We start from the raw sequence: 68,015 nt of genomic DNA on the forward strand, positions 1-68,015 counted from the left end.
GCTGAAAATGCTGCCCTTTGACCCCTGGGAGCCAGGAACCAGGCCCTCACTGACTGCAGCCCTGAGAGCTGCCTCCCCAGGCCCCCGGGCAGACATGCCATTCCCAGACACAGAGCAGACCCGTTGGCTGGCTCCCCCAGACTCCCTGGCACCGCCAGCGAGATAGTGTTGAGCAGGGGCCCCATTACAGCCCCTGTCTGTGGGCGGGGCCACTCCTGAGAATGTCAGAGAGGAGAGGGTCTGGCCTCCCGCCTCCTTTATACAAGGGAAAACCCAAGTCTCAGGAGGGGAGGCACAGCCGCAGACACAGGACTGGAAGATTGCCTGGCCTGGAGTTCAGGCTGCCTCCCTGCTCACTGGCCTCCTGTCCCAGTGGTCGTGGTGGTGACACCATCTACCAACAGAAGTGTCAGCTTTGGCTCATGTGATACTTTAAAAACTAATACATTGCTAGTATCAATAATGGGGTTTTCTCATAAAAATGTGGGTTTCTTTCTCTTGAGAAGTCAGCACCTTGGACGATGCTGAGCTGAGAGGCAGGTGCTCCCTGCAATGGGGCACAGAGGTACCCCAGTGGACCGCAGTCCCCACTGCTCCCTGCAGTCTCACCCTACATCCACCTCATTTATAATACTGCTTGGCCCCTGGAGGCATGTGAGTGGCTAAGTCTTTTTCCTCTGATCTAGTCTAGTCTCTCTTTGAACAGGTGAGGAAACTGATTGAGAGGGGCAGGCACTGGCCAAAGTCAGTGTGAAATATAGTCAGGCCAAGTACAAATGTCACTCATGACCTCAGAACTCCTGCAGGTTTCTCGTCAGCACAGGGATGAACGTATCGAGCCATGCCATATGCTTCCCTACCCTAGCAGGCAGGCACTACCATCGTCTCAGTTCACCTCCCCAAGGCCACACCACTGGTTAGCGGTGATACCCTCATTCCAGGTCAGGTGCTCCAAGGCCAGACCCACACCCCTGATTATGATGCCCCTCCAAAACAAGGCCCCACGTGGTGCGACCCCTGCCCCACCCCACAGACTGCAGCTCCCGCCACTCCCTTACCGCCACCCAGACCTGCCCCTCCCCCGTCAGCCCCTAGAGCATTAGTGGGTGGTGTACTCGTCTGCTTCTCCCCCCACCCCACCAGATGCTCCTTCCTAGAGGGCAAAAAGTCCTTCCAGCAGCCAGCACAGTACCCTGGGCCTAGCGGGCATCCTTAAAGGAAGGAAAGAAGGATGGATCAATGGATGGATGGATGGATGGATGGATGGATGGATGGATGGATGGATGGATGGATGGATGGATGGGATGAGATAGGATGGTAGAGGCTAAAGCCAGAGCCACCCCGCCTGCCCCCACTCCCCACTCCAGTCCCACTGCAATACCTGCAGGACTGGTTCTATACGGGTCTTTCTGCTGGTCAGCTAAGTCTTCCAAGAAAACCACAGCAGCCCAGGGGCAGCAGTGTCCCGCCTCCTCTCAGTGCCTGGACAGGCTGGAGAACCGGCTAGGCCAGACACTGCCCCACCCGCCCCTCCTCCCCCTGCAGCCTGAAGCTCAGGGCCCTGGAATCTGTCCTCTAAAGCCTAGGCCTCCTCTAGCTCTCCAGCTGAGGTGGTTTTTCCCCCAGCCTTGCTCTACCAGGCAGACCTTGGAGTTCCCTGCCCTGAAATCCATACCCAAGGGTGAGCCCCTTGCACTCCAGCCGTCCAGACAAGCCTGGCTTCTAGAGCCAGCTGCTTTCGGATTTGCTGTGTGCCTTCCGGCAAGCTCCCGCCCCTCTCTAGGCTTTTGTTTCCTGATCTGTAAAATGGGAACAAAAGCACCTGGATTGTACAAACCCATATCCCATAATGTGACTTTACTGTTAGTATTATTTGCCTGGCTTTCCTTGTGCTCTGCCTCCCCTCCCAAGACCTCAGTGCCCTGTCTGCCTGGGGGCTTATCAGCCACACTGGGCAACCCTCTGGGGGAGTAGAAGGGGGGACTGGAGACAGAGGCAGCACCAGCTGTAGCTGTCAGCCCACACCTCCCCCCGCTACCCCCCACACTACCACCACCACCCAGCCTCCTCTGCCTGCTAATTGCAGAGTTACAAGATGCCAGCTGCCTCCCAGGCCCCAGGCGGGCACCTCCCACTAGAGCAGGGGCTCCCTGGAAAGCCTCCCAGTCTTCAAGCCCCACAGACCCAGCTGCACTGGGGGGTGCTCTCCATGGTGCTTAGACTCCCCCCTACCCCCAGGGAGGGGGCTTAAAAAGGTGTAAACATGAAGCCGCCTCTGGTTTTCCCATTTCCCAGGCTTCCCCCACGTCAGAGGAACATCCTGGCCTCCCCTCCCCCACTCAGGAACTAGCTGAGGCTCCCACTGCTGGGCAAATAAAGTCTCACTCCACATCCGGTGCATGGAGTGCTCCAGACTCGCTATTAAGCACATTCCCCCAGTGGCCTTGGTCTCCAGTCCCTGTTGATCTAGGATACAGTGCAGACAGCCCCTGGCTATTGCTTCTCTCCCTCCCCATCTGCCTGGGACTGGCTTTCCCAGTACTGTCTGGGACCTGCATTGGGCCCGAGCAGCAGCAGCTTGGCCAGACTGGACGACAGCTTCACGGTGACGGGTGTGCCTCATCCCAGGCACGTGAACCTCGGGCTCTGAGGACAGGGGTCTTGCCTCTGGGAATCTGGATCTCCCCAGGAAAGGAGCAGCTCCTTCAGAGCCCACGTTTTCCTCTGTGGTGCCATTGAATTGTCATCTTCACAATGACCCGGGAGATGGACAATGATAAGATGAGGAAACTGAGGCCCAGAGAGGCAAAGGACCAGCCAGTAAATGACAGGGCCAGGGTCAAATCTGGACAACTCCAAAGGCAGCCTATTCTAGGCGACAGACCTCAGCCCACGTCTGAGCAAGCTCAGAGCAGGTCTCCATAGATGTTCACAGGAAAAAGGGGAGGAGGGAGGAAGAAGAGTGAGCTGATGGTGGAGACAACTATCACCAGCCCTCTTCCCTTCAGGTCACTCTGCAAGGCCCTTTCACCCAGAGCCTACCTTGGGCAGGTTGGATGTGGGGACCTCATTACCTAGATGACTACACTGAGGTCCAGTGAGCAAAATAGCTCATCAAGGGCCCCAGCGACCGTGCCCTGGGGACCCCAGATCCCTTAAAGAGGACGGTCATAATCCTTCACTCCTTTGACCTTTGTTATAATAAGAGAGAGAGCAGCCGAACAGATGCAGATTCTCCTGCACCCCTAACCAGGCAAGAAGCTCTGTCTCCCTGAGCCTCAGTTTCCACATGTGTATCACAGGGTGCCCTGGGGAGTAGAAATGACGTTTGTCAAGCCCACAGCACTGCGTTCAGCACCAGCAGTATTGTTTGTCCACTTTCGTCCAAGGTCACCTGTCATGTCTGTGTGGGAGGCCAATTATCCAGGCAGGAAAAGTGCACTGACCACACTGGAGAGGGGATCTTTGTCCAGGATCTAGCTCTGCCTGTGTGGACTGCTCCACTCAGTCACACTCAGCTCCCCCTGCTCTCAGTTCAATACCAGAAATCTCCACTGATCGCTCGCCCAGTTGCCCAGGTATCTGACTTCCAGGATGGAATGGGGTTTGGGGGTACCACTGGGAGAGCAAAGGCAGCTTTGTTCTTGGACCACCATCTCCCTACCAAGCCTCCCCCGTTGGCTGATCAACTGGAGTTAGGTATGTAACAAAATCCCTTGGGAATTTGGCTCGTGAGAATACTTTATCAGATAAAGTTTATCTGATGTTCCAGTCCCTGAGGGGCAAACTGAGGAAGCTGCCAAGCAGTGGGGGGTAGAGTCAGAGAGAAAAAAGAGATGCCACGCCAGGCAGTCTGCCTATTATTTCTTTTGATGGTCATGACAGCCAGTGGGGTGATTACAACCTTACAGGTGAGAAAACCAAGCTTGAGACCCTTAGCAGCATCCTGAGGTCTCATGGCTGCAAAGAAGCAGATCTGAACTGGGGCCACCGCTCTCCAGAGCGGATGCTGGTAAGTACAGAGGCTCCGTACTTTGAGTGTTAACATGCCCATTAACCTCCATGTCTGTCCCTTGACATTGACTGTCCTAGATGGCTTCTCCTCTTCTAATTACCGATTTATTCACCTGGCTGGTGCTGACTTTCCACTCCTTGCTAGCCTGGGAGTTCCCTGAAAGCTGAATTTGATCCTTTCTAGTAACCTTGGTGCCCCAGCACCTATGCCTGCCACATAACAGGAACTTACTAAGCATTCGATGAATGAGTAAGCGGGTGAACAAATGAATGAATGACCTTCTATGCTCCCTCTCAGGCCCCTGCGCTGCGCACCCCAAGGCCAGTCCAGAGGCTCAGGTCGGTCAAAGGCAACAAGCGATGAAGTTATAAACCAGGCCAGGCAAATGGACTGCAAAGTTTTTTGAGAGGAAACTCAAAGATGCAGTGCTATTAAAAATTGATATTTCAATGAGATAATCCCTCTCCTAGGCTTTTAATTGATTGTCTAAAAAGCCTTCCCCTGTTGTTATGCTGCTTTATTCACAGGGACCATTAATTTTTTTATGGACAATCAAACCCAGAGAGAGTGGAAGGGCTGCTTCAGAAACAGCAAGCAAGGCGCCAGGGACGAACAGCTGAGGGGTCGCCCAGGAGATGTGACATGGCCGCGGAGATGGCCTTGGCTCTGAGACTGGGAAGAGGGGAAGACCCTGCATATCCCAGACACACACACACACACACACACACACACACACACACACACACACCTGCCCCTACCCCAGTGAACAGCCTTGTGAAGTTTAGAGGCGCAAGAGATAAGGGCTACATCAGGGTGTGGGGCAACTGCTGCAGGTAAGATCCCTGCCCTGGGAGTCAGGACCCCTGGGCTCCCCCTTGCCACTAGAGGCCAGTTTCCTACTGTCCAAGCCCCTGTTCCCCCGCTGTCCGTATCAAGGTGGGGCTAGAGATGGACAAGGAAATGCAGGTGAATGGGAGTCAGGACCTCTGGGTTCTGCCACTTTCCCTCTCTGGGCCTCTATTTCCTCATCTGTCTAGTGGGGGTGGCACTGGCATCTGTCTCCAGGGGTGACTTTGAGGGCAGAGCCAGGAAATCTAGGCTCCTTCTCCTGGCTCTGCGGCAGCCCTCAAATCTATGCCCGCCCCCCTGAGGTGACCTTGGCCACCTCCCCCCTCCTCCCTCTGCCATGGCTCTGAGTCGGCCTCCATGCTCTGCTGCAAAGCTTGCAGCCGCAGAGGTGTGCTCTGTGCACCTGTCTGTCAGGCCTCTAGCTGCGTCTGTTTCTCCACCACCCCATCCATCCACTTCGTCAGCCTGACAGGCAGCTTCAACAGGCCCCAAAGGGTCCCTGGCAGCAGCGAAAATGGGTCAGGGCTTGGCTGCCTGGCCCTTGGCCCTTTCAGATCTGTCTTGCCCACCCGTGAGCTGGCCTCCCTCACTTTCTCTCCACAGCCCCGTGCTCCTGACGCTTCTTTTCTGGACGGGAGACTGGCCAAGCAGGGCGGGCTTTCTGGGCTTGGGCCTGTGCAGTCACCTGGGTCCTGCACTTAACAGGGCTCCGCACTTGGGGTGACGCTCTGTTGCTGCCGTCTTGAAATTATTAATAGTTTTTAAAAGGGGGCCCCACGTTTTCATTTTGCACCAGGCCCCATAATAAGCCGATTTTGCTGTCAGGGGACAGACCTGCTTCAGGAAATGGCCACGGGGTAGGTCCCCAGGACAGCGCCCCAGGCTGGTGCCCCTGCCTTTAGCCAAGGCCAGTCCTCCCGGAGGACAGGCTTCCTCTCTACATCTTTTCCTCCCCACCTTACCCAAGACCCCCAGTTCAGAAGCTCCCCTGCTTCTCACCTCCCCGATGCAGGGGCCCTCCAGGGGATGAGCAGATTAGTGGGGGTCACTTCTCCAGACATCTCAGACCCTGGGGAGGGAGCTCAAAGGAAGCCAAGGGGGTCCCTAAATCTATATGTTTTCCCCAGACAGGTACCACTGGAGTCAGGTGGAAGCATGGAGACCGCAGAGCAAATGAGGTACAAATTCATTTAAATGATCTGTGGCATTCATAACAGCCTTTGGTCAATATGGTGTTTTGTCGGGCAACAGATATTAAAGGTGCAACCGCTTGAACCTTATGGGCTCTGGGAAGGTTTCCTCCATCCAAGCACCACCCCTCATGGCAGAGGGGCAGAGGGCACCCTGCAAAATGCAGCGGAAGCGAAGACACGTCTCTTAGAAAGCTCTCCTAAGGAAGTCTGCAAGCACATGTAAGGTATAAGTGTGGCTACAAATATTTAGCCTCACAAGCGCTCGCTGTGGCACTGTTTACAAAAGCCAAAATGAGATGGCTCAATGGCCAGCGGTGGCGCTGGTTAAATAAATGACAATGCATTTCTCCAGGGGCATGCTGGACCTCCTTACAGAAGAGGGGTGGCAATCAGATTTGAATATAGCGCCCATGGTGGGCTTGGCTTTTTCTGGATACATTGGAAGAATCGAAGCCGTAATGTTAGTCTCAGGGTCATTGTCTTTCTTCTTTCTTACCTCCGCCAAGGAGCCAGGGACACTTGACATTCTGAGGATCTCTCAGATCTGTCCCCTGCCACCAGCCCTCTCATTAGTCAGGCCACACCAGCTCTCTCCTGCAAGACTTGCCTTCTCTTCCTGTCTTGCTCCCCACGACTCCATTGAGGCTCTCCGTCTATTCTCTAAGGGTAGCCAGAAGGACTTTTTTAAAAATGCTAATTGAATTCTTTTCCATTTCCTGTTTAAAGCCCTTGATTGGCTCCCCACTACTCTTAAGATAGAGACCAAACCCTTGAACTGGCCTTCAAGCCTCTTTGTGGGCAGCCTGGCCTAGCACTTTGCTTCCCCAATTCCCTTTGAGTTCCAGCCACTCTGGCCTCCTCCCACGCTCTTATGCACAGTGGGCTCTTCTACCACAGGGCCTTGGCACATGCACTTCCCCCAACTCAGAACACTCTCCCTCTCCTCTTCACTTGGGTAACTCACCCTTTTGCTTTTACCTTAAGAGTCACTTCCTCGGTAAGCCTTCCCAGACAGGTCAGGTCTCCCCATGTCTCTTCCAGCACCTGGAAGACCCTCACTGCCTTTCTCGCAGTAGCACCTGAAACTGCAGAGGTCTTAGATCAGCGCCTGTCACTTTCACTAGACCATGAACTCCACAAGGGCACAAGCTGCTCTGGTAAACCACTGCATCCCCAGTGCCCAGTACCTGGCACAGAGTGGTGCTCAGATGTTTGTTGAATGAATGAATGAATGAATGAATGAATGAATGAATGAATGAATGAATGAATCAGTGAGGGAGGGAAGGCTAGTACGAGCACTGGGCCTCCCTTCCCTGCTGGTTGGCAGGCCTGTCCAGGGAAAACTTGGCAGGTTTGCTGTTAGCATATCACACTTGTACTCAGGACAGCAACCCAGAGAGAACCATGCACTGGGAGGGGGGGTTGGAATGTCCCCTCTTTCCTGAGAGCCGCTCTCTGCATCCACTGGAAAGCTCCCCTTTCCCAGCCTCCTTTGGAGGAGGCAGGAAGAGCAAGAGGGCCCCATCTCCTTCCTTTCCACCCCCCTCCTGGTCAGTCCCTTTGATGTGAAGGTTCCGGGGAGGCTGGTTTGTGTCACTGTTGAGCTGGGAGAGGGAGACAGTTCAGGGCCTCATCTTAACAGACAAACTGGCCCAGATCTCAGTGCTCCCCTGCAGCAGAGGGGCCCTGGGCTCTCACAAATGCCAGCTTCTCACCATCAATCTGATGGCTGTGGTGGGGTTGCCTGGGATTCTTTACCCGGGATTCCAGGGACTCTTCCAGCTCTGGCTCTGTCAAGAGCAAATGAGGGAGGTGGTGGGAATAAGGACCTTGTGGAGATCCCCTGGGGGACAGACATGGACTAGGATCCCTGTCCTTCTAGGTTATGTCAAGGCCCCAAGAAACAGAGACTCCATGGTCTCCTCTTCAAGTCCTGGCACGGCTTTATTATCTTCTACTTACTGACCTCAGTATTTTTACCTGTGAAATGGGGATTGTGATATCTACCCTGGATTACTACTGTGAGGTTCAATAGGCTAGAACAGTGTTTCCCCAAGTATGGACTCACATCACCTCCGTGGTCAGTAGAATGATGTCGCTCACGTCCCATAAGATGGTCCTAACTGACAGGGGCGCACTCTGAAAAAGTGATTCCCTATTCATTTTCCTTTTCACCCTCTGACTATTCTTAAGGAGACAATCTCAGACAGGTGGTAGTGTGGGCTTAGCACCCCTCTAACATGTGCCCAACTCCTTTTTAACAAAAGCCTTAGAGCTTTTCAGGCAAGTAATATTAGCCAGCACATGTGTAATGCATTTATTTTATTTTCAAGGCATTTTATTTCCATAGTTTGTTCTTGAGGCAAATAGAAAAATGTGAGGTGACTTAAAAAATATATTGAGCAAATAATAGTAAAGGAGATCCTTGAATCTGGCAAAAGTCATAAAGTGGCTGGAGTGGCTGGGGCTTGGGAAATACTGTTACAGCGTGGGCGTAAGACCATGTGCCTTAGTTGCAGGTTTGATCCCTCGCCCCCCTCAGGGCACATGCGGGAGGCAACCAATCGATGTCTCTCTCCCTTCTACTCTCTCTTAAAAGTAATGGAAAAAATATCCTCTGGTGAGGATTTTAAAAAAAGAAGGAAATATTTCCCTGAAGAAGATACACAGATGGCAAATTAGCACCCAAAAAGATGTTCAACAACATTAGCCATTAGGGATATGCTAATTAAAGCCACTAAGAGATATCACCACATACTTATCAGAATGGCTGAAAAAAAAAAGGAGTGACAATAACAAATGCTGTCAAGGATGCGAAGAAACTGGATTGCTCATACATTGCTGGTGGGTATGTAAAATGGTACAGCCACTCTGGAAAACAGTTTGGCAGTTTTTAAATTAAACATGCAATTATCATATGGCCCAGTAGCTGTACTCCTAGGCATTTGTCCCAGAGCAATCAAGATTTACGTCCCAAACTGGAAACAACCCAGATGTCCTTCAGTGGGTGTACAAATAAACACACTGTGGTATATCCATACCATGGAATACTACTTGGCAAGGAAAGGAACAAACTATTGATACATATGACTACTTGAATGAATCTCCAAAGAATTATGCTAAGTGCAAAAAAGGATAATTCCCAAAGATTACATACTTAACCATTCCAATTTTATAACATTCCAGAAAAAATTACCAGTGACCAAATAGATGTTATAAATGACCGAAGTATAGAAACGGAGAACAGATTAGTGGTTGCCAGAGGTTAAGGAGGGATGAGAGTGGGAGGGAAGTGGGTATGGATATAAAAGGGCAATAGGAAGCAGCGTTGTGGTGATGGAAATGTTCAGTATCTTGACTGCCTCAATGTCATTATCTGCGCTGTGATATTGTACTCTAGATTCGCAAGATGTGACCATTGGAGGGACTGGAAAGCATACACAGGATCTCTCTGAATTATATCTTATAACTGCATGGGAATCTATGCATATCTCAAAAAGTTTAATTAAAAAAAATATTTAGGTGATTATAGTGCAGCAATGATATGAGGATGAGAGACTGAAGAAGTTTAGGAAACTCCACTCTAGAGAAGATTACTTTTTATTGAGAACACATTTTTTATTTTTATTTTTTGGTTGACCAAAACTCTCCCAGAGGTTTCTGGTAGTGAAACAGTTTTCTTTGATGGATCAAGTGCTGGAGGCTTTATGAGCTGTGGTTTGAAGCAAAGCAGGTGGGGTCAAGTTTGGAAGAGGCATGGGGAGGTCAGGAGGTCGAGACCCAGGAGGGCTTGGCAGGCAGGGACTGGGGCTGCCACCCCCTCTTCCTCTGGCGGTCTGGGGCTGGTTAGCTCAGGCAGGGCAGGAAGCCCCCTGGAGTCTCTGGGGCTCCCTTTGTGGTCACAGTGACCATCCAGGGACCATCCAGGGACATTTTAAAGGGAAGAGAAGCAGCCACCTAAGAAGAAGCTCCCTGGGCAAGGCAGAGGCCCGGTGTCTCGGAGGCAGGGGGCTGGATTCCATGGGTGAATGCTGAGGTTCTCGGACCCTCGCTGTATCAGGCTGTCCCTCTGAGAAACTTGGACAATAGTTTTGTTCTGTATATTTGGTCCAAAGCAGTGGTGAGTGGGCATCAGAAACACCTGGGGGCTTTTCAAAACAGATTTCTGAGTGCTACTCTGAGATTCTGATTTCATAGGTCTGGAGTGGGGCCGGGAGTTTGCATTTCTAACAAATTTCAAGGTGATGCTGATGCCTCTGGCCCAGGGACCGCACTTTGAGAACCGCTGGTGTAAAGGGGTGCAGGCATGAAAACCAGAAGGGTGAGGTATCCCCCTCCCCCCCAGGGAGGTCCTAGGTGACCTCCCCATCCCTGCCTGGCAGGCAGAGGAGACCTGTGATGTGTGAGCCCAGGTGGGCAGTGACCCAGCACTGGCAGGGGCCTGAGGGGCAGCGAGGTGAGTGTGTGTGCTGGGGGAGACCAAGAGGAATGGGGTTTAGACTTGAGGGGGACCTAGAATGGGAGTTCTGGGTGTTCTGAGGGGTGGGGAGGCCAGGGGAGGGAAGGAGAAGTTGGCCGACTTCTAGGGCAGCTGACATGGGGATGGAGGCGCTGATGCGCCACCACAGTGTGTGCGCGCGGGGTGGGTGGGGTTGGGGGCGCCCCCTGGGGGGGGCGGGCTAAGGAGGTGACTGAGGATTCTGGGGAGAGCTGGGCCGCGAGGGCCCAGGGAGTCTGCAGGTGACAGGGCAGCAACGGGGGATGTGATCCTGAAGAGGCTGGGAGTTGGGATTGGGGTGGCTGGGAGCTGATGTGGGGTTCAGCTTTCAGGGGCTGAGGCGCGATGTGAGATTGGGATTTGGGGGCCAGAGAGGGGCGGTGAGGCTGAGCCCAGGTACCGAGGGCAACGTGGAGGGGTCGCGGAGGCGCGCTGGGGAGTCTGGGCGGCAGCTTGTCCCGCGGCTCGGAGGATTACGGCGGGGGCGGGGCGCAGGGGCCGGGGGGCGGGGCGCCAGGGGAGGGGGCGGGGCCGGGAGCGGGGCGGGCGGGGCGCGCCCTGGGTCGCCCGGAGCCCAGCCCGGCGGCCGCGCCTCCGCCGCCGTCCCCGCCCGGAGCCCGGCGCCACCGCCGCCTCGCCGCCACCGCCGGCCTCGCCGCGACGCGGGCATGAGTCTGGCCCGCCGCCCGCCCTGCCAGCGCCCCCGGCCCGGGCCGAGGCTCTCAGGTAACTAGGGGGCTCGAGGCGGGGCGGGGGGCCCTAGGCCGAGCCCGGGAGGCCCTTGGCGACTCCAACCTGAGAACTCTCCAAGCCCTGGGGCTCTTCCTACTCGGGGGCAGGGGCCGGGGAGCTCTGGGACCTGCTCCCCCAAAGCCAGCCCAGGCCCTAGAAACTATCCCCTGAGCTCCCCTCTGCAGAGGGACCCGGGCCGGGGCCTGTCCTCACCCCCTACCCCACAGATATCCATGAAAAGCCCAGGCCCCTGTGCTTCCTGCCCCTGAGCCTGCCATGCCCAAGGGGCATAACCCAGCCCAGGCAGCCCCCACTGTCCTGCTCCCCACTTTCCTACTCCCTCAGCTTTCCCAAATTCCAAGAGACTTTTCTCTACCCCACCTGCCCCCACTGCCCACCTTACCACTTAAACTCATGGCCAGCTTGGGGTCCTGTCCACCTTCTCCCCCATAGCCCCCAAGGCCCTGTTTCCAGTTCAATGCTTTCTGTCACTGCAAAGGGACAGGAGTGGAGTCTGGGCACCTGGCTGATGTGAGCAGAGCAGGACCTCTGTGCAGCCTGCCTGCCCCAAGCCGCAGCTGCCAGGACACTTGGGTGGAGGGTCTGGGGTGGAAGGGTCTGACAGTCAAGGGCAGTGAGGGGCCTGGCAGGATCACAGCAGCCACTGGAGGCTGGCCTTGTCCAGCACAGATTCTGCTCTTGCTCCTTTCAGAGAGATGTGGCACCTGTGCCGGCCATTCCTGTCCCCCACCTGGGATGGGCCCCAGGAGCTGTGCCCCCTTTCAGCCAGTTGCTTGCCTCTCTGTGCCTGGAAACTGGCTACTTGTAGCCCTTCCCTCTCCAGCAGGGCAGCGGGGCTGGGCTGGATGTGACTTCACCCAACAACCCTGGTGGATGGGTGGGGAGAACCGCCCAGCAAGGCCGGGACACAGTGTCAGCAGCATTCACTCCCCCGAGGCAGCGTTGAGCCAAACTGTGGGTCCAGTGCCCTGCTGGTTCTCCAGGAACAACAGTTTGCTGGCCGTGACAGTCGGCGCTGGGAAAGCCCTGGGATTCAGGGATGTGGGAGCCAGCCCTGCTCATACACCTCTGGAAGTTACACATCTGGAAGTTGAGCTGGGTCTGACCTGCTGGTAGCGGGCAAACATGAGAGGGAATTATGCTTTCAGTCCCCAAATACTGAGCCCCCACTCCGCATTAGGTACCTTTCTAGGAGCTGGGATGGAGCCGTTAATTAGAGCAACGCCTAGCATCAGGGAACTGGTATTCTAGGGCGTTCTAGGAGACTGAGCTGCCGAGGAGCCAATGAACTGATGAAGGAACAGAAAAGCCTGTAGCGATGCGCGTGGTGAGGACAGCGAAACTGGATGTCATAATAGAGGCTGATTGGCGGGGCTCCTCTGGTCAGGGTGGTCAGGGAAGGCCTCTCTGAAGAGGCGACCTCTGAGTTGAGACCTGAATGAAGCAGCAGAATGAACCTTGGGACCATCTGAGGGAACAGCGTTGTAGGCGGGGAACAGCAGCAGTGGTCCTGCTTGGGAAGGAGTTGGGCATGTTGAGAAAGAAGAAAGGGCAGCGTGGCTGTGGCTAGGTGTACTGAGCAGGGGGGAGACAAGAGCAGGGAGGAAGGGGACCAGGAGGGAGCAGAGTGGCCATGGTATGGAGGCACAGCATCACTTTTCTGACTTAAGAGCCCAGGAGTCAGGGACTGTTCCAATGTCCCTCATTCCATGGTTCCTCTCTGCCCATTTGGGTATTTGACCTCTTTGCCACCCACCTTGGATGAGACCTGCAGTGCTTCTGGTAGTGGTTTCATGTGGAGATTTGCATGGGGATGGGGGGAGATGGAAGGAGGATCCCTCCTGGCCCAGATAGCTGTCACACTCTGACCGCAGGTGAGGGGAAATGTCCCTGGTGCTGGTGAGAATCCTGCCCATTGGATCTTTGCTGTGAGGTGGAGACAGTGAGACAATAGGGAGCCAGGTGTCCAGGTAGGGATGTCCCCGAAGCCCTGATAAGATCCCATCTCTCAGGGAGTGGAGAGGCCCAGCCAAGCCAGCAGCCGCTCCTGCTCAGTCATTGGTTGCCAACAGCAGCGAGTAGCTTTGTTCTGGAGCCAAAGCCTCGAGGCAGAATCCAGGTGCACAGAGGGAGTGCTTAGGGAGCTGCCTGATGGGGCAGGTGGGCAGGGGAGCCCTGGCCCTTACCTCTGCTGGGCACCAGGGAGTCCCCCTGCCTCCTCCCCACAGGACACCTGCCCTTTCCTGGGAAGAGGGGAGGCTCAGCCTTGCTCTCTCTGTGAAGGAGCCCGTGGTAGCCTGGCCCAGGGTCTGTACTGCCTGATTGAGTGTCTCAGCCAAGAGGATGTCAGGCTGGGAGGAGAAATGAGGGGCCCTTGTTCCCCCCTGCAGTGTTGAGGGCGCTGCTGGGCACCCTGTTTATCTTCTCTGGGTGCTCAGAGCTGAGCTCACAGGCTTGAGACCTCAGATTCTCTTGAGTTAGGGCTTTCTTCCCTGCTGTAGCCTGGTGAGAGGCAGAGCTGGTGGTGGCTCAGGAGCCAAGAGGAAAGTGGCCCCAGGGATGGCAGGGCTGGGGCTGCCTCAGCCCAGGTCCTGGCCTCCTGAACCCTGCTCCACTCCTCTAAGCCTGTACAGCTCAGCCTGGGGCTGTTTCTCTAGCTTGACACTGTGCAGTCCCTCTGGAGGCTGGGCTGGTTCTAGGTGTCCTCCCCCCATACACGCACACCTGATCCCATTGCCCATCAAATTTGTGGTCCACCTTTTGGCCCTTCCCCCTCTCTCCCTACCTCCTCAATCCCCTTTGTACTGTTTTGGATCCCAAGCAGGGTCTTGCTCTTGCCCTTTGCCATCCAGGCTTCCCATGGAAAGTTGCTCTTCTGCTGGTTTATTTCTGTGGGGCTCATTCTAGGGTCTGAGGTATGGGACAGTGTGTGGGCCTACGGACAGACACAGCAGGGGTGCTTCTGAGAGCTTGGTGGCCCAGTCACTGTGGGGATGCTCTGGGAAGGTAGCTGGTGGAAGGAGAGGCCTACATTGGGCCGGTGACAATGGCTGGGTTATGGTGGTTTCGCAGATGGGCAGCAGCTCTTAAAATGAAAACAGCCCTTGTTTCCAAGGCAGAAGCTCTGATTCCAAAGTGGGCAGGCAGGTGCCTCATGGATTTATTTTCTCATTTAAAGTAGGTGGATCTATACTCTTTTTTTTTTTTTTTCTACTAATGGGGAAACTGAAGCACAGAGATGTTGAGTGGCTTGCCCAAACTACCCGGCCAGCTGGATTCACGCTCCTGGCACCCCACCCTGGGCTGCTTGAATGAACCCAGGGGCCTAGTGTTTTCTTGTAAGCATGTACTGAAAGGGGCCTTCCGTGCTATGGCCCCACAGCCGGGGGCCTGCCTGCTGTCATCTTGGAGGGGAATTTATGGAGCTGATCTTGCTTCTGAGGCAAGGCAGCTCCAGGAGCAGGCGGTGGAGACAGCTGGGAAAATTTACCCATCGCTGATGGCCAGAGCCCAGGTGTGTCAGGGCTGTTGGGACCAGTGCCAAGGAGGGGACTCCAGACCAGACTTTACAGGAGAAAAGCAGACCACTTGGGAGGGTCTTGGATCCCAGGGGCCTGGGATAGAAGGAGTGAATGGGCAGGGAGGCAGCTGAGGTGGTGCTGAAGAGGCTGTCAGTGTGCAAGTAGGATAGGGGAGCGGTACCCTCTCTTTGCCCCGCCTTGTTTGCACGTGCCTACTGGGGCAGTCCCATCTGTTCCCTTGTTAGGGATTTAACAGACAGGCTTCCAGGAGATTAATTAATGCCAAGCTGTTGGCAGATCCAGCAGCATGCCTGCCCCAGGCTCTGTCCTGGCAGCACAGATGTCCAGCTGACCCCAGAAATGCTACCCAGCGATCCTGGAGACATGGGGGGGCGATGTTGCTGGCATAGCCCTGCCCCTGAGCCTGGATGGCAGAAAGGGCTTAGGTAGTGGCAGACAGCCTGAGATGGCCACAGGACATTCTACCCCCGGGCCTGCGTCCATCACCCACTCCAAAACTTCTCATTTGTCCCTGGCTGTGCCCCAGGCTTGCTCTGTGACCTTAGCCATGCCGCTTAGCCTCTCTGAGCAACTTTATTTTCCCATCTGTAAAATGGGTATTGAATTGGGTCATCACTGAGGACAGTCCCCCCCGCCCCCTCCAGTCTGCGTCTTGGCTATCCGTTGATTCTTTATCTGATTCTGAGTGATCCCTGCAGGCACTCCCATTGCCCGCCCCATATTGACTTCCCCTTAGTCCCCCTCACTGTCAGACACAGGCCCAGGTGACTGCTGGTTCTCCTGCCGGTGCTCAGGACATGGGGGCACTACATGGCTGGCCAGCCCCAGAGCCTTCCCAGCACCAGGGCCAGGACCAGGCATCTGCTTCCATGATGGCCACCTCCAGCAGGCCCAGCACATTCCTCAGGCTTATCTGGGGGCCCGCCCCACTGGACTCTGCCCTCCCACCCAGGAAGCAACACCCAGAGGAACTGCTGGAGAGTGCAGGGGCTGGGAGCAGGGCCTGAGTGGGCTGGAGGTGCTGATTCTCAGCTTCCTGCCTGGGGCTGGAGACAACCAGGTATAGGAGTGATGGGGTAGAGGGATTGGGGGTGTCTCCTGAGACTGACAAAGCAAATTGTCCTTAACCTCAAGGAGTTTGGGGTTCACTCAGACACCAGACTCTGTGCCACCTCCTGGGGAACCTCTCCATCTCAGGGAAGGCTCCCGTGGGCCTCCTGTGCATGGAGGGAGCAAATTACCCTAAGTTTGCCCCGAAGTTGTAGCAGGAGATTGGGCCGGACAGCACGTCCCAGGCCACCTCTTCCTCTGCCCCCACCTCCACCGCGGCGCCAGCGTCCGCCCTCCCAGGAAGGGGTTAACTGCCAGCCCCAGCCGTGAGGGAGGGGACTGGGCTGGACCATTTTCCCCGCCGATGCCTCCACCTCGGTTTTCCTGAATGGTTCCGTCGTCCTGGGGTGGGGAGGGAAGGGAAGGAAGAAGGGCGGGAGCAGGGGGGAGGAAGGGAGGGAGGAGTGTGGGAAGAGGAAGGAAAAAAGAGCGAGACAGCGAGGGAAGAGAAAGATGTCACTGTCTAATCTCCCTGTCATTTTTATTTCCAGCAGGCGCCGGGCGAAGGAGCTGCTAGAACAATGCTGAGGCTGGCGAGGTGAGGGGCAGCCCGGCTCTGGCTCTGCGAGGAAGCCCCGAAGGAGTGTCGCGAACAGGTGATCGGAGGAGCCGGAAACTGAGGCCACCTGGGCATCCCTCCCCTCCTCTCGGCCAGGCCCGGCGCCCAAGAGAAGGTGGGGAAACCATGGCGACCAATTTCAACGACATCGTCAAGCAAGGCTACGTGAAGATGAAGAGCAGGAAGCTCGGGGTGAGCCACCCCCCAGGGCCCTGCCCTCTGAGGGTCAGGCGCAGAGGACTTGGTCTGGAACCTGGCGGGTCGGGGTACGCAGCCAGGCATCCTGCATATGCGGTCTCCAGGCTTCTGGCCAGCGGGCTGCCTGGCATGAGCCTGGGCCCAGCCCTGCCTGCTGCAGCCCCCGCCCCAGCAGGACTGGCTGGCATCCCAGGGGCTGGGCCAGTGGTGGCAGCCGATGGGCAGGCAGCTCCTTGGCTATTGTTGAAGTTGTCGCCAGGGCCAGGAGTGCTGGAAATGTCGGGTTGACTGAGCTAAGACCAGCTTCTCACTTCCCCTCTCCTTGTCTCCTCGCTGCCGCCTCCCTGTTTCTCCCCTCCCCTCTCCTGGCCTCTTTTCTTAAGTACCTCCTCGACCGCTGTTTCCCATTGCTTTCTGTGTACAGGTATTTATTTATCTGTGGGTGTTGATTTGACCGTTAAAGAAGTGTTTGAAAAGGAGAGTGGCTGGTTGTGGGGGCGCGTGGTGGTGTGAGGGGTGCGGAGGCTGATGTTTATGTGGTTTATGAATGAGAACTTGGGGCCTGTGGCTCCGAGTTGCTCCCTCTGTGCTCCATGTTTAGCCTGGAGCTGGGCTTGGAAGCCTCATGGAGATGAAGCCTCGGACACACCTGGGTGTGCATCCTCCCCCACGCCCTGCTGGTGAAGACCCCCCAGAAGGCATGAGCAGGGACCCCAGGGACCAACTTAACGATCTTGGTGGAATTGTCCAAGAGGGGCCTGGCAGCTGCCTCCTCCCAGTAGGATGAAAACCCTGGTGACTGAGGTGGCCCAAGTCTAGTGTTTTACCTGGGTCTCTGGTCCCTCCCTTCTCCCCTCCCCCGTGGCCTTGATGGGGTGGGTTGGCTCAGACTGCTCAAGGCTCCCTGGCTGTGCCTGAGTGGGGTGGGGGAGAGCAGGGCTTCCTACCAGCTCCCCTGCCTGGGTACCGCCTGCGTACAGGACAGAGCAGCGCTGGCCTTGGCGAGGGGATCCCTCTCCTGCCTAAGGGCCCCGTGGGGGTATGTTTGTCTGTCCAGCAGCTGAGCTGCGGGCATGTTTGCAGCCTTATCTGAATTTAGATTTTCGTCCCATCCTGGGCACCAGCCCAGGAGACTGGGCTCTGGTGGCTCTCGGCCACTCTGCTTTTACCCTGAGAAAGGGCTGAAGCCCACTTGGAGCACAGACCTAGGAGAGAGGCTGAAGCGGGGAGGCCGAGTGGGTAGGGGGGCAGCTTCTAATGTGGCTCCTCATTCCTATGTGTCCAGACCTAGCAGGTCCCCAGGAGCTGGCTGGGCTGAGGCCCTGTCCAGGACAAAGCTTACCTGGAAGGCAAGCCACTTGGGGCAGCCGCTGGGCTCAGTTTCAGACCTGTTCTGGTAGACTGGGAACCTCTAAGGTGGGCACAGCCAGGGGAAGGGGCATTGGGAGCTGGGGCAGGGCTAGGCCCAGTCTGGAGTCCACCACTACTCAGAGAATTTAGCTTCCCCATGCAGACCTGGTATGAGGGACTGCAGTCACCCCCAGGACAGCCATTATGGTCTCAGCCCACGGAGGTGAGGGGGGAGGGGCTGAAAGAGATCAGGAGCCCACCCTCCCACCTGCCAGAGCCTTCCTCCCAGGCAGAGCTGTGGCAGTGTTTCTGAAGTACTGATCAAAGACCTGGGGAAGTGGGGAAGGAGGGCTCTTGAGTGCAGTGGCTCCCTGGGGCTCTGTGTGTGTGTGTGTGTGTGTGTGTGTGTGTGTGTGTGTGTGTGTGTGTGTGTATTCCTGTAACCAGGCAACCAGAGTGCTCAGGCCCCCAGGCCTTTTGCCCCTGACACTGCAGGCTGCATGGAGTCCAACCTGGCAGGGCATATCTGGGTCATGCATGCATCCATCCATTCATTCATGGTCCCGTCATATGTTCATTCAGAGCTCTGTTAATGAGGCTACCAGGATGTGAGTGAGGATTCTGAGAAGAAAATACAGTGTTTGTCCTAAAGGAGCTCCTCAGCTGAGTGCTGAGGCCTGCTGTTTAGATAGATAGACCAGGAAGCTGAGCCAGGATCATGGGATGGGGGCTGCCTAGGCCCCCTGTACCCTAGGACTCTGCCTGCCAAGGACCTGGTGCCTGCATGGCAGAACAGGGCTGGGGAGGGGGCAGGGGCTTGGGGCTATGGTCCAGAGGCCCCCTCACCAACTCTGCTCTGGGACACCCCTCAGTCTCCCTACTGTTTGCCAGTGAGGGGAGCACTAGAGATTTCTGGGGAGTGGGGTCTCCAGGCTTCTGGAGTGCCCCCTGAAAGAGGAGGGACATTCCAGCCAGACTCTGGGCTGGAAGAGAGCCTGAGGCAGGAGGGAGGGGGCCATGGAAGGAAAAGTCAGCATCCCAGGCAGGTAGGTAGGGCCACCCCTCAAGTTGTCTGATCAGCTAATTTGCCCCTATAGCCCTAGAGAATGGTCTGCTCCCCTCCCTGGCTTTGATCCTTGGGAGGAGTCCAAGAAGCTATAAAGAACTTGGGTGGTTTTAGGCACAGGGTCACTGGCAGTGGTTGGACAAGGAGGGAACCTTGCGAGGGAAGGCACTGTGCTCTGGGGTCACCCCAGGTTCTTGGCCCTATCCCTTTACTTTGAGAGCCTCTGGTTTCCCAACTGGAACAGGCAACTAACCCTGGCCCCCTACACTCCAGGGTTGGTTAAAGAATGAAAAGAGTGTGTGAGTGAAAGCTGCTGGAATCAAGAGGAGGTGTTGCTCACACCGAGCCCTCCCTGGCTCTGAGAACAAGGCTGTGGTGATGTGCAGGCTGGGAGTGGAAAGTGGGCTGATCTCTCTCTAGGACACTCCCGCTGTTGTGGTTGGTGCCGCTGGAGCCCTGGGCTGAGCTTTGTGTGCAGTGGGCTCCGAGTTTTAGCTCTGGATCTAGTCAGTCTGTTTTAAGGACTAACTCTGCCATTTATTAGCTGTTATTTAACTTTTTGGTGCCTCAGTTTCCTTATCTATAAAGTGGAGATAATAGAACTGACCTCAAGAGTGACCCTGAGATGAACTGTGTAGAGTGCTAATACCAGCAAGTACAAATAAGAGACACTCAATAAATGTGAGCTACTTATGTCACAGCTGAACAATGCGGAGGTTAGGGGTGCCCAGCCCCCTCCCCCTCACAGTAGAAAATCTTTTGACTTCTCAGTCGTCCCTTGGTATCTGCAGGAGATTGGTTCCAGGGCCCCTGCAGATACCAAAATCCACAGATGCTCCAGTCCCATATATAAAATGGATGAACAATGCATACAGCCGGCCCTCCACAGCCATGGCTTCCCAACCACAGATTCCCAACCACAGATTAAAAAAAAAATCCTGCAAAACCTGGGATATAGAAGGTCAGCTGTATATTTATTGAAAAAAAATCCATGTGTAAGTGGACCCCCGTGGTTCAAACCTGTGTGGTTCAAGGGTCAACTGTACACTCAGAGCTGAGCTCACAGTAAATGGGAGTGTACCCTTTGTGGAACAGCTTTCAGAGCCAGCCAAGAAATAACTGCCTTTCAATTTGGGGAGGGGAACTCTCCCCCAGGGGGTGTCATGCTGGTGGTGTCTGCTGTCCCCAGGTTTTCTCCTGGGCTGGGGCCTCCCTGGAAGGCTGTGTGGCACTGCCCCCTGAGGTAGGCAAGGGTAACTGCAGGGCCCTGTTGGGTGGGAGCGGGAGCCTGATCCCCTTGTCATCTTGCCCCACAGATCTACCGAAGGTGCTGGCTAGTGTTCCGGAAATCCTCCAGCAAGGGGCCCCAGCGGCTGGAGAAGTATCCGGATGAGAAGTCAGTGTGCCTCCGAGGCTGCCCCAAGGTGAGGGGGCTGAGCCCTAGCTCCCCTAACCTGGAAGCAGTGATGAATTAAGAGTCCTGAGGGCCACGAGCACCCTCCTGGGGGTGGCAGAACTGTGGGAATGCAGAGGGAGGTGCTCCAACCTGGCTGAGTCCTTTGTGGATGCTGTCACAGGTGACCGAGATCAGTAATGTCAAGTGTGTCACACGGCTCCCCAAGGAGACCAAGAGGCAGGCGGTGGCCATCATATTCACTGATGACTCAGCCCGCACCTTCACCTGCGACTCAGGTGAGGCGTAGGGGCTGCAGGCCTCCACCCAGCCTCCTCTGGGCCAGCCATGGTTCAGTGGTCCAGTTGGGAGGAGACAGCAGGGCTAGCTCCGGCTGGTCTGGTGGTTGTGGGTGAGGGTTGGGGGGTGCCTTTGAGTGAGCAGACCCCCACGATGAGGTGGGCCTGGCCCTCCCTGCTTTGCATGGGGGGGATGGTGGGATAACTCAGGCTGAGTAGATGGGGCAGGCTGCCAGGGGACCCTGAGCCAGCAGCATGACGGGGTGCCACTTTCTCCAGAGCTGGAGGCAGAGGAGTGGTACAAGACCCTGTCTGTGGAGTGTCTGGGGTCGCGGCTCAACGACATCAGTCTGGGAGAGCCGGACCTCCTGGCCCCAGGAGTGCAGTGTGAACAGACAGGTGAGGCCTGGCACTGGGAGGGGGAGGAGGGGCAGGAGGCCCCCATGGGAAGCTCCAGGCCCACTCATCTTCCCTTCAGATCGCTTTAACGTCTTCCTGCTGCCCTGCCCCAACCTGGATGTGTATGGCGAGTGCAAGCTGCAGATCACCCACGAGAACATCTACCTCTGGGACATACACAACCCTCGCGTGAAGCTCGTCTCGTGGCCCCTCTGCTCACTGCGCCGCTACGGCCGGGACACCACACGCTTTACCTTTGAGGCTGGCCGGTAGGACCCTCTTGCCCACCCTGTCCCACCGTGGTAGTGATGGTGGCTGCTGTTCGTTCGTGTCAGGCACCGTGCTGGGAGCCTGTTATTTATTGGTGTAGCAACCCAAAAGGGAACACAATATTCCCATTTTACAGATGAAGAAATTGAGGCTCACAGCTGGCAGGTCAAGTGAGGCGGTTCACCAAAATCAAACTGCTAGGCTCATATCAAGTGCAGGCACTGGCACTTCCTAGCTCCGGGTTTGTGGACCCAAGTCTCAGTTTCCTCATTTGTCACACGGGGGACAAGAAAAGTACCTAACCTCATGGGATTGCAGAGAGGATTGGGTAACTCGTAGCATGAGCTCGGGAGCCAGCTTGCCTGGCCTTGAATTCTGTGTAATCCTCTGTGTAACCTTGGTGAAGTTACTTACCTTCTGTATGCCTCAGTTTCCTCATTACAAAGTGGTTTGAGAAAAACCCCTAAAAATGAGGAAATTGTAATAGTGCAGAGTGGGGGAAGGGAGTGGAACGGGCCAATTCTTGTAAAGCATTTAGACCACCACCTGGCACATCGAAACTGCTCAGCACGTTTGAGCTGTGTGGTCAGACCCCCGGGTGACGGCCCTGCCTGATCCCAGAGGGCCCGGCGTACAGAGAACCCCGCCAAGCACATGCATGCGTGATGGGGTCCCCACCACCTTGCCTTCCATGCCACTTGTGTCCCCAGGATGTGTGATGCTGGGGAAGGGCTCTACACCTTCCAGACACAGGAAGGGGAACAGATTTACCAGCGGGTCCACAGTGCCACCCTGGCCATTGCCGAGCAGCACAAGCGGGTTCTGCTAGAAATGGAGAAGAACGCAAGGGTGAGGCAGTGGGCACCTTGGCCCAGGCACGGGGAGGCTGGGGGTGGGCAGGCGGGGTGCCTGGAGGCTGCCAGCTGTCTCCACAAAGTGTGTACACAGTAGAGGCAGCCAGGGTCTTGGGCTGGCTGCTCGGGGGTAAGCAACTCCCCCAGGGCTAATGGGAGGGACCCCCTTCTCTGGCCCACAGCTGCTGAACAAGGGCACGGAACATTATTCCTACCCCTGCACGCCCACTACCATGCTGCCCCGCAGTGCCTACTGGCACCACATCACGGGCTCCCAGAACATTGCCGAGGCCTCCAGCTATGCCGGTGAGTCCCTGCAGTGCCCCACGGCCACCTGCCACGAGGCTCTGTGGAAGACAAGGCCTTCTGGGCAGGGGTCTTTCGACCTGGACCAGAGTCCTGAGCCTGCCTCTGTGTCCACAGGTGAGGGGTATGGGGCAGCCCAGGCCAGCTCAGAAACGGACCTCCTCAACAAATTCATCCTGCTAAAGCCAAAGTCCAGCCAGGGGGACAGCAGTGAGGCCAAGACCCCAGCCCAGTGACAGCCGGGCTGGCGTGCACCGATGACTACTGGGGCTGCCTGCTGTGGGGCTGCCTGCAGCGTACTATAGATAGCCTCAAGGGGCTGTTGGCCAAGAGCCTGGAGAAAGGGAGCAAGCTGTCCCTTCCTTGCCCCCATGGGTGAGGCTGGACCAAGGCAAAGGGCTGGCCACACTACCTGAGCATGTGAGGGGCCGGAGCTACCATGGGACTATATACTGTTCATGATTTTAATATATATGGCTTATGACATATTCTATATTAATGAGATTTCCCCTCATCCCTCCCTGCCACCACATACACATTTTTCAATCCCATGACCAGGCCACAATCAAGGCGGGTTTTGAATGTCCTCCGTGGTACAGCCCTCCCGCTGCCAGGACTCGCTCGAGCTGCCAGGGCCAGAGGGAGACAATCAGAACTCAAGGCTGGCGCGCTGACAGTGGGCTTTCCCCAGGCAGCCCAAGGGCTAAGACAGCAGGTGGCTTCTCAGTTCCTCTGGGCCTGGAGTGGCACAGGAAGGATCCGAACTTACACCGTGCCACTCGGTGACAACTGGTTGACACCTCAGGTGAAAAATCTGGTTTGAAAAAGAAAATTTCTGCCCAGGCTCCTTCTGCTTCGTAGGCTGAGAAGATAACCTGTGGGCAGGAGTGCTGGCAACCTCAGCCAGGGGAGGACGGCCAGTCCCAGCTCTCCCCTGCCCCAGGGTCAGGCCAGGAGGGAAGGCTGCAGGACTGCTGTGGGGAGCTCCCCTGCTGCCCCCTCTCACTGACCTGGGATGGCCAGTGCCCCTGCAGAGGGGCCCCTCTCTGTTTGGCCACCCTCTGGCCAGAAAGCACTCAGAAACCAGCCCTTCCATTTCCTCCTCCCCACATGGTGCTGAGGCTCCCCGCTGAAATGCAATTAAAGCAATTGATTTTCTAGTGCTGGTATTTATTGACTACTGGGCAGAAGGGCTATCTTTCTATCCACATCAAACCTTTGGTTGTGTGTATGGTTTTGTTTTTTAAAAAATACTTTAGGGTTCTGATTTGTGGGAACAGACCTTGTTACCTTGATGTAAATAACCACTATTCAAGTTATGGCAGGAGGGTGATAAAGCAGGAGGCCCCTCCAGCAGAGCCGTGGAGCCAGGGAGGTGGCCACAGCCAGCTCAGCTCTGAACCTGACCCAGGGGATGACCACCAGAGAAATAAGCTAGCCTGAGAAGAGAGCCTGGCCCAAGGCCTTGGAGACGGAGGCAGAGCTGGCTGGCTCAGCTAGTGGCACGATGACGCATGAAGGAGATTATGTTGTGCTCTTTATTGCCAAAAATAAAAACTCTGTTAATAAATATCCTTCCTTTCTGTACTGTATCTCCGGTTTTCTCCACAATCCTCCTGACAGGCTGCCTAATTAACTGCTTTGAGTATGTGCCTACCTACAGGACTTATGGGTCAAGGCCAGACCTTCATTAAGGCCCTGGCCCGCCCCCCCTCCCCACCACACCCCAAAATAAATAAGTGGATCAATGGCAGTGAAGTCATAACTGATGGGTAGAGAATGAATACAGGGTTTATTTGACAGCAGGGCAGTAGGGTGGGGGTAAGGGTTGGGGAGGGGCATGCAGCCAGGGTCTAACACTGTTCTCAAAGGGTTTGAGAATTTGAGTGAAATGTGCAGGGACTGGGTTTATAGACAGCCTGAATGAGAATTCTAGCACTCAATCCTAACACCAGCAACCTAAGGTACAACTGTAAAAATTCCAACTTTTGGACAGAAAGTTTAAAGCTGAAATGACCAAAATGGGGAAGCAGTGTGACCCCCTACAGGCAAACGGAAACCGGCAAAGGGAGGTCTAGGTTCTGGGGAGACAACCGGCAATCATCAGGCAGAGGGGTGAGTGATGTGGAATGTCCAGTAAAGGTCTGTCCTGCCTCAAATACCAGTGGCACCCCTGGTAATCTACCTGTGAGCAAGCAAGGCTGGGGTGCCTACCCTTCCCCTCTGTCCAGTTGGTACTGATGGCTTGCCAAGTTTAGGTAACAGCTGCCCAGACTCCAGAAGCTAGAAAAGCCTCAGGAGAGACCTGAACACAGCTGCTGCTCGGATCCATATCCGCTGAAGCGGATGAGCTGCGGCTAATTTATGGTGAGGACATCACTCTGGATCTCATGGCTTAACTGGGTCTGTAAATCACTCAGCTTCTTCTTCAATCCAGAGAGGGCTGAGAGGACAATGGTTTCAGGGCGCAGAGAGCCACAGGACTCCACGTTGTAGTAAAACCTGAGAGGCGAAAGTCCAGTGAGAGCCCTCCCCAAGGGGCTGGCTATCCTGAGCTTCGGCCAGGGCCACTCTCCCTCCCTTCTGAGTCTTGCTTGAATCCCACCAGGAACTCAACTTGCCCCAGGGTTGACCTCCATTCTCTTATAAACAGTGGTCTTTACAAGGCCTCAAAGACGCTACAGCCATCTCAAAAAGATATTGTGGCCTGGCTGGCATGGCTCAGCTCAGTGTTTTGAGTGTTGGCCTACGAACCGGAGTTCATGGTTCGATTCCCAGTCAGGGCACATATCTGGGTTTCGGGCTTGATCCCCAGTCCAGGGCATGAAGGAGGCAGGTGATCAATGACTCTCATCATTGATGTCTCTCTCTCTCTGAAATCAATTAAAAAAAAAGGTATTGTGAAACCCCCAAAACACTTCTGTACAGACGTATCCCACACTGAGGAAAACATGGAAAATAAGTAAGTGGGGTCACACAGGCCAGCATCTCCACATTCATCACTAGAAGACTGGTAAGTTTCCAGCCCTGGGTTGACCTCTTTTTTGGAGGCTGAAACCAGAATGGAACAGCTTGGATACTGGAGGTCTCTTTTTCAGTGACGAAAGGGGGATGTGTCTGTCAGGGGTTCAGTCGTCACCAGCCGCTCCTCAGCTTGACAGCTGGGACATGAGGGAAGGGGTCACCCTAACTCAGAGCCCGCACCAAAACTATGTTCCTATATACTTCACCCTCGGTGCTGGCCCGGCTTACCTCTCGGGCTTGCCGTTAGGGTCGTAGGGAGCCTGTGACTCATCTTCGTCCAGCTCTGAGTACTCACTCTTTGGCCTGGAGTAAAACGCAGGGCAGTGCACGGTTGCTACTGCTGCTTCCAGGCACCTGCGCCCACAGTGAGCTTGCCCATCTCAGTCACTAGGAGCCACGTCCACCCCACCCACTCTGCCTGCCTTCATTCCCAGCTGGAACCTACCATTCCTCTGGCTTGGGGTACACTGTGTGCCTCAGGGCATTGTCGGGATCATATTCAAAAGCCACCCCTGCAGTCGGGTTCCACTTAGCATGCTCCTTGCCAAAGCCCTTTTTGGCATAGGCACGAAGTCTCAGCTCCTGGCCCTTTCGCAGCTTGACGATGAGGATGTCTGTGGGGAGAGGTGGGGAGATGAGGGGCCAGGAGAGGCCCAGTCCTGCCACATTCTGACCTAGATTGCCACTGGGAGACCATACACATCTGGAGAAACAGAATAAGGGCCAGCTGAGGAGACCAGTCAGCAGGAGAGGCTGTGTCTGGTCTGCCTCCCTGCTGTTCTGCAAAGTAACAGGTAGGGTAGACATCACACTCACACCAGCCCCTTACCGTCCTGCTCCACATAGTCATTGGGGTCATTATCTCGGTTCCGGGATGTCACCTGCAGGGAGCCCAAACAGACAATAGCTGCCCATCTCCCAGTCACTTCTGACAAGTACTTCCCAGCACCTCCCAATCGCAACATGCCAAACAAGGGACAGGATGCCTGGGAATGAGGGGGAAGAAGTGCCTACTAGGACCCAATCTTTGCTGGTGACTGTATCCCACCCCCTACTTACTGGGACACATACTTCTCAGCTTCATGACAACTCCCTCAGTCAAAACAGTACCATGGCCTTTTAAAAGGGTCCCAGGGTGACAGAGGGCACACAGCACCAACAATGCTCTGCCCACCCCAGCAGGAGTCCACAATCAGCACTTCTGGGCACCAAGGGTAACACAGGGCAAGTCAGTGTCTTATAAGAATCTGCCCCAGTCTGGCCCACATGGAGGCAGGAGAAGAGCAAAGGTCCTGGGCAGGAACCTGTCCTTAGACACTAACTGGAATGACCCGGGGGCTGTTGGAGATGAGGTCCCGAGATGTGACATGACGAGTCTGGTCTTCATTGCATCGCACATCAAGAGTGAACTCCACCGAACACTCGGGGCAGAACTCTTCACACGTGCAGTCCTGGGGCAGGAAGAAAGGCAGGCGTGAGTCTACGGAGAGATGGCGGATCCTGAGCTTCCTGCTTCGGATCCCCAGTTCCTCATGTCTCTTCATCTGGAAAAGGGCTGACCAGTCTCCAGGCCCTTGGGAGCTGTGTCAATCTGTAACCTTCTCAAATGCAGGTACTTCTCAGTTTAGGGACAATCCATATGTGCTGACAACCACACTTCCTTCCACGCCCACCAGCTGCTGGGCTGCCACTGGGACACATGCTTCTCACATCTCAGCCTGGCCCTGGGAGTGCCCTTCCCCAGAGAACCGCAGAGATCCTCTAGTTCAGCCTCCCGTAAGTGGACTAGCTCAGGAATGGAATCATCATTTAAAATAAAGGGAACTATAGAAAAAAATACCTTTCAAGTTCTAGACTACTGACCTTTTCCTAAAAAAACAAAAACCTTTCTGTTATGGAAAATGTCATACCCTCATAAAAACCAACAAGAGTATAATAGGCTGTAACCATCCCTCAACTTCAATAATTATCAAGTTTTCTGTTCCTAAAGCACCCCATTCCCTGTTGGGTACCATCTGCTAAATAGCAAAAGGCACTCGAGCTCAACAACAACAAAAGGTATGAGAGGAGTCTGGTAGAGATATAAAGAGACTAAAGAGACAGAACAACCAAACACAATATCTTGATGAATCACAGACCCACAAACAAAAAACAATGAAGGTCATTTTGGAGGAAACCAGGAAAACCTGATTATGGACTGGACATAGTTATTACAAATTAGTGATGACGTTCTTAGGCATGCTAATAATGTGGCTGGGCAGGAAAATATCCTTATTCTCAGGACGTGCATGCTGAAGTAGGTAGGGGAGAAGTGTCATGGTACATGCAAATTTCTTTCAAATAGTTCAGCAAAAACATATATATATGTATATATACACACACACACACGCATATATAAAACCACACATATACACACACATATATATACACACACACACAAGCACATATATATATAACTAAAGCAAATGTAACAAGATGTTAACAACTAGTAACTAAAGGTCAAAAGTAAGTGGGAATTTATTTTTCTGATCTTCAGCTTTTCTGTATATTTTGACTATACCATCTTTCAGTAAGTGTAATACTAGAAATAAATTTAATGGAAGAAATTACTAGGCCAAAGGGCATGCATATCTTTATGCGGGATATTGCCAAACACCTCTTCAACTGGCTGTACACCTATCCCCACCAATATCTGTGGGAGATGTGATGCAAATATGGCCAAATGTTCAAATGTGACAAGTTGCTTGGTGCAAGCATGAGTATCTGTTATATTAGCTCCACACTTCGCTTGAATATTTCTTTAAAATATATATATTTACATTTATAGGTCAAATCAAATTAACCACCACAAAAATGACATGCCCTAGGGAATTAGAAGATGGGCTGATTCAGGATCACCCAAAGCCATCAAGAGGGAAGAGTCTCAAGCTATTATCTAATATAGTCCCGGTGAAGGGATGCAGGTAACCTAGTCCTGTCCCATTCTCTCCCTAGACCAAGGCCTGCTAACCTACCATTAGAGAGCAAACACAGCCCTGGAGGAAGGGGACCATATTTAATAGCATCATCCATGGGGTGAGTCACAAATCTGGCAGTCCCTCAGGTGATGCTCTGTAGGGTAGTTCTCACTTCCTCTCCTGTGCCCCTCCCCACCCCCCGCCAACCTTTTGTTGACTCCTTTTAGCCTCCTAGGCCCCTGTCACTGGGAAGAGATGCTCTGGAAAGCAGAATCTGAACAGATAAGACTCTGAAATAAACCAGCCCCTATTTGGTATACATGGCATTTTGGTGTATACCCCCTCTTGTGTGACTGATGCCCTTTGAGACTGACTAATCAATCTGAGGCCCATTAGAACCAAAGGCCAATGCCTGCCTTGGGCTCTAGACAACAGCATCTCCATATCGTTTTTCTAAAGGCTAGAAGCAAGATGCCAGAAAAATCCTTCTGAAAACTGAAGGCCCCCTCCTCTCCCGCCCAACATTCCACCTAATCACCCAACATACCCGGGAGTACTGCAGCTTGTCCACAATGTCATCACTAGTGAGGGGAATTAATCCTGGAAGACAAAGAAAAGCACTTTGAAGAGGGCCGAGCAGCCAAGCCAAAAGCAGAACCTAGAAAGCCCCTTGGGAGTGAGGAGGCCTCCTCTCTGACACCAGGCACAGCCCCCTCCTTTTCACCTTCCCAAACCCAGCACTCACCAAGCCTATGAGCGATGAACTCATCATGAAGGACTGAGGAATTGGCATCAATCTGAACCCAGTCAATGGCTAAAAAGTGAAGGAAGCAGACACGCAGCTTAGCCACCAAATTCACCTAAAGACTTAGAGCTGTGGTTCTCAAGATTCAGGAACCACCTGATGCTTATAAACTGCAGAGGCCTGGGCCAGGTTGCCAGACTCTGATTCACACAGCTCTAGAATAGGGTCCAGAAATCTTCATTTTAACAAGAACCGCACACACCACATACCCCTTCTGTACTCAAGAGGGTTTAATGCTGGGGTTCCCTGAACCACAGAGAAAAACAACTTAGAGAACAGTATAGGAGCAGAAACATGTTTCTTAGAGCTGAATATTTCCATGAGAAGCACTTACATGTGCTATTCATGCCAACACCAAATCCAAGAACACAAACTATTTGGGTCCTTAAGTCAGGGAAAATCTCACAGAGGTAACGCAAACTTCTAATCTATATCTCATTTTATGGCATAATGACCAGATTACCCTTTATTTAACACTTTAGTATCACTCAATCAACCAATGTTTACAGAATTCTTTACTGGGCAAGGCATACTAAGTATAAAACCCAGTCCCTACCAGCAATGAGCTAACAAATAGTAGGGGAAAGGCTGTATGCTCACACACTTAAGCACACATTCATTCATTCATTCATTCATTCATTCATTCATTCACATCGGCGTGCAAACAAATCATAAAGCAAATGGCATGGGCGCTCACCTGCCAAATTAGGGGTGTGAACATTAGAAATGGAGGTCACAGGAGGGTGGGGGTGAGTCGAAGGGGGGACTCGTGGGCCTGGCAACGAGGAGGCGGGGGTGGCTTACCTATTATGGGCACCTCTGCGATGAAAACCCTCCGAATAGAATTGGCCACCCTGAGAGATAAAAACCAAGCGGCGTGAGGGCAATGCAGCGTCGACATGCCGATCCCGCGCCCCCCGGTTCCCAAGGTGAAAACCGTAGCACAGGGGGCCAGCAGACACGGCCTCGGCCCCACCCCCGGGCTGGGGCCCCCGGCGCTCGAGCAGCCAGCCGCTGCCCTGAACAGGCTTACGCTAGGTCCGTGTTCTCGATGATGAACTTGACATTCTCGTCGGTGAGCTCTGTGATCCGCACGGTGGGCTGGTTGGCGTACGGCATCGCGCCCGGCCTCCTGCGTCAGCCCCGCAGCGGGCCGCCGCACCGGGAGTTACCGGAAGCCGGTCAGTGCAGCTTCCGCCGCTTCCTCGGAGGGGCCCAGAGCGCCACCTGCTGCTCGGAGGCCGGCACTGCTCCGGGCCCGCCGTTTTCTACCCACCATCTGGTTTAAAGGCACCAGGTTTGACCACCTTGGATGGCAACTTAGCAAGACATGCATACACCCGACTCAACAGTAACACTTCCAGGAATTCATACTGCAGAAATACTTAAAGTTGTAAGCAAAGATACACTTACAGGGACAATCACTGCAGCACACTTTGTAACATCAAAAATTAGTGTCCATTGAAATGGACACTTCAAAATGTTGAAGTTCTAACTCCTGCTGTGAGGGTATTTGGAGATGGGGGTCTTTGGGAGGTCATGAGGGTAAGACCCTCATATTAGTGCCCTTACAAGAACATCAGTGCTTTCTCTGGTGTGTGAGAACATAGAGAAGGCAGCTACCTGCAGGTCAGGAAGAAAGCCTTTACCAGGAATCAAATTGGTGGACACCTTGATTTTGGACTTCCCAGACTCTAGAACTGTGAGAAATAAATGTCTGATGTTTAAGCACCCAGTCTGTGGTACTCTGTTATAGCATCCTGAGCAGACCAATACAAGAGTTAACCAGACTTGCAAAGGGAGCCCAGCCAGTGTAAAGGCCAAGGAAATTATTAAAGCTAAAGAATGTATCATTGAAATGGTTAGCGACACCACCAAAGGAGCTAATGATGAGGGGGAAGTCCTGTCACTCACATTTTACTGATGGGAAGCCTGGGCCCAGAAATGCAGAGCTGTCATATTGCCCAGTAGTATTAGGCAGCACCAGGACCAGAACTCAGGTCTCTTGGCTGCTAGCCTCAAGCCTTTTCCACAACATTGCTGTCTTTCTCTGGGTCTTGGATACCTGCCATGAAAACTACACAACAGGAAACTGATTCAAACATATTTATTATTATTTTTACAGACTCTAAGTTCACTAATAATCCTGCCACGCACACTGGTGTAATGAGACACCAGGCCTGGGATCACACCTCTGGCCAGGCTGTGTGAACCACTGTCCAGCAGGCACCTGTCTCAGGTGGGCAGCTTTCTGAGGGAGGGTGGGAGTGTCCCAGGTACAGTATCTCAGGATGCTGAAAAGGAAAAGGGCTGCAAGGAACACCTCTGGGTGCACGTGCCTATGCTGTGCTGTGGATCAGCTGCCACTCAGGGTGGCTTCAGAACCTGACTTGGGAGTCCCAGAGAGCATTTCTAGGGAGGTTAAGATATGATCAAGGTGCCAGTGAGACCATGATAGGCACGTGCTGGGTTTCTGTGGCTTGAACGCTTGGGTGAGAGCCTCATTTTTCAATCACACAGCTGCAATGCAGAAAGGCATCAGGAGGCTGGGCTTGGTACTAGCAACTGAAGAAGTCGCCCAATCCTGGGTTACAACTCTATCACCAAGTGCCCTGTGGTTTCCAGGTGGCTATGGTGGTGACTCAGGAGTCCTTCAGTGTTTTCCCATTAACGCCCTGTCCTGTGGATGGCACGTCATACTTTTCAACGCCCTTTAACTATATCCGCAGGTTTTCTTCTGGGCACTCTTATAACCATTCTTGCTCACCGGCGCTGGTTTAGACCTGTCAGATTCTTGAGCTGATAAAGGAATAGAAACAGAGAGAATGCTGAGGGCTTGCCCTACCCCAGGACTCCAACAGGAAAGATCAGAATTTCAAGGAAGCACAGGTGGCTATGATACAGAGATCTGACATTCAGGGGTCCCGAAAGTCAGCCAGTAAAAAATAAAGAGGTGGGATATTTGGAATCAAGAGGCTCAGACTGAACCACTGTCAGTCTCATTACCAGCTTTCCAGTTTAAGGCTACAAAACTACTTGGGGTCAGTGATACATTAAGAAAGAAGCACAGGGCCAGAGTGGGATGGGGCATGGCAGGGATGAGCTGGGAAGTACTCACCGTCACTGCGGCACCCATGAGTCCTTGCACCAGTGCCTCTCCAGTGGACTTCACCTAGAAGAAGTCAGAGTTGGGTTCTCTTAAGCCCCCACCACAACCTCAAAGATGAGACAGGTGGGACAAACCAGCAGGTCTATTAGTTCCAATAGGTAGAGTCAAGAGGACCTGTATACAGGAGGAAGAGCCTATACAAAACCACAAATGGGCCAAGTGTGGCTCTTTGGGAAGGCCCTCAGGACTGTTAGCTGAGGCCAAAAGAGAGCAAGAGAACAGACAGTGCCCAGCAGTGACTGAAGAGAATGGTACGCCTAGTGAGGAGGCTTCCCAAGTGGCTAGCCCCCCACTACCTGTTTGGCAGTGTGGCCCATGTTCATAGCATCATTAATCCGGTTTTCCAAGAAGCGCCAAGTATCCTCAAAATCTGGGGAGGAGTCCTGCATCATCACCAGCTCTGTCGTGTTGTAGATGGCAGCCAGCACAGCTCGGCGGGTATACCAGTTGAACTGCAAAGAAACCCATCCAGGCAAGTGGGTCACCACTACTGCTGTGGGCTGGGAGCAATTGGGGGTGGTTTCTACCCAAAGCCACAGACACTCAAGGGCTTCCTCCTGAATTCTTTCCCTCCCAGATACATATGGCCCTCTGGACAGCACTACAGCTCCCAAATGTGGCTGCGCATCGGAATGGCCTGGGAGATTGAAAATGCAAGCTCCAGCCCTGGCTGGATGGCTCAGTTGGAGTGTCATTCTGTGAAGCAAAAGGCGGCAGGTTCCATTACCAGTCAGGGCACATACCTAGGTTGAGGGTTCGAGCCTCAGTCGGGGAGCATACAGGAAGCAACCGATCAATGTGTCTCTCTCACACTGATGTTTCTCCCTCTTTCTCTCTCTCTCTGTAAAATCAATAAACATGTATCTTCAAATAAAGATTTTAAAAAAAAGAATGTTGAAAAAAAAATGCCAGTTCCTGGGCCCCAACCTCTTAAGAGTTTCGAGTCAGTGGGTCTGAAATAAGTGCCAGGAGTCTTGATGTTTACTAAGCGGCCCAGGTGATTTTGTTACATCTGGTCTTTTTGGAACTGCTGGTGAAAAGACTAAATCTTGGGACATCTAAGTCCCGGGGAGGCTCTGTGGTCAGCCAGTTATGACCAAACTTTGGTGTGTTCACTAGGAAAGCCACGGCTGAGACAGAATCATGGAAAGATTAGAACACCTAGGAAAAGCTGAGAGGTCAAGTCCTTTAGCAACTCCGACTGTCCTGGAAAACTACTCTTCAGAGCACTAGCTCAGCGGCTTCATGTTTTATTCCTTTAATTTCTTTGCTTTCTAATTTCATTTTGCTACCATCCCTGCTGCTGGTATATTCCCACAGGGGGCAAGTTTATTAAAGCACTATGTTACAACTGTGGTGGGAGTGTATCTTTGCCTCCCCAGCCTGGATATTAATTTCTTTTTATGAAGATATACTTTTAAAAAATTTCCCTAACAGGAATGTAACAGCATTAACAAGTCACATTCTTTCCTGGTGCCTGTTTAAAGGCTTATTGATCTCTTAGCAAAGCAGGCCAAGGTGGGTGGGAGTTTCTTTTTAAAGCAACAGTGTCTCCATGGCAGTAAAAAAAAAAAAAAAAAAAAAAAAAAATCAATCTCATAAAGTCACACAATGAGAAATTCTGCTACAGAATCTAAATTTTAGGAGACTGGTTGGGAGGGGATGGATTATAAAATGGCAGCCCAATCACAAGGCCCTCTGATGTCTTGCATCACCACTATAGGTCAAAGGAATGACCAGTGGTTTGTGGCTAGAGCACTGGTTCCTGAATGAAGACAACTTAGATCCCACTGTGGCTTGTTGAGGGCCCTTCCTCATACATCAGCCTCTCCTTACCAGGATGGGAATGATGTTGCAGGCCCCTAAAGGGATTTATGATCAAAGAAATTTCACAAACTTCTTGAAGAAATGCTTAACCCAATTTTTTCCATTATCCTGTGGGCCTGCAAAAAGCACTCACATCAGTGGACTGGTCCCCAGCATAATGCCACATGTCATCCACCATGCTGGTGAGTAGGCTCAGGCTGGATGGGATGTTGTGAGGGAGCATGAGGATGCTGAGGGCCTGTGGAAAGAATGACAGAGGAATAGGTACAGCATATAGGTGACAACAGCACGTAAATGGCTGGCGCCTCACCTCTCCACTATGGTATGTAAGGGGGCCTGCCCTGCTCTCATTCTGAGACCCACCTCTCCAAGCCCTCCTGGCGGCTAACCACCCTGACCACAGCTGATGGGAGCCAGGGGCCAATCCTACCCTCCTGGGCCAATCCTACCCTCCTAGCCCAATCAGATTCTCAATCCCCAGCACGTGGATTTGGGAATGCAGACAGCAGAGGGTCTAGCCTGGTCTCTCTGAGTACTGAGAGCAAGGATAGGGGAGGTCACATGGAGGAAGAAGCAGAGGTAGAAGGGGAATCTGTGGGTGGTTTCTACGTCCAAATTCTAGGCCACTCCCAGGCCCTAGTAACATTCCTGCCCTTGATGTCCCACTGCAGCCTCAATAAATCCCCCCCCCCCCCCCCGCAACTCAAGTTGATCTGCTACCTGAAACCAAATCCTTCAACTAATGTAAGCAATGGTACAACTCAGAGACTCCTCCATTAGCAGACATCAACTCCTGACAGTACAAGGTCTTGCCACTTATCAACTGTAAAATCCTTGGCTGGGACCTATGGATTTGGACAGAGAGGTTCTGGATTGGCTGGAAAGTTTTCTCTTAGTGAAGGAGCCCAGAAGGAAATGTGCTGAATTATCAGGCAGCTAGGGCCTAATGCTCTCATTTTTACCATGTGAACTATGAGGTGGCACGAGTCAAGCCCACAGGTCTGAAAATCAAGTGTAGCAAGCATACACAGGGGCAGGCTTGACTCTTCGCTGTACTCCCTTCACACCCAGACTGGGGGGTTCAAGTGTCTGTCAAATGACTGACTGAAATTCCATGTTTAATAGTGTCCCAGGTGGATAGAGGACACCAGATGATCTCTGCATTCCTCTCATTTCTGATGTGCTTTGACTTGAGTTTCTTAACCAAGAGAATGGCCCACACTGTGACATGCTTTGAAACAGAAAAAAGGAAGCGTCAGAAAAGGGGAAAAGCCCTTGTAATGAATACTCCAATTTTCAAGCATCACACTGACAATTTGAAACGAAATCCAGTCCTCTGAGATATAGAACATGACAGGCCCGTTAATAACAATGGCCAATACAATCTGCTGCCTTTTCTAATCTCCTTCATGGATTCCTCCTCACTGAAGACCTGCTGGCACAATTGGGCCACTAAGACCCCACCCAGGATGTGATCCAGTACCCAGGCCACTCACATCTCCAGGGACTGAGACACAGATGGCTCCGAGTTGCTCTCTTTGGCATCCCCCAAATCTGAAACCTAGCTCTGCCAAGTACATGGAGCATCCCTAGGTCTGTGGACATCAGTGAGCTAACTTCTGACAGTGTGCACAGTCCTCTGAGTGAAAGGTGCTGACAGTTACCAATCTGAATACATTGTTGCCCTGGGGTCTGGATATGGACTCTGTACCCGGGGCCAGTGTTCAATGTACGGGATCAGCATTCTCAGTCTGGTTTCCACTGCGTCCCTCAGGAACTCGTCTGTCTTCCTCTTCCTGGAAGAGGGAAAAGAAAACAGTGCGTCTCTGGGCCAAAGCAATGGGCTTGGTGCTAGCCTAGGGAGAGCGTCCGGCTAGCTCTGGACACTGGCCTGACTACAGCTGTCAGAGCCAGGTGGCTACCTGTCAGTCACTCCCATCAAAGTAGCAGGGCTGCTCAATGCTACTCTCTTTGGCTCTCCTTGGGTTGGCCTCCTGGGGACAGCTGGTGGGGCCTAAGTCACTCAAGCCTTAGCTGCCACCCTGAGCGATAATGACATAGGACTTACTCTGCCTGGCTCAGTTGTACCAGCTTCTGCTCCTCTTCCAGCACCTGGGTGAGCCGAGCATTGCACTGGGTCACAAAATGCAGGATCAGCTCACTGCCATCATTCCCAAACATGCTGGCTGCCGCACTGGAGAGACCCAGAGACTACAAAGGGAAGAGGGAAAACAGAACAGTGGTGGCAAGTCCAGTGGACATGTCTTGCCTGTTTGTCACTAGCGCCTCTTCTAGTAAGAGCAGCTTCATTTTCAGAGGGCCACCTCACTCTTCATACTCGATCCGTGAGACTCAGATGAAGCTAACCATACTTCATCAAGCCCCTTGGTGTGATGCAAAGCATGGGACACAGACTTGGGTGATGGGAGTTCACAGCGCCATCTCAAAGATGTGCACATGACCAAATCTAGGCCTTGAGAGACCGTCTTGGAACTTTTGCTAGTACTGATGGGAAAGAGGAACTCTCTTTCCACTGGGGTGGCTGAACCATTCTTAGTCCTGCATGGGATGCCCCTGCTGGGAACTGAACTCAGAGAGGAAAGTGAAGCAGGTATGCTGGAGAGAGAGTCCCCAGCCCCAAAATCTGAGAATGCTGTGCCCAAGCTACTTCCAGACTTTTCTGTTACTAAATGAATCAAAACACTCCTTGCTTGAGCCAGTTAGAGTTGAGCTCCAACACTTGTAACCTGGAGTACTAATATAAAAAGGGGCTCAGAAAGAGCATTCATAACTCTCTCCCTCACCAATTCACTTAACTTAAATCTCTTGGAAACTAGGTCTCCAAGTTGTTTAAAAAACAACAAAGCTTTTCTTTCTTTTTAATTATTTATTTTTCTGTTAATCCTCACCAGAGGATATTTTTTTCCACTGATTTTGAGAGAGAGAGGAAGAGAGGCGGGAGAGGGGGAGAGAGAGAAACATCAATGTGAGAGAGACACATTGATTGGTTGCTTCCCACACACCCCCTGACTGGGGCCGGGGATCAAGACTGCAACCAAGGTAAGTGCCGTTGACTGGAACTGAATCCAAGACCCTTCAGTCTGCAGGCTGATGCTCTAACCACTGAGCCAAACCAGCTAGGGCACCTCCAATCCATTTTTCACTCAGAAGCCAAAATGAGGGGTTTTAAACATCAAATTTAACCCCAGGTCTTCAATTTTTCTTAGTTCAAAAGCCTAACTCCTTAACATGAGGCCTGATTTGACGTCAACGGAGGTTCCCCAGTCTCACTCAGCTCGTCTCTCTCTTCCCTCTCTGCACAATGGTTTTCTTTGGTTCTTCTGTGGCAGGCTTCTTTCCACTCTGCACATGCTGCTTCTCTGTCTGGACTTGTCCACCCCACCCCACCCCCACCACCAAATCAGTAAAGCCTAACTCATTTTTCAGATCTCAGTTCAAAAGCTTTTCCTGACCATCTTCTCACCTCACCCCACATTAGATCCGGTCCCACCATTATATGCCCCAACAGCACCTTTTCCTGAATAGTCCTCATCACATTTTATAAGTACATGTTTGTATATATCTATTTAATGTCGCTAGACTGGGAGCTCAACAAGGCCAGAATTGTGTCCGTCTTGGCCATTAGGACATCCCTAGGACCTAGCACAGTGTCCAGTGCACACTATGTGCTCAATAAATATTTAAAGAATAAATGATTAATAAATGAAAGTGTGTGTTTTTTAAATTGAAAAACTAGGCATTAAAATGTTGATAGTAGGATCACGGGTTTATCATAGATGATTTTTTCATTCTTTTCTGTATCTGTATGGTTCAAAGTCTTCACAATGAGCATACCATGGAATCATATCATATACACATTTCATTTACATGCCTTCTGTTACCATATGTGCTCTTGGAAGAGAGTGAGAAACAAGAGAAATAGCCACTGAATTTAAGTCAAGCAGCAAAGCTGCCATTGTCTCATGTCATGAGATACCTGTAGCAAGCTTGGAATGAGAGACATGAGCCTGTAATTCCATTGGTCTCCGTTTTCAGAGACCTCTCACAGGATGGTATCTGGCTACGCTTGATGATTCTGTACAACACGGCCTAAACATAAGCCTGTTGCTTAATCTAAAGCAGCAGTCTATTCCAATGCAGGAGGAAATGCCTACTATTAGACTCATTGAAAAAAATCAAGTGCTGGTCTCCGAAGTGGTGCCTTCTTAGCAGTTTTCAAACACCATATTTCATCAGGTCTAAGATGTATATATTTTTTATTTTAAACAACCAGTGTGAATTGTACAGAACTGATGATGCGTCACAGTTTAAAGGCAGCATTTTTCTTTTTTAGTGATGCATAAAACAGCGATGCTTCTTACAACCAGTGGCATCTTAAATGAAATATGGTAGTTTTTATCATAAGCAATTCTTTAATGGGCTGCTGTTAGAATCTAACTCCCAAGATCCAACTCCATCTTATATATTCTTTTTATATTAAAAAACAGTTTAAAAATGAACCTATTTCCACCTTGCTGGGAAAGAAACACCCCCCAAAACAGAAAACCCTAAGCGATGAGGGGTTCCAAGCCGGGCAGGAAGATGTGTGAGCCTCCGCTTTGGCTGATGTAATTCCCTCCTGGCTGATCGTGGTCAGGCTATCCCACCCTCACCTATACACACCTGGGCTCCTTCTGCAATCGCCTCTGCTGTCCATCCATGGGCAGGCACGAACTCCAGGGCTGCTGTCAGGATGCGGTGCTGCAGTTGCTCCTCACTCTCATGGTCCTCCTCCTCCTCACCACCCTGGTCTGTGTACCTGAGATCCAAATCCAAGAGCGATATGGGGACAGAGCCCAGCACACCTCATCTCACTGCCTGCTGCCTTGCATACAAAATGAGCCTGCCCAGAAACCGTAACTGTGACTCCTCTAAGCACGTGTTGGGAGGACATTTACTTTTGTGTCAGTATTGGTACTGCAATGCAATACAGTAGAAATTATATCATCCTTCCCCTCCCAGACGGTCACTGAGAGAAGGGCAGCAGTAAGTGAGGAGGTAATGTGATAGAAAGACACATGCTCCTGCAGCACCCCGGATTTCCCTGTTTATAGCCCTTAGCATAGTTTCTTTATCTGTATTTACACCAGAGGGTAAGTCCATAAGGTCCAAAACATAGGGCCTGGCACAAAGTAGATCCTCAAGAAGTAACTGTTGAATTGACATGAAAGGTACTTTAATCAGGGGACCAGAAAAATGACTAGGGATACTCTAATTTCAGAGCTAGAGGACCTTCTCAGTGGTAGGATTAAGAAAAAAAATACCCAAATGTAAATTATTATTATTACCTTTCTGGAGGGCAATTTGGCCCCACATGAGTAACAAAATGCTACACATACATATCCTTTGACTCAGTGCTCCCACTCCTGAGAGAATCACACACTTTAACACATTATTTTTCATACCAGTGAAGGAAATCTAAATATTCATCAATAAAAAATAGGTTAAATAAATTTTGGTACTGCCATTTGCTGGAGTATTATGCAAATATTAAAATAACATATACCATGAAAAGACATTAAAAATGTACCATTGAGTGAAAAAACAGGTTCTGGAACAGTGTGTATATTGTACTTAATTGTTGTTATATACATAAGCTTATCTATGAAATATGCTTAGAGAAACACCTAAAAGGGTATTAACAAAAATGTTAGCAGAGTTATTTCTGAGTTTGTAATTTCTGGTAATTTTTGCTTTATTTCTGTGAACTTCCTTGTATTGTTTGGATATTTTACAATGTACAGGCACCATTTTCATTAAAAAAAAACACCCCACAGGTTCCTTTCAAAGAGTCTTGAAAAATAATGAAAGGTGAGAAGGATAGAGAGGAGAGAGGAAGGAGAACAGACACACCCAAGCATGCAAAGTGGCCAGAAATGGGTTCTGGTGCCTACCTGGGAGGTGGATGAGAAGACTCTGGGTTGGGTTCTTCTGCCCCCTGTGTCTCAGAATGTTGCTGAGAAAAAGAGGGGGGAGGTTGCTGCTTCTGCTCACCTGAAGACCTTAGCTGCAGAGCTGAAGCATGGAAGGCACGTGGTACTAGGGCTGGTCGGCAGCGGGACACTGAAACAGAAACTGGACTGGTCAGTGCGGGACACTGGAGAAGACCCTTTAAAACCTAAAGTGGTAGAAGGGATGGGGAAGAGAAAAAGAGGGCAGAGTCCCCTCCAGAACCACTTATCCAAGTGTTGGGTCTCAGGCAAAAATCATGGATAAATAGATTGGCAACCTTGAGACATGATGTGGAGACAAAAGTATGAGCCAGAAAACAGAAGACGTGGCTTCTAGGCCTGTTTCTATCATTTGTTAGTTGTGTGGTAATGGGCAAACCATTTCATCCCAGTGAGCATTACTTTAAAGTATGTAAATTAAGAATAATAATCCCTACTACTTGCTCGATGAGAGAGAGGGTGAAACAAAAGGTGAAACTGACTGGAAAATGTCTCATATTTATATACCATGGCAGGAGCACTGGACTAGAAGTTAGAAGGTCTGAGTACTGACTCCCTAGTGTTTATATGGTGTCTCAATCTGCTTTCTCACCTGCAGTACTGCGACACCCCATTCAGTCACATTAGGAAAGGGCTTTGGAAAAGCACAGGGTCAGGCTACCTTTTTTGTTTCCCAACACTGTATTATAAAAAATTGCAAACTTACAGACAAGTTGAAAGAACTGTAGCACAGACACCTGTATATCCACCATCTAGATTCTCTATATCTCCCATCACACTCTTCACCTATCCATCTTGTTTTTTGATACATTTGTTGCAGACCTCAGTATTTTTTATCTCTAAACATTTCAGCATGCCTATACGAACTAGAGTTTAATATTTACTTACTGTTTCTTTACTGAGCTGGCATTTATATACAATGAAAAGCAAGTCTTAAAAAGTGCCAATTCTGAATTTTGACCAATGGACACACTTATATAACTTGAACCCCTATCTAGAGATTATCATCGCCCCAGCAAGTTGCCTCATGTTCCTTCCCAGTCATTTTCTACCCACAGATCTGAATTTTTCACTCTAGTTTTGCCTGTCCTAGAATTTCATCTAAACATGATCATACAGTACGTCCTTTTTACGTAAGACTTTTGTTTAACATATTTTTTAGATTGAGTTATGTTTTTTGTGTCAATCAATAGGTTGTTACTCTTTATTGCTGAGTAGTATTCCATCAATAAACACTATTCTGTTGATAGACACCTGGGCTGTTTCAGTGTTGGCTATTATAAGTAAAGTTGCTGTGAATATACTTGTAAAAAACCTTTCTATGGACATATGCTTTCATTTCTCCTGGGTAAATACTTAGGAGTGGATTTGCTGGGTCACAGACATTACTTTTATTAAACATGTTTCATTTGGAGTTTTGTATAAAAACAACAAAAGGACACTCATTAAAAAAAAAAATCTATGGACCAACTCAGGGAACAATGATTTTTAAAAAACACAAGTAAAAATATCAGTATTTCAGTGTACACAGAGAAAAAATGGACTGAATGTTCATGAAACTTTGAAAAGGACAGGGGACGGATGTACCACAGAAACACTGAGGGCCTACCGCGATTTGTGAGATTTTAGGTGAAATGCAGAAGAATGTTTATTATTTTATTAGCTATATATTTTTGTTGATGTGTCAATGTATACATCCTATTTATGGAGAGTGACACTGGTTTTCCGTTTCTGGTAGAGATACAAAGTTTTCTCTTTTAAGTAAATGTCTATGTTTTTAAGAATTCACATGTATAAACAAAAATACTGACTATATAGTGGCGAAGGTGGTACAACGGTATCACAGAATTACTGACGTGGTGGGGAAAAGACTGACAGAAACAGTGGACTAGGTGCTCTCTGTGGCTGACTCCAACTCTGTCCCTCGAGTGTTCCTGGCCCAGGGACTTCGCAAAGGAGTTAGGAGGCTGTGTGACCTTGGGCACCTACAGCCCTCTCTGGGACTCCATTAAGTCCATTAAACGAGAGTGGCAGGCCCTGCTCCGCGGCTCTGACCCCCCACAGCTGTTGACTGCGGGCAAAGGCCAGTCAGACGGCCCCGTTCCATTCCCGGGCCCCCGGGAGCCCCCGCGCCCACGTCCTTCACCTCACCTTGCTCGCGAGCCGCCACCACGGCCCCTTCCGCCCCACACCCAGCCCAGGTCGGCCTCGCGCCCTCTCCCCGCTCCACCCCGCTCCCCGGCTCGGCCGCCCCCTCACCGGGCAGGCACCGCAGCTGCAGGAGCCTCCAGCCCCCACGGCCGAGCGCGCCAGACACCGCCGCCGCTGCTGCCATCTTGGAAGAGGGCACGTCTCCAACCGCGACGTGACGTTCAGCACCGCGAGCATGGCGCAGCCACTTCCGCCCTCACGCACCGCGGGTGCCTCCTCCTCTCGCGAGAGGCGCGTGCGCGGAGAAGCGCGGAGCGAGTCCTGGGTACCAGGTAAGCGCCGTTTGGGTGATCGGAGAGCCCGGCTTCCCTCAACGGTTTCCTCCCGGCCCACCCTCGTCCCCGGATCCTCCCATTTTCTAGTCCCAGTCCCGTCCCTTGGTAGGGACCTAGGCTTGGTCACCTACCTGAGGACCTCGGCGGGCTTTTGCTCAGAGAAGCTGGTGTGAGGGGCCGGACCGGTTTCGTCGGCCGCGGGCTCCTGGCGCTGTGGCCGCTCGTCCTTCCTGGGCTGCTTCGTCTCCTGCGCCGCCGCCCCGGCCTGAGGCCCCGGGGACAGCGAGGTCAGGAGGAAGGACCCCGAGCTGCGGTCCGGGAGACCCGCGTCTGACACCCGCTGCTGCCTGGAGCCGGTTGTAGTGACCTTGGGCCTCAGTCCCTCTTCTCAAAACTGAAGACGTTTCGGTCGTTGGGGGAAACTCCGGGTTAACTTTGAGCCAGTGATTTTCCTGAACCTCCAAGGTGTTGTTGAGTCGGTATAATCAAGTATTTCCCAAACTTGCCAGATCGGAAGAATCACATAGGATGCTGGTTAATAGGTCGGATACCCAGCTCTTTCTCCTGGAGGGTTGATTCATTGCATTTGGATATAGTCCGGCGTCTTTTTTTAACAAATGCCCGGAGGTGATTTGTAGGATCTGCAAACTTGGAAAAGGCTGGTAGCATTGGTAAGGTAAATGGTTTGCACCTCTCCTCCCCAGCCTGAGGGTAAATAGCTTAAATCACCCTACTCAGGGAGACCGATAGCAGAAATCCAATTAGTGCCATTTGCCAGCCACACCAAGGACAGACAGATTAAGAGGATAAACCTCATTTTGGTATATCGGCATAAACCTTATGAATATTCTATTGATGGGCCCCAAGACCTCCCCTAAACATCCAGACTTCAAAAGCCCTGAAAATGAATGTCCCAGTGCGCTGTTCCTCCGGGGAGCACGCCCATGCCATTCCCGTCCCCCTTACCTTCCCCCACAGGCATGTGCCCCCAACCTCTAAGGGACCCCATGAGACTTGCAACCAGGGGAGCAATGGGCAGCAGCAGCTCATCCTGGGCTAACTCCCCCAAACCTGTCTCCAAGGCCCTCTTTCCCCCCTTTCCTTTGACTTCCCAGTGAGCCAAAGCAGCCCAGCCTAGGCACTCCCGTTGCTTCTTCCATGCCCTTTCTTATTTCAATGTCCTAAATATATTTTTGCTGCGGTCAATAAATTCTTTCTACGCTTTGTCTCTTGATTGAAATCTTTTCCTCAAGAAGACAAGAACCCAGGTCTCCTTGTCTCACCGGTAACGGACCCTTCCTTGTCTTTGTGTCTGTTTTGCACACCCCTTACTAACCCTAGTCTTTTCAAATCATTTTGCTCTCCCCTGCATGAGTGTGGGGGAAGCCCTCCTAGGCCGAAACTCCCCAAATGTTAAAATTTCATATTCGTATCTCTGGACTTAGATAAAGCACTGCTGATCTCTCCGTGAGTTGTTGGTTTTTTTCCTGAGTTCTGTCCACTTATTTTTAAATGATCCTTTTCTGTGGAAATTCTAGCACTTGGATATCTGTTCTGAAACCCTTAACTCTTGACGCACACCTAATTACTGTGACAGTCTTCCATTTCTTTTCCTTTGAGTTTCCTGTTTCCTTGCTGATCACCTTCTCTTCCTCCCTCCCCCCTCAGGTGTGTGTGTACATGAGCTTCAGTCAGTTCATTTTAATTAAAATTTTCTGATGACTGTCAGGATTCTCAGATTTTTTATGCACCTGACTTAAAAGGATTTGCTTTTTGATTTGAACTGGTACCCAAACTTCAATCTTAGTTTTTTTCTTCTGGCCCCGTTTATCCTTAAGAGGAGACAAATGCCTCAAGGTTTGATGTTTACTGGGTTCTTTAAAAATAAACAAGTGCATCTCCAGAAGTTATTCTGAGACCTCTGCTGTCACTGCCTGTCAGTAACATTTTAGAAGATCCACGGACGTGTGCGTGCAGCAGTTAAAGTTGGAGAGGTGCTTAACAAGTCCAGTGACGTGACAGTGACTTCTACTCCGCCTCTTTCTAGTTATGAAACTGGGCTCTGAGTCACACTTCTAAGTATGTTGACTTAAGTGCCAGACAGTTTTTCCTTATGTTTTTTTAAAAAGTCTGATTGACAACAACACAGAACTCTGATGATGAAAGGCATCACACTTTGGCTTTTAGATATTTAAAAGAACATGCTGTCCCATTGTATTAGGAAAATGCTGACGGAAAGTGGTGGCTGTGTCTGTTTTTTGAGGGTTAATGTTTAATGAGTGTATTTTATGAGCACCCTATTTCCATAGGAGATTAGTGTGAGGGGATATGGAACGGGAAGCATTTCATGTTCTTGAACTTGACTGACACAGTCCCACTGGAGTACTGTGTGAGATGTCATAAAGTGCAGCTCTTGTCCTGGGTAATTGCAACAATGAAAAAGGAGCATCACGTTTCTCCTGGCCATCGAGAAGTGGAGCCTCAGAGTTGTTCGAGAACATTATTTTATTGAGCTTTGTGTGCCAGGCTCTGCTGGGTGCTTTGCATATTTTCATCTCATTTCTTAGAGCAGCATTAATATTTAAGAAAGAAAGGAGTAACTGAGTAGAGTGCTATCTCCTGACCCAATTTCAATGTGAGCACATTCTATACTCATCTGTGTATCAAGTGGAAGAGAAAGTTGATCCATGCAGGGAAATTTCCATAGGTTAAAAGCACAGGCTTTACAGTCATGTGGACTTGGATTCAAAACCGAGCTCTTACTTTATCCACACAACACTTACTAGTTGTGTGACCTGGGCAAAGTCAATGGCCTTCGTTTCCTGGCTGTAAAATGGGAATAATTACTAGTTTAAGGTGGTTCTGAGGTTCAACTGAGATAATACATGTAAAGTGTTTGAACAGTCTGGCTAGTAATAAATGTTAAAGACATGGCAGATACTGTTGATCACTGATACATTGATCATATTTTGATGGAAGGGAAAATATTCAGTTTGCTAAATTTAAAACTTGTCTCTCTCTTTTTGTTTTGTTTTGTTTTTGTTTTGTTAATCCTCACCCAAGGATGTTTTCTCATTGCTTTCTAAAGAGAGTGAAAGGGAGGGGGGAAGGGGGGGAGAAAGAGAGAAACATTATTGGGTTGCCTCCCACGGGTGCCCTGACCAGGGCTGGGGATCAAACCTGCGACCCCTCCATGTGTGGGCCAGTGCTCTAACCAGTGAGCCACACAAGCCAGGGCTAACTTGTCTCTTTTTTAAAAGAACAAACATTAAGCTTGTGGTTGGGTTCTCTCTGCCAATTTATTTGCCTTCTTGCTGAGTCATACTTCTGCCTAATTAATGTCCTGTGTGTTTTATATTCTGGTCAAGCCCAGTTGTCTCATATCAAAGAGGAAATAATCTTTCTGCCTTCAGGCTCCTTACTTGGTTGCCAAGTCAGGATTCTCACAGAGGAAGCCACCTGTCTTGTTTGGGTATGTTGGGATTATGAAACCTTGGGGAAATGGGTTCATTTATTCAGACTCTCGTGTTGACAGGAAGATGTTCTAATGTCAGCATTCCCAGTAGAATTAGCTTGTGATTCTAATCATAGTCAGTGGTGCCTTGTGGGTGACATTGTGCTTTGGTCTCTGCTCAGTCTTGACTTTCCTTTGGCCTGTGGTTTTTAGGACCGCAGCACTGCAGGAATGGCAGACTTTGGGATCTCAGCTGGCCAGTTTGTGGCTGTAGTCTGGGATAAGTCTTCCCCGGTGGAGGCTCTGAAAGACCTGGTGGATAAGCTTCAGGCATTAACTGGCAGTGAGGGCCGAGTGTCTGTGGAAAACATCAACCAGCTGTTGCAATGTAAGTACCTACCCAGGTTGTCTTTACAGGGCGGGGGTGGGGGAGATGGGTCGGTTTCTATGGGAGTGCTGCATTTCTTTTGTTCCTTGATAACTGAGTTTTTGTTTTGGGTGGCACGTGATAGTAGGGGCTGGTCACCCTGTTGTTTTTCAGTTGAGATATAGTGGACCCAGGAGTGTAGTTGATGATTTGTATAAGCATGTTCTTGTTTCTTATTAGATACCCCACTATTTTTTTTAAAAAAAGCTTTTCATCCAGCTTCCTTTTTTACTTCTTCCCGAGTGTATGAAAGGATATGAAATTGGTGAGACTGAGGGAGAGCAGGGCAGTAGCGCCCTTGCCCCTCCTCTAGTAACAGCGGTCTAATAGCATTTGCTGAACAGGTGGGTGTGCATCCTACAGGGCCAGGCTGTAGCCTTGGTGGGGGCTTGGGAGGGCTTGGGAGATTGCTTCTGGGTTCCAGGTGATTGCTGATAGAGTCTTCCTTCTTTTCAGCTGCCCACAAAGAATCTAGCTTTGACATTATTTTATCGGGTGTAATTCCTGGAAGCACCACTCTGCACAGTGCTGATATTCTGGCTGAGATGGCCCGGATCCTTCGGCCTGGTGGATGTCTTTTTCTGAAAGAGCCAGTAGAGACAGCTGTAGGTAAGGATATCTTCATTTGAAAGACTAGGCTTTAACAGGGTTGAATCTTAAGCTGTGGTTGCTGCATCTGTGAGCAGGAGATATCATTTAGAGATCAATATTCCTACAGCCAAACCTTCTTAGAGATAAATTATTGTAAAAATCTAAAGCAACACATCTGAAGAAATTGTGATCTTTGATCCATTGGGTAGTAAAATAGAAGGAAACTGCCTATCTGAAAACGACTGGGTCCTTTAACAGATGAACAGTTAGCCTTTGCTATGTCTATACCATGGAAAACTTTGCAACAGTAAAAAGGAACAAACTTCATATGCACAGCAACTTGGATGGATCTCAAGGGAATTAATGCTGAGTGAAAAAGCCAGTCTCAAAAGGTCATGTGCTATCTGATTTTGTTCATACAATTTTCCTGAAATAACAAAGTTACAGATGATGGACAAGTTGGTGCTTGACAGGGGAGGCGCTATATGAGACTGTAAAGGGGTAATATGAGGGTTCCTTGTGGTCATGGAACATTCTGTATCTTGATTGTGGTAGTGGTTACACTAATCTGTACGTGTGCTAAGATTGCATAGAAACACACACACACAAGTGCATGTAAACATGGTGAAATCTGGATAAGCTCTGCGGACTGTCAATGTCAGTTTCCTGGTCCTCAGATTGTACTAGTATTGTGTGAGATGTTACCATGGGGGAAGCGAAGTGAAGGATCCTGAACTTTTTAAACTTCTTGTGCATCCATAGTTATAGCTGAAAAATAGTGACTGGAAATCTGGAAGTGATGTAATTATTGATTCACAGGAAACTAATGATAGAATTACGAGAAATAAAAACCTGTCTTTTTTGTTTAAGTGGTAAAGTGTCAAAGAGTTATTCAATTCTGAATTTTAGCATTTTTTTAACTAGACTTTCCATCAAAATGAATGTGATGACTTATTTCATCAAATAAGATAATAAAAATGAAAGTATTTTGAAATGTATAAAGGCATTTGTGTGGAAATAAAAGCTTGTGATGTGAATAGCAGATATCAGTGTTCTTTGCAGGGAATGTCAGCACAGTGACTTTTGTCAGAACTACAGAGAAAATACAGTACTTGTTACTTTAGCATTTCTAAGCCTCTTTCTCAATCATTATCTAACAAGCCCAGGAAGGTTAGGTGTTTCCAGGAAGCAGAGAGCACTAAGAAACAATAGTAAGGGAATCACTGTATAAAACTTAAGAGCATTGGTAAGAGAATTTTGAATAACCAAGTCAAGTTAAAATATCACTAAAGTATATATACATTAAACAGAACAGATTATTGTTTTAATGCTTGCTGACCTACCTAGGATAGAGCCTTTATTGTTTTTTCTTCTGTGACCTGTAACGCTATTGATTGGGGTTTTCCTCTTGGCAGTTAACAATAGCAAAGTGAAGTCGGCATCTAAGCTGTGTTCGGCCCTGACTCTTTCTGGTCTTGTGGAAGTAAAAGAGGTATGTTTGTAGACAACCTTCTTTGCTAGAAACTTAAACCTTGGGTCCCTAAACTTAGTACGTACCTCTTTGTCAGATGATACAAAGAGAATCAGAGAAACAACAGCCCCGAAGATGAGGTGATCAGTTCACTTAGACTAGGAAATAAGTTGAGAAGTGCTTCACATGTGAGATACATGATGCCTCTGGGATAAACCTCTGGGATAAATCTCCTTTGAGGAGGTTCGGCTGGGGCCCATGTCTGGTCTCAGTTCAATAGAAATATTGAATTGTTTAATTAAATAGAGGTGTTTATATTTCTACACTCTTCTCTGATGTTGAAAGTTTCTTGTGTGAGAAGTAAGTGTAGTATTGTGAGAGCCATTATACCACTGATTTGCTACATGACTGGACGCCTTAATTTACTCATGCCCACCCTTTATTTTTCTTTTTAGTTTAAGGTTTTCTGTTTTTTTATTCTAAAATAAGGGATGCTTATAAAAATTTAATTAATACTGCCCGGCTGGGTGTGGCTCAGCGGTTGAGCATCGACCTAGGACCCAGGCGATCGGGGTTTGATTCCTGGTCAGGGCACATGCCCGGGTTGCGGGCTAGGCAGCCGATCAATGACTCTCTCATCATTGATGTTTCTATCTCTCTCTCTCCCCCTCCTTTCCTCTCTCTGAAATCAATAAAGATATGTTTTAAAAAAAAATTTTAATACTGAAGAATATTGAATATAAAGTGACATCCCAGCCCTTGCTCACACTTTCCACCCCCAAGGGAGCCACCAATACATTTTTTTGTAGGGCTCTTCAAGCCTTTTTGTATGTATTTGCAAGTATACACACATGCGTATGTCAGTAAGGTCATATGTACATATTGTTCGGTCACTAGCTTTTTGGACATTTATCCATCTCAGGGTGTCAACCCTGTTCTGATTAATGATGTAACACTACTCAGTGCTACAGATGGGCTATGGTTTATTTAACTGTTCTGTGTTGTTAGATACAGAGATTATTATTTTAATGACACAGCACCCCAGCTGTTTTTCTACTTTTACTGTCTGCTGCTACTTCCCAAGGAACAAAGAAAGCATTTCCCTCTCCCTGTTGCTCTGTTCCTCTTAGGATATAAATGTTACTGTTCTGCTGATGGGCCTGCTTCCCTGCCACAGGCTTGTCCTATTCAGCAGGACCACGCAGACGTGGTCCTCATCTTTATAACAATCACCGCAGCCCCCGCAGTGACTTGCACAGTGCCTTATATTTAGTAGGCAGATATTTAATAAACGTTTTCAAACTTTCCAAAGGGTAGGCTCAAAGTAAAAATGTAGACGAAAGTTATAACCTAGGGTTCTGACCAGTGAGAAGCTGATGTTAGGCATAAGGTGATGTCTGGGACCTCCTGCTATTAGCCTGTGTGTAATAACATCCCGCCATTCTGTGCACCACTTAAGACACAGGCCTGAGTATTTGATGCCTATATAGGTGGGCATAGAATATCATTTTGTAGAAGGAGTGTGGCCTAATCCTTTTGATGTCTTGAATTCTAGCTGCAGCAGGAGTCCTTGAGCCCTGAGGAGATACAGTCTGTCCAGGAACATCTGGGTTACCATAGTGACAGCTTGCTCTCTGTGCAAATCACAGGCAAAAAACCCAACTTTGAAGTGGGTTCTTCTAGTCAACTTAAGCTTTCTACTGCCAAGAAGTCTGCTCCTTTGGGTAAGACTGGATGTTCTGTCTAAATAAGCCTGGAAGGATGCATTAGAAACTGAACCAGAGATCTGGATGAGGTGGTGATGGAAGGATGCTTACTGTACTTTTGTCCTGGGCATTTTCAGATCCCAAACTGAAATAACACATAGTTATTATCTAGTTCAGCCCTTCTGCACTAGAGGGCACTGAGGCTTCCAGGCCACAGAATTTTGACATTTAGCCTCAGAAGACCTGGTGATGGTGGTCATGGTAGATAAGAGTGCCCTGCCCCTCTTCCCATATGCCCTCTACCTTTGTGCCAGTAAAGTCAGCTTTTGTTTTTTAATTCCTGAGTTGAGAAAATTGTCCCAGCTGTGAGGTGTGCAAAGATGTATTGGTGTATTCACATTACTCTGTTTTGACTATCCAGCCTACATCTTCAAGAAATCCTTTGGAATCCCAACCTTTGGGTTCATAGTTCAGAATGGTGGGAACAGCTCAGATGGGCAGTTTGCCCCTTGGAAGGTCTGAGCAAGCAGTTGTAACAGTGATCATGAGGGGGTGCTCTTATCCCCAGGCCCACTTGAGGACAGGCCCCACACTGAATCCAGATCTCAGCCCTTTCCGGCCCTTCCTTGAGATCTGGCCTATAGAGAAGCTCAGGAGGTATGAGGTTTGTGTCTGACATCAATATGTGTCACACTGCTAGGATCAGTTCCAGAGCTTAGTTTCTTTATGTAACAAATTTATGTGAGGCTAAAACTGTGCTGTTCATTATGGTTTTTGACACACTCGTTTAATTTTCAGTCACCCGCAGTAGGTGCAGGGAGTACCATTAGCCCCATGCTCTGGGGGTGGAAACTAAGATGAGGAGAAAGCAATACGGAGTGGAAGTGAAAGCATCGGACAGAACCACATTTGTGACTTTGTGTAACTGGCCTGAATATCTAAACCTGTTTCCATACCTATAAAATTAGGATGACAGACACTTACCTCCTAAGGTTGTTAGCAGGATTTAATTAGATGATGTCTGTAAAATGCTTCATGTAGTGTCTGGTACAAAGCTAGTGCTTAACAAATGATGACTTCTATGACTGTCAGTGACTGGGCCAAGGTCATGCCTTTTGTCAGTGGTAGAGCTGGGCCTCAGACTCAGGTCTTTCAACTCTCAGTCCAGTCTGTTCTCTACACAGTCTTCATAGAAAGCACTTATGTTTGCTTGTAGTTTGTTTAAGGCTTCTTTGCAGAACTCTTTTTCTTTTATTGGTTGGACTTAGTGAAGCCTGCTGTGGACCCTGCAGCTGCCAAACTGTGGACCCTCTCAGCCAATGACATGGAGGATGAGAGCATGGTGAGTCAGCGCCACGGGCACCTGATTGCCTTCCTTTACGCCCCACTTTGGGAATGAGCGCTTGCAGTTGGGAGTGGCCTTTCTGGACCAGTAGGTGTGAAAGTATTTAAAGCCCAGCACTGTGGCTCTGCTGTCACCGGCATTTCTGAATTAGAAGGAACCTCCCCATTAGTGGCCTTTTAAATTTCTTTCCAGCATCTCTTTCACCACAGATTTTCTCATTCTTACTTCCTGTGACTTATTAAAGACTCTCATGGGCATGTGCCAACCTGGAAAGAGTTGGTCAGCTGAAATATTTTTATTGGCTCCTTTGGATGAGTCATTGACACTCACTGTCTTAAAAACAGTACTTCTCCAGCTCTGACCCATGCTGCTGTAATAAAGTTCTTCATTTCTGCAACTATCAGAGTTATAGTGGCAACCAAAATGGGTTATGGTTTGTGCCCTCATAGAACTTACAGATTAATTGTCCACACATTTATCAAAGAATCACACAATCTATGTATCCTTAATGGCCCTTTTCTCTGGAATTATAGAGAAAATATCTTATTCCCCTTTTCAGCCCTTTTATATGTACAACATTTCTCTTTGTTCTTCCTGCTCCCCTCCCCAAATACACATAATACATTTGTTGTAAGCCAGTTCCCGGCCCCTCACCGCCTAGTGCGTCTTCCTTGCATGTTAGCCCGCTGTGGCGGTCAGCTCGAATGTGAGGGTCAACCAGGAGGGTGGCGGGTGCCTTCTTTATACAGATGGTGTAGATCTGCTCCCTCCGCCTTGACCACCTCAGCTTCTCGTTAGCAAAGACCGTGACTGTGTCACTAACTGCTCCGAACACTCCCCAGGATCTCATCGACTCAGATGAGCTACTGGATCCTGAAGATTTGAAGAAGCCAGACCCAGCTTCCCTGCGGGCTCCTGCATGCGGAGAAGGGAAGAAGAGGAAGGCCTGCAAGAACTGGTGAGCGCTCTGCCGCGCGCAGCGGGGCCGCCGTGCTGGCTGTCCCCAGGAGCCGCAGCGCTCTGCTGCAGCTACAACATTCGTTTGACTGTGAAATGCATCAGACACACAGGGGAGTATGTTCAGCAGGCACATCTTAAGGATTAAGAAAATGAGCCCAAGAACCGATCACCAGGTTAAGAATCAGAAACACTACTGGTATGGCAGCAGCGCCTTGCACGCGTCCTCGGCTGCGTCTTGCTCCACCTTCCCCACGGGCTACCATTCCAAGTTTGTCTTAATCAGTCCTGGCTTTTTTGATAGTTTAACCACCTCCAAGTGACTCTCCAAACAATACATTATTTAGTTGTGAGAAACTGAATCATAAGCCCCAATCTGACTCGCAGAGAAAGAGCAATACTCCATGCCTACGAAGGCCCCCCAGGAAGGATGGGATTGACAGGGCCTTCTGGTCTGGCTTCCATGGGAATCTCTAAGCAACTTCCGGGAAGTCAGTAGGAAGAGCCATGAGTGAGCTCTAGGAAACCAAGGATGTGCCACAGTTAGAGACCTGGCAGGGTTGTAGTGCGATGCAGGGACTGATGACCCGCAGAAATACGGTCCGAGGCAGTGGCCCCTCTTTGTATTCTGCTCTAAGCTCACCGCACCCCAAGCTGTCCCCACAGAGCAGATCAAAGCATAGAGTTTGGAGGAGAAAGTTGAGTAGTGGCTGCCCTTTGTAGATGGAGCATCTCCCTGCTGGGTTTCCCATTCCCCACCACTCTTACTGTCTCCCTAAACAGCCTCACGCATTTATCTTACCCGCCTGGCCCCGCAGGCGTTTGAGTTAAGACATCCTGATATAAAGAGAAAAGCCTTAGAGCACGTTTTGGCACTGCCCAGGATTTGGAGTTTCTGGGTGATGGTCAGTCTCACTCATCAGCTACTGGTTTCCCCCTAGCACGTGTGGCCTTGCTGAAGAACTGGAAAAAGAAAAGTCCAGGGAACAGATGAGCTCCCAACCCAGGTCGGCTTGTGGAAATGTAAGTACCGTTACTCACTATTCCCCGAATCCTTAGCGGTGTTGGGCATCGTCCTGAACTACACAGACTAGCTCAAGCTGTAAGGAATTTCCCGCCCCAGTATTTCAATAATAGGTGAATGTGAGGACATGTATGTAGGTGGTGATGGGGAAGCAAGGTTCTCTCTCAAAAGAGGGTTAGCATGCTTATGGCCAGACAGGGGGCTCTTGTTTCTTAATTTTGTCCCTACTTTCTGGTGGACCTGAGGTTATTCTGCCGTTTGGCTGAGCTTGGCTGTGATTTGAACTGCTGAGAATATAGAGGTGCAGCCTCCTAAGGAGCTTCTCTAGACCATTGTTTTCATGGAGCTGGAGGTCTTAAAAACTCTTAGTGTTTGGGTCCCCATTGGACCTACAGATACACCCAGCCATTTCCTTCAGGCCACTGTGGCCATATTATGAAGGTAGAGATCGCATTCTTCTGGCCCCATCCCTGGGATAAGCTTCCCGGTATGATTATCTCTTCTCTCAACAGTGCTACCTGGGCGATGCTTTCCGCTGTGCCAGCTGCCCCTACCTCGGGATGCCAGCCTTCAAACCTGGGGAGCAGGTGCTCCTGAGCAACAGCAATCTCAACGATGCCTAGGAGGGACCCCGCCCAGGACACATCCGCTCCTCCGCCAACTCCTGTCCCTCAGATCCCATCTCTGCATTTGCTCACTGTTGGAAACCCATTTGCAGGGAGGGTGCTTAGTAGGCAGACTGAAACTGGCTGTGGGGTGCAGGGGTGTGTAAAGCTGCTGTGGATCAAAAGACCAAGGTGTCATGGGGCCTGGTTACTCTGGGTGGGGCCGGTTTCTTCACCTAGTGTTAGGGAAACGGGATGTGTCCTGAAGAAATTCCTCTCCTGGTGTCAACATGCTGACCATACACTCCTGGCCCAGACTCCCTGAGTATTAAACTCTGTGACAGAGAGCCCTGCCCCCACTCTACGCTCAGCAAGTGCCACTACTTGTCTTCCAGAGTTGGTGTTTTACTCAACATGCTGTTCCTGGTGACATGTGTCAAGCATCTTGTGACCTCAGGACACCAAAGGAGTCCCTCGTGGATTGCTGTGATCATTGAGTCCCTCTCCCCTCCTACCCCCACTTGTGTTAGTGCATCGCACCTGTGTTTTGTTCACCTGCCGTTACTATTAAACTTGTACCTCCACGTACCTGTTGTGAAGAGGGGTATGTGTGTGTGTGATGTCTGACAGCCGTCCAAGCTCAGCTCAGACCACAGAACTTTCTGTTTTGGGGAGACCTACTATCACACACAGATGGGGCTGGCCCTACACTTAGGGACCGGGGCCTCTCTCCACCTCCTTTAGAAGAGTCCAAGCTGATGAGAATTTAGAGGAAGCAGGACAGGAATCTGAGCCCACAGTAAATCTCTGAGCAGGAGACCCTGTGTTCCTGTTACCCACCCTCACAGACTTGGAGAGGGTCTTGCCAGATAGTTGGGGAGATGGTGTGGGTTTAAGAGACCTGGGTTTTTATATCTTACCAATAAAAGTGATCTTTGGTATTAGTCCTTGAAATTTGACTCTATGTTTGCTTTTGCTTCCCTGGTCCCTGCTGGTGGATTTCACTTATGGGCATGGCCAAATTCTAGTTTTGACCCCGAAGACCCTGTGGTCAGCAGAGTTCGAAGACGACCCCCAGTGCCCCACGCCCTGGCGGATGCCCTGCCCTTGAGTTTGAGCAGGACCTGCGAGCATGATGGGGCCTCACTGCTGCAGTTGGGTTATATTATGTGGCAAAAATGGGATTTTGCAGATGTGGAGTCCCTAAGGGACCTTCAGGGAAAAGGGAGATGATCCGGAGCAGGCGTAGCCTAAGTATCCATCCTTGAGAAGAAACGGAGCACTGAGGGTTTCTCTTGCTGGTTGTCGTGTTGTGAGAGGTCCCAGGCCAGGAACTGGGAGCCGAGAGCAGACCTCAGTGACCATGGGGGAGGAAAGGGGCCCTCAGCCCTACACCCGAGAGAACAGAAATGACTGAACAAGCTCAAGGGGACCCAAGTTCCAGGTGAAAGCGCAGGCCATCCTCATTGCCTGGACTCCTGGCACTCAGAACCTGAGAGGACAAACGTCTGGTTTTCATCCGCTAGATTGTGGTGACTTGTTAGGCAGTGATAGGAAACTCTTACAGCCCCAGACTAGGTTTGATGTTAACCTACTTATGGAGCTGCCAGGCCTCTTGAGTTGCTCCTGCGCACTTGCCACCACGGTGAAGGGCAAAAGTCTCTACCTGCAGGTCATGGGCAGGCGCTCCTGAGCCAATGACCTTGCCGGATGCATTTGGCAGAGCCCTGGGCAGGTGCCACACACCCTCGCTGACCTGATTCTCATTCTGGCTCCCTGCCTGTGCTGGCACAAAGGGCGACACTACCTCCTGTCTGCTACACTTGGCACAGGTAGTGGTGGGAGGGGACTGCCAGTCCTCATACCTTGTGACCTTAGAAGACAGTTCTGAGGGGAGGTTTTAGAGCCAAACAGGCTCAGATACCTCTCAGATATTATGTTTGAGGACCCAATGAGACACACTAACCTGCTGCCACCAATCACCTGAGGACCTTCAAAGGTACAGGTGCCGACGTCCTTGGAAGTTCTGAGTCGGTGGGTCTGAGGTGGAGCTGGGGAATCTTAATTTCTTTGTAAACTCTAATGTCTTTTGCTTAGAACCTGCAGCACACAGTCAGGGCTTCCCCCTCTCCCTGAAATCGCTCCAAGGCAGTAAGCGGAGTGGGCAGCAGGGCAGATCACACTGTCCCTAAGGTTAGGCCACAGGGAAACGGAACCACAAGGTAGCTCGAAGGGACCGACAGCAAGCGGGGGGGTGGGGGGGTGGGGTGGGGGGCTTTGGAGCTGGAGTGTGGGAGTGAGAGGAGGAGGAGACGGGAGGCCTTACCTGCTCCAGGCTGAGAAACCTCCTTGCTTTGCAAAATCAAACCCCTCGCGCCACTGGAACAGGTCCCCAGTGTGCTGGCGGACAGTGGGGCTGGACAAAGGGTCCCACAGGAAGCCTGGCAGGCAGGAAGCGCTCTGGTTGTTGGGCAGAAGCAGGGCTTTGCTTTCTGATGATCTTCCAGCTAGCGGCAATTGGGTGGGGGGAGGGGAAAGCTACACTGGGAGCCATTCCCAGGTATTGGCAAAGATACGGCCAGGTGGGGACTCTCCCACACTGTCGGGGGATGGGTTTGGGCAGTTACACCCCATAGTGTCAACTTCAGCACTGGCTGTATATTAGTCACCTGAGTAGCTTCTGAAAAACAACATGAAAAAGCCTACACCTGGGACCCCCTCCCCTCCAAAGGCCAGCCAAGTGCATCTTTTGCAATTGAGCCGAGGGTGTCAGCATTTCGCAAAGCTTTCCCGGGTAATTTTGGAGCGCATCCAAGGTTGAGAACCGCTGCCCTGGACAAATTCTCTTACACGCGCACCAGAAGGCAAGTGGAAGACTGCTCACAGCAGCACGATTTGGAATAGCAAGAACCTGGCACTGGTCCACGTGGCCCTCAACAAGAGGACGGATGAATGAGCTGCCCGCACTCACGTGGTGAACGGTGATGAGCCACAGCTGCGCACACCCACGTGGACGAATCTCGCAGAACGTGGAGCCGCAGGAGCGAGTCACAGAAGCGTGCGCGTAGGAAGTCTGTCACCTTGGATATAAAGTCCAAAAGTTTAAAAACATGTAAGATGTACCGGTACATTGCTAGGGATTACACTACATATATATACATGTTCACGCCTATGTATATACACACGTGTGACGGACCAAAGGAAATCTAGGGACACGATAAACACAAAATTCAGGGACATGGCTGTCTCCGGAGATTGATGAGAGGATGGCAACAGGGACTTTAGAGCGGCAGGAAGTTTCCGTTCATTAAGGTCTGTGGTGGGCCTGTATGCGTTTGTGTGTGTATACGGATGTTTATCTTATTATTGGCTTGTACTTCCTACACGTGCATTAGGTATTTTGTGTCTATAAGACATTGCATTTAAAAAACTAGGAAAACCCTGGGTCTTAAGGAAAATGCGCACTAGCCCCAAACAAAGCCCTGCACCTCCCGACTGGAACCTGCAGGGGGGCACGGCGGCTCATCCCATCTCCCGCATCTCCCGCACCCCAACCCCCCCCCCCCCCCACACACACACACGCAGTCCTCGCAGCAGCTCTGCTCATGGGAGTTACAGCACGGGCCTCCGAGGACCATCTCACTGGGATGGAAAGGTTTTGCTTCTTTTAAGACAATTTCACAGTGCACTGGATTCAATGCACATTCTGAGTTTTTCCAGCTCTGGCCTACAGGGTGAAGAATCCTCGCGCTCCTTTGCTGGCTCCTTGTCTACCCCTCACCCCCAAATCCACAAGATCGTGCTTCCTCCATGATCATGCCCCGGCCCCATGGACCCAGACAACATTTTCCCACAGAGAACTCGGACTGATGAGCTCCCAAGACTCTGGGTCTGAGGCAGTTGTTTGAGGAATATCCCTCGAGATCAGGGCAGGGGAAGAGCCCACCTGTGGCCGGGAGACCCTGGGGTCACAGAGTAAGCCCGTTCATCACCATCATCAGCCTCATTCACTATTATCATTGTTTTATGCCCGAGACTGGAAAGAGAGCTAGTTCAGCCTGCAGTGAGATGATTGACCACAAGAAGGCAGCAAGAGGCAAAAGCTTTGCCTGAAAAAACAATGCAGGTCACAAAATCCTAGGAAGACCACCAAGTTCCTCTGCCCCCAGACGCATCCTAGAGAGAGAAGCTACATGTCCACGGGCAGTCAGGAGAGTGAGACAGAACTAGAATCTGAAGATTCCCCCCTGCGCACGCGGGCTCCAGCCCCTGAGCTGGGCCTGGACAGAGGGGACTAAGGGTGGGGGTTCATAACTTCCCTGTCCCCATCCTTCTGAGCTCACGGCTGTGGGGTCCCCAGGGTCCCTTAGCCTCCTGGAGGAGTCAGGACTGACAGACCCACACAGTAGTCAATGGGAGACTGGGGTGTTGCAAGGAGGGTTGTCCTACAGTCCCCAGCAGCTGGAGGAATCAGCAGGAGAGAGAATCGGGTGGGCGCTGTTGTGGGGGGCTGGCTCTGGCTGAGGCTGGGGGGGGGGCAGCCTGACTGGAGCAGGAGATGAGGGCTGGGTACAGTGGGAGGTGACACTAGGGCACGGGCAAGGCTCAGACTGCAGACAGCTGGAAGCAGGCTCAGGACTTGGGCCGTGGGTGCTGGCCTGGAGTTTGAGCTGGGAGAGGGACCTGGGTCTTGCAAAGGTTCTGCAGTGAGATGTGGGCGAGATGGGGAGGGGGCTGCAGGAACCCCCAGGCCAGGGAGCTCCCCAGTACTCGGTAGAACCCTACAAGGAAGGGTGCTGGATGCATCCATGGAACTGGATCACACACTTAAGGGGAAGTGTGTGCTTAGCTCCTCACAGGGCAAGGGGTCACAGGTGAGCACAGAGGCTGGTCTGGGAGGAGACTGGGGGGCTTAGGGGGCAGACAAGAGACCTGAGAGAACCCAGACGACACTGCCCAGAACCCTACCTGCCCACACACCACAGAGAGGAGGGTCCAATGAACCTCTGGTCCACCCCTGCCCTGCCCTTCCCATGGACCCCGTCAGCCCCACCCTTGCCTGGGCCTCTCTCAACAGGGCCTCCCTCACCTGAGGGTGGCCTGCAGCAGCCATGTCCCCCTCTAAGCCTCAGTTCCCTTTCTGACCTGGGCAGGACAGGACCAGATGTCCCCCGAGTGCCCTTGCAGTGTGACATCTTGGGGCGGACAGAACACGCTGACCCACACTGAGAAAGAAAGACTTTAATCGGGGCCTTTTCATCCATGGTTCCAGTTCAGAAAAGGGGACAGGAATCCTCTCCATCGTTGTAGGGCCTCCACTGGAGCCAGGCAGCTGGGGATTGGGGTAGCAAACACTGAGGCCATGGGCAATTTCCAAATGGTCCAGGGACAAATCAGGACCGCTGGATGCGGGGGTCATTATGGCCTAATGATGTTCAAGTATTTGACTGTCCTCTTCACCTTGGTGTCCTTGGGGTCCACACAGATATACTTGCCCTGGACGGTTACAAACCTAGAAGGGGAGAAAACCGTCAGGGGTGTCAGGGCGGAAGGCCCCGCAGAGCCCCAGGCAGCCTTGTCCTGCACCTGCCAGGACTTGCTGAAGTCACACTGCATCAGTAGGGAAGCTGGGACATCAGGCTCTGTTCTCAGTGACTCTTGACTCTCCCAGAGAGCCAGGGCAGGAGGACCTTCTGCCCCCACCTCATTCTGCCCAGCCCACCAAGAGCAGGGGAGCTAGGGGTATGCAGGCCCAGGCCAGGGAAGTGACTACATCCGCTGTCACTGCCCGTGTGACATAGGGCTGTCCCATCTCTCTCAGGGCCTCAGTATTCCCATAAACCAATGCAGAAGGCAGACCTCAAGGCCTGGGCCTTGGACATCGCAGTGTGGGGTACAGGAACAGGGCCAAGGTGGTGGGGGTGACAAAGGCCATGCTCTCCTCTCCTCTTTCCAGGGCCCTCTGCTCCCATGCTCAGCGCCCAGGGTCCGGGTGGGGGAGGGGTGGGGCAGACTTACACAATGGCGGCTCTGGAACACTCCTCTGAGGTCCTGTACCACCTCACCAGCTTTCTGATGGGGATGATCCCGTGGAAGTACTCCTGGCAGCACTCCAGGCCCACACCCGTCCCTCGAGCTGCAGAGGAAGAAACAGGAGCGGGTGTGTCCGTGCGCGTCTGCGGCTAAGCGAGGGTCTGTGCTGGGTCTGTGTATGTGTGGCTGTCTGTCTGTCTGTGTGTGCATATCTGTGTGTGTCTGTGTGGTAAAGGGGTGGGTCTGCGTTAGGGATGGGGTTGTGTGTGTCTGTGTGTTTTGGGGGGATCTGTGAGTATGTTTCTGCATGAGGAGTATGTGAGGAACATGAACATGTGCCTGTGTGTGTGTCACATGCACACGTCTGTGTGTGTGAGGTCTCTGTGTGGGCTGTAGGAGGCCCTGTGTGCGAATGTATGTATGTGTGTGTCTCTGTGTGAATGTGTTTGTATGTGCATGTGTCTCTGTGTGAATGTATGTGTGTGTATATCTCGGTGTGAATGTATGTATGCATGTGCATGTATCCCTGTGCCTGGGAGGGTTTGTGTGTGTGTCCATGACTGTGCGTCTTCATGTGTCTCTGTGTATATCTGCGTGTGTCTGGGGAGTCGTGCAGGCTCGCTTGCATGTGTGTCTGTGTGTGCATCTGTATGTGTGTCTGCCCTGACTCCAGCCCTGACTCTGGGCCAGCCGAGCCTTTCCGGGCAGCAGCCCGCTCAGTCCTCCCAGCGCACCTGGACGCAGTTGCTATCACTGCCCCATTGTACAGATGATAAAACGGAGGCCTGAAGCGTCAAGACGCTTTTCCGGGGCTCGGCTTCCTCATCTCTGCGCAACGACAAATATCCAACACTTGCAAGAAGACAAGCTGGGGACGTGAGGCTTTCGCTACCGCCACGCCGGCGCTAGCGAGCTTTCTAGGAAGGCCCGCTGCCCTCCGACCTCGCCCTCAGAGCTGAGCGGGCCCAGCGTGTCACGGAAGTGAGAGCGAAGGTGCCACCCGCTGTGCAGGTGGCCCGCCTGCCCCTGCCCCACAAAATAGGCCCGGAGGCCGCCGGGGCTGTGGGGCAGGCGGGCCCCGCCAGCTTTGGATCTGATTTCAGCCCTTCTTTCCCAATGGGATGCACAGATCTTTTTTCACATCCTCTGGGAACCCGTTCTCCTGCCTTTCATCCGACACACGCTGACAAATGCTTTTAGAATTCCTTGCTTTTCGCTGTCAAAATGACCACAGTCACTGCCTCACAACCACTGGAGTGTGAGATGTGGGAGCACTGTGTCCTCACCAGGCCAGTCCCCAGGTGCTGGGCCCTCCCCCCTCCTCTTCATCGTTACCATCATCATCATTTTCCCCTGAACGCCTCCCTCAAAATCCCATTGCTGCCGACCTCTCATGTGGTTGTAGGAAAAAGTGAGGTGTGAATACACAACTGCGTGCGTTGCTGTGGTAGCCTCGGTGCCTACCCCTCTCCCCTGTTCTCACCTGCACGGGTGTCCTGCAGAGAAGCCCCCAGGAGGAGGGTGACCAGGAGCAGCATCTTCAAGGGGGTCATGGTGCCGGGAGTCCAGGAGAAGGTCTCTGCGGTGGGTCTGTCTGCTCGGGGGAGACAGGCTGAGAGGCAAGGGTGGAGGTGACCTATTTAACCTCCTCAGGGACCTTGCCCCGCCTCCCACCGCCTCTTCCTCCCATCTGTCCCAGGTCAGTGGAGTTCAAAGTGTCTGAGATGATTCAGTAGAAGCCCAGGCTTGGAATGTTTGTGGCTTTCCAGAGAATGGGCACTCAGCTGGGGACCGAGGTGTATGCATCGGGGGGTCACAACGATACTTCTTCTTTTGCAGGGATATTTCTTGGTTCCTCTATTAGAATAACAGAAAAAGCTTTATCTTAGACCGGCCCGTCCTGCTCCAAGCCTCCTTTGTGCACGGTGCCCTGGGAGGGGGACAGCCAGGCTGGGGCCAAGAGAGGCTGCTTAACCTGGGCCCGGAGGAGCTCCAGGTGCAGGAAGGCCGCCTCTCCTCGGGGACCGCCGGCTGCAGGGCCATGCGGGCATCTCCCTGCGGGGAGGGCCGCAGCTCCATCTCATTCTGAGAAAGGCTAGGCTAGGCTGGGCCCACTTTGGTTGTGGGTCCTTCCCCATGTTCAAATTCAGGGTCTTCTGCTGAGCCACAGAAGGCCAGAGTCTGACAGGTATGTCTTTTTGTTTTTAATAATTATTTTTTGTTTTTTAAATATGTCTTCATTGACTTCAAAGAGAGGAAGAAAGAGGGAGAGAAACATCAATGATGAGAGAGTCATTGATCGGCTGCCTCCTGCATGCCCCCCACTGGGGATGGAGCCTGCAACCCGGGCAAATGCCCTGACCAGGAATCGAACCACAGTCTCCTGAATGCTCAACCGCTGAGCCACACCAGCCGGGCTGAATAATTTTTTTTTTTTTAAATCCTCACTCAAGGATATTTTTTCCATTGCTTTTCAAGAGAGATACATCAGTGTGAGAGAGACACATCTATCGGTTGCCTCCTGCGCACACCCCAACCGGGGCTGGGGATTGAGCCTGCAACTGAGGTACATGCCCTTGACCAGACTCCAACCACTAGGAATCAAACCCAAGACCCATCCATCTGAGGATCGACGCTCTAACCACTGAACCAAACCAGCTAGGGCCAGAGCCTGACCGTTTTTAATCATCATTTAGTCCGCATTTGAATTTGTGTAGATTCGGAACCCACATTCCCCCAAACACAGCATCTCACTCCAGGCTGAAGCACAGAATGGGAGGACCTGTGAGCGATGATGCCGCTGGTTCCCAGCAGAGCCAAGTCTGCATCGGACGTGTGGTCAGGGTCCAGGCCCTGAGCAGACTTCCCATGAACCCGTGGGCCACAGCATCACTGCATCGGCTCAGTCCCCTGGTCACCGGAGAGAATGGCCACCCACCTGCTTAGGGCTCCCCGGGCCAGATGTTGAAAGCCCCTTTTTTAGGTGAGAGTCCCTCCCACCTCTGGGTGGGCAGCATCTCAGCAGGGCAACTCTGGACTTCGGTTCTGATCCATGGGGTCTAGGCCTGGCTCCTCCACCTGTCGCTGGGTGACCAGGGGCTGCTTGGAAAGACACTGCCCCTGCAGTGTGCTGTCAGGTGCGTTTGCCCTCTCAGTCAGCTGTTAGTCGTGGAGCCATTCCCAAATTCCATCCCCACTGTTGATAACAAGAGCAGGTGCTATGTGTTGAAACCCCTCTACCAGGAGCAGGAGTTCAGACCGTGAATCTGAGAGGAAACCATGACACTGGAGTAGACCATGGGAGGGAAAAGCCAGGCGCTCCTCTTCCTCCCCCAGGGTCTCCTTGGGAGGATGGGGCTGCTTCAGTTCCAGGGGGCAGGGAGTTGTCCTGTCCAAGAGACTTTTGCCTCTCGTGGGCAGGATCCTCTCTCTCTGTCTCGCTCTGTGACCTTGGGCAGCTCACAGACCCTCTCTGGGCCTCAGTGCCATTACCAGTAGAGGGACATATGGACTGTCCCAGGGGAGCCCCACCAAAATGGTAGCATTTCTCTGCTTCTCTTAGGGCTACATCACCTGCCAGAGACCTCTAACCCCACCCACTCCTCAAGCCACAGCCTGGGCCTGTTCTTTGCCCCCAGCCTGTACGGCTGGGCCATGCATTCTGTCCCCCAGGCCGCCTCCCCAGCACATGCAGTGGAGGGGAGGGGAGTGGGGCCCTCCTGCTTGTGCTTATGTCTGACACCAGCTTCCTGCAGATGTTGGGGGCCACCTCCGCCTCCAACAGAGGAGCACCAAGCAGTCCCCAACCTGCTGAGGCAGAGGAGGCCAGGCTGGGGTTGGGAAGGGGTGCTCGTGCCCTGGAGACCCTGGTTGGGGAGAGGGAAGCTCTGGCCCGGAGACAGAGCCTTGGGCACAGAGGTGCATGGGGAGGGACTGGGTCCTACAAGGAGACAGAGGGAAAGTGTCTGCTAATGCAGCCCTCTCAGGTGGAGTGTCCCCTGACCTCTCTCTACCCCATGGCCTCTGCCCAGTGGCTTCTGCCCACCATCTGTGGCTTCTCCACCTGCCACAGGGATCCCCGAATGCTCTATGCTGGACAAGAGGGAACTGTGACTGTGATGAGTAGCAGTTTGTTCCTGGTGAGGCCCAGGCCCCACCGCTGGGGAAATTCCCAAATGGGTTACAAGTCTCCCCTGTTCTGCTGCAAACTCAGAACTTTTCTCCAGAAGGACCCAAATTCCCCTGTCCCTTCTAGGGAACGGGTGACAACAGCAGGAACAGACAGTCTGCACTAGGTCTGGGCTGGTGCAGGCTCTCTGGCCGGGGAGGGAGGGGGAACAGGATGGAAAGTGTGCCCGTGTGCACCTGCTGTGTGCCTGGCTGTGCAAGGGCTGGGGGGGGGGAGGCCAGATGCAGCCCCTGCCCTTGGGGGAGCTGGTGGGGCTGGAGGAGTGAGGCCTGGCTCCACATGGGGAGGTGCAGGGCCCAGAGTGGGGAGAGGATGCCACTGGCCAACTTGGAAGGCTGCCTGGAGGCAGAGGCCAGGGAACTGGGCCTTGTGGGTGGGAGGATTTATACTAAGAGAAGGAGGGGCAGGCATTCCACCTGAGGGAGGTGCTTAGCAAGGTGCAGAGGAAGAAATGTGCAGAGACAAACGAGGAAAACAGCACGAAATGCTGGTGGACGAGAGCATGGATGTGACCCCGAGAGAACAAGCTTCATGAGGGCAGGGCTGTGTCTGCTTTGTCCACTACCATGTGTCCCCAGCTCCAAGCACAGTGCCTGGCACACAGCGGCCTTTCCATGAAGCTTGGCTGAGTGGATACAGGACCAACAGACAAAGAGGTAAAGCTGAGCAGGGGCCTCGGAGAAACCATGGAGGGCAAGCACATCTCTTGGCCTTACTTGGAAGGCCGCAGAGACCAGGGACATTTTCAGGTGGTTTCCTCACCAGGGATTAACCGATTTATTCCTCCTCGCTGTGAAACGGATTCTAAGGGACCTTCCAGGTGGGGTGTCCTGGAGCCTGGGCCTGTGATAAGGGCCTCAAGAACTTTATGGTGCTGTGTGGACTCTGCAGGGATCTGTTAGGAAAATCAGGACTGCTCCCTGGAGGAGGCAGCAGTGAGGCAGAGCTCTATGGAGGGGCCATAGGGGATAGGGAACTCCTGCTGGAAGAAGGACAAGGGCACAGGCAGGGAAACAAGCCAGCCCCGGGCCTGTTAAAAGAACAGCCAAAGCGAAATTAGATCTGAGTGGGAGGAAGCGCGACGGTGACTCCCTGTCTCAGTACCTGACTCAGGCCAGCCAGACACACTGCCCAGCACCTGCCACTCCTGCCCCGCCTGGAAATTGCAGCTGTAGGGAGTTGCTTTGGGATAAAACCAGCTGGAAGCCATCAACACCCTCATCTACCCACCCCGCTCAGCCTGAAGGGGCTGGGTTCTGGGTCCCTTACCCTGAAAGGGAGGAAATGAGGGTTCCTGCCCCATCCTTGGCTCTACTGTGGGCTGGGGAGGGACCAGGGATGCTGCTATCACAATGCCAAGAACTCAGCCCCAGGCTGCAGAGCAGGGGACAGGTTGCTGGGGTGGAAGCAATTTATCATCTTCAAACTGCACATGACAGTGCCACTGGGATAGCAAAAGCCATCACCCCAGGTCACTTCCATGTCAGCTGAGGCTAAAGGAGGTGCAATGACTTGTCCAGGGTCTCAAAAGGATCTAGTCTTTTATCCACTCAGCTCCATCCTCTGACCAGCTGAAGCTAGACTCGTCCTGTCCTGCCCATGGCAGCTGAGATGTGAAGGTCCCAAATGTTTTTACCATTCCCCAGTCCCAAAATATGTCCCTCTCCCCTGTCCCAAGGACTTGATGTGCTCACTGAGGAGCCAGTTGTTCCTGACAGGTTGTCGGTCTGCTCGATTTATTCAGGCCAGAAATGCACGGGCCATCCCTCAACTCCCTCCTTCAATCAGCAAGACCTGCTACGTCAGCAGCTGGATGTGTGTTGAATTCATCTTCTCACCACGCACATGGCCACCTCCTCCATCTCTGCGGGACCCCACCCCACCCCACGCTCCTGTCCCGGCTTCCAGGCTTGCCCCTCTAGCCTGTTCTCTTCCCCGAAGCCCAGGGATCCCCTCCAAACACAAATCTGAGCAAGGCTCCCCACTCTCAAAAATCCTTCCGAGCCTCCCCATTGCTCTCAGAGTGAAGTCCAGATTCCTACCAACTTTTCCAGCCTCAACTTTTGTGCCCAGCCCCACTACCCACCACATCACTCCCTTTAGCCATGTCAACCTTCTGTTCCTGGAAAACGCCAGCTCTCGCTGACACCCAAGCCTCGGTACAGGCTGTTCCTCCCTCTAGGACACTCTCTCCTGCTCTCACCCCACTTCCTTTCCTTGCTTCCTTCAGATTGCAGCTGAAACCCTCACTTCCTCCCTTTAGCCCCACTTTCCTCTGTGTCCTCACATGTCACAAACTTCCTTATGAAGCTCTCTTCACATTGCATTGTGATTGTTGGTTTATTGCTGTGAACGCCTTGAAAATAGTACCGCCTTTATGTTCCAGTTTGTACCTACAGGACTTAGCACCCAGTAGGTACGCAATAAAATATGTTAATTTAATGGATGAAGAAGTAGGGGGTTAAATGAATAGGTGGATGGATGGATGGATGGATGGATGGATGGATGGATGGATGGATGGATGGATGGATGGATGGATGGATGGAAAGAAGGGTGCATGCATGAGTGAATGGGTTGATGGATGATGGATCCACGGATGGATGCATGGACGCTTGCAAATTTCTGAACCACAACAGGGGCCCAGCTTGCATTCAGCCCAGCACAAATTATTTTTGATCCAGGGTGCCTCCCAGTTCACGAGACACACCTGAATCCCCCTGTCATGGATGAGGCAGCGAGACCCCACTAAGGCACTCTGGCTCCATTTCCATCTGGTTCACAGCTTCCTAGTGAGTTGTGGCCATTCGTGCCTCTGCCAAAACTAAATTGTTTCAGCTGTGGCTTCGTCCCCAAAGGGCCTCCGCTCTTCACACCCTCCCAGCCCATGGCCCCTTCCCCTCTGCTGATGACCTGATGCAGCCCCCCTGCTCCCAGAACACCTCTCTTTGATCCCAGCGGCCCTTCCTCCTAACCCCCAGCTTGCTGCCTTCCCATTTCTCCTTTCGCTCATGACCAAATTTCTCCAATGTGTAGTCTACACCTCCCACTGCTATTTCCTCTCTGCCCACTTGTGATTTAGTTCTTAGTAGTGTGGTTTCTAGCCCTGAAACTCTAGGGACACCACTACTCCCTGAACTTGCCATCCCCACACAAAGGGCACCGTGGGGCAGTGGTTACCCGCAGATGTTCTGAAAGCATCATCTACAGCCGTGGTCCCAGGTTCTGTGAACAAGTCTGTGGACCTCACTCTCCTCATCTGTAAAATGGACAGGCTGATAGA

At 51.6% G+C, this 68,015-nt stretch overlaps 5 protein-coding genes across 6 annotated transcripts; 2 read left to right on the plus strand and 3 right to left on the minus strand.

The window, feature by feature from the left end:
* Positions 1 to 11,187: 11,187 nt before the first annotated feature.
* Positions 11,188 to 24,224, plus strand: DOK4 (docking protein 4). 2 transcript variants are annotated; one of them, XM_087826634.1, is made up of 8 exons: positions 11,188 to 11,281; positions 16,452 to 16,711; positions 20,450 to 20,557; positions 20,711 to 20,825; positions 21,105 to 21,224; positions 21,304 to 21,493; positions 22,205 to 22,343; positions 22,531 to 24,224. In XM_087826634.1, the coding sequence occupies exons 2-8, from the start codon at positions 16,646 to 16,648 to the stop codon at positions 22,888 to 22,890; spliced, it is 1,098 nt and encodes a 365-aa protein (XP_087682760.1). In that variant the 5' UTR covers positions 11,188 to 11,281; positions 16,452 to 16,645; the 3' UTR covers positions 22,891 to 24,224. The 2 variants fall into 2 exon arrangements, with proteins under 2 accessions (XP_087682760.1, XP_087682761.1); XM_087826635.1 differs by lacking the exon at positions 11,188 to 11,281 and having other exon boundaries at positions 16,367 to 16,711; positions 22,531 to 22,654; positions 22,772 to 24,224.
* Positions 24,225 to 24,427: 203 nt separating this feature from the next.
* On the minus strand, positions 24,428 to 30,599 carry POLR2C (RNA polymerase II subunit C). Its single transcript, XM_016206558.2, has 9 exons — positions 30,474 to 30,599; positions 30,245 to 30,294; positions 29,381 to 29,449; positions 29,183 to 29,235; positions 27,001 to 27,129; positions 26,508 to 26,559; positions 26,124 to 26,292; positions 25,907 to 25,981; positions 24,428 to 25,156 (listed from the first exon to the last, which is right to left on the minus strand). Exons 1-9 carry the CDS (start codon positions 30,557 to 30,559, stop codon positions 25,012 to 25,014), a joined length of 828 nt encoding a protein of 275 aa, XP_016062044.1. The 5' UTR covers positions 30,560 to 30,599; the 3' UTR covers positions 24,428 to 25,011.
* A 933-nt stretch (positions 30,600 to 31,532) lies between these two features.
* COQ9 (coenzyme Q9) lies at positions 31,533 to 42,785 on the minus strand. The gene is made up of 9 exons (XM_016206556.2): positions 42,707 to 42,785; positions 40,391 to 40,559; positions 39,120 to 39,255; positions 36,505 to 36,647; positions 36,148 to 36,232; positions 34,570 to 34,674; positions 32,906 to 33,061; positions 32,559 to 32,612; positions 31,533 to 32,239 (listed from the first exon to the last, which is right to left on the minus strand). Exons 1-9 carry the CDS (start codon positions 42,780 to 42,782, stop codon positions 32,204 to 32,206), a joined length of 960 nt encoding a protein of 319 aa, XP_016062042.2. The 5' UTR covers positions 42,783 to 42,785; the 3' UTR covers positions 31,533 to 32,203.
* Positions 42,786 to 44,048: 1,263 nt separating this feature from the next.
* CIAPIN1 (cytokine induced apoptosis inhibitor 1) lies at positions 44,049 to 54,626 on the plus strand. The gene is made up of 10 exons (XM_016206557.2): positions 44,049 to 44,400; positions 46,347 to 46,405; positions 46,601 to 46,775; positions 47,271 to 47,423; positions 48,821 to 48,897; positions 50,432 to 50,600; positions 51,851 to 51,924; positions 52,770 to 52,885; positions 53,826 to 53,907; positions 54,421 to 54,626. Exons 3-10 carry the CDS (start codon positions 46,619 to 46,621, stop codon positions 54,529 to 54,531), a joined length of 939 nt encoding a protein of 312 aa, XP_016062043.2. The 5' UTR covers positions 44,049 to 44,400; positions 46,347 to 46,405; positions 46,601 to 46,618; the 3' UTR covers positions 54,532 to 54,626.
* Positions 54,627 to 59,931: 5,305 nt separating this feature from the next.
* On the minus strand, positions 59,932 to 62,135 carry CCL17 (C-C motif chemokine ligand 17). The gene is made up of 3 exons (XM_016206460.2): positions 62,030 to 62,135; positions 60,532 to 60,649; positions 59,932 to 60,025 (listed from the first exon to the last, which is right to left on the minus strand). Exons 1-3 carry the CDS (start codon positions 62,097 to 62,099, stop codon positions 59,932 to 59,934), a joined length of 282 nt encoding a protein of 93 aa, XP_016061946.2. The 5' UTR covers positions 62,100 to 62,135.
* Between the last annotated feature and the right edge of the window lie 5,880 nt (positions 62,136 to 68,015).

Source organism: Miniopterus natalensis, chromosome 18, assembly GCF_054644295.1.
Source record: "Miniopterus natalensis isolate mMinNat1 chromosome 18, mMinNat1.hap1, whole genome shotgun sequence".
NCBI classification, from domain to species: Eukaryota; Metazoa; Chordata; class Mammalia; order Chiroptera; family Miniopteridae; genus Miniopterus; species Miniopterus natalensis.

Excerpts from the sequence above, each read along its gene's own strand:
- DOK4 (XM_087826634.1), top strand. The coding sequence starts at position 16,646 with ATGGCGACCAATTTCAACGACATCGTCAAGCAAGGCTACGTGAAGATG. Across the intron at positions 21,225-21,303 it reads AGTGCAGTGTGAACAGACAG|ATCGCTTTAACGTCTTCCTG; the intron begins GTGAGGCCTGGC and ends TCTTCCCTTCAG. Across the intron at positions 22,344-22,530 it reads AAATGGAGAAGAACGCAAGG|CTGCTGAACAAGGGCACGGA; the intron begins GTGAGGCAGTGG and ends TCTGGCCCACAG.
- POLR2C (XM_016206558.2), bottom strand. The coding sequence starts at position 30,559 with ATGCCGTACGCCAACCAGCCCACCGTGCGGATCACAGAGCTCACCGAC. Across the intron at positions 29,450-30,244 it reads CGCAGAGGTGCCCATAATAG|CCATTGACTGGGTTCAGATT; the intron begins GTAAGCCACCCC and ends TTCACTTTTTAG. Across the intron at positions 25,982-26,123 it reads TACCCCAAGCCAGAGGAATG|GCCAAAGAGTGAGTACTCAG; the intron begins GTAGGTTCCAGC and ends GTTTTACTCCAG.
- CIAPIN1 (XM_016206557.2), top strand. The coding sequence starts at position 46,619 with ATGGCAGACTTTGGGATCTCAGCTGGCCAGTTTGTGGCTGTAGTCTGG. Across the intron at positions 50,601-51,850 it reads CAAGAAGTCTGCTCCTTTGG|TGAAGCCTGCTGTGGACCCT; the intron begins GTAAGACTGGAT and ends GGTTGGACTTAG. Across the intron at positions 52,886-53,825 it reads AGGAAGGCCTGCAAGAACTG|CACGTGTGGCCTTGCTGAAG; the intron begins GTGAGCGCTCTG and ends GTTTCCCCCTAG.
- COQ9 (XM_016206556.2), bottom strand. The coding sequence starts at position 42,782 with ATGGCAGCAGCGGCGGCGGTGTCTGGCGCGCTCGGCCGTGGGGGCTGG. Across the intron at positions 33,062-34,569 it reads CTGGGGACCAGTCCACTGAT|TTCAACTGGTATACCCGCCG; the intron begins GTGAGTGCTTTT and ends GTTTCTTTGCAG. Across the intron at positions 32,613-32,905 it reads TGGGCCACACTGCCAAACAG|GTGAAGTCCACTGGAGAGGC; the intron begins GTAGTGGGGGGC and ends GACTTCTTCTAG.
- CCL17 (XM_016206460.2), bottom strand. The coding sequence starts at position 62,099 with ATGACCCCCTTGAAGATGCTGCTCCTGGTCACCCTCCTCCTGGGGGCT. Across the intron at positions 60,650-62,029 it reads TCTGCAGGACACCCGTGCAG|CTCGAGGGACGGGTGTGGGC; the intron begins GTGAGAACAGGG and ends CTTCCTCTGCAG. Across the intron at positions 60,026-60,531 it reads TGTTCCAGAGCCGCCATTGT|GTTTGTAACCGTCCAGGGCA; the intron begins GTAAGTCTGCCC and ends CTCCCCTTCTAG.